We start from the raw sequence: 72,089 nt of genomic DNA on the forward strand, positions 1-72,089 counted from the left end.
GGCTATAGAAAATGAAAAGAGGTGGTAAGCCCAAAAGGCTTGAAGCCCAAAAACCATAAAAAAAATATTAAAAAAAAAAGAAAAAGAAAAGACAAGCCCTTAGCCAATGAGAAAAGAAAGAAGAAAAAAGAAAAGAAGCTCAAATCAAAAGATTGGAGAAGAACCAGCGTAAAAAAGCTGAGTCAGGATCCCCAGAGGCTGCCAAAGGCTCTGGATCCTCGAGGCGTGTAGCACAGCCAAGACAGGATTAAGACAGCTCAAAGGAAAAGCCAAAAGAACACAAGAAACAGAGGGTAGATACGTCCTTCTCAGGTACCAGAGATCCAGCAAGAAAAAAAGAAGAAACCCTAGAGTGACCTTTCACAGTGCAAATGAACAGTACCTCGGGGAACCAGAATAAAGGGCTATAAAAAGAGAAGTAGCAGCAAAAAACTTCCGAACCAGTAAAGTGGGATTCCACCCACTTGAGAAAAAAGACAAAGAGGAAGGACGGCCAAAAGCTGAACCATAAGGAACGTGACATCAGAAACAAGTGCACTCCGAAATAGATAGTCAACCATGGGATTTCGAAGAAACAACACCAAAAGGAAGAAAAAATGAGAAACAAGGAAAGCTCAACCTTCTGGGCGATGGGTACAAAATGGGCTTTGGTACCCAGGGGGCAAAACAAGGGAATCAATAGTTCCTCAAGACTCTAGAATAACACTATAAAAAGGGGAGAAAGCAGCCGGCAAAAGAGGAGAAAAAGATTGTGAAGAAAGCAATAGAAAATTACAGCAGAATAATTGAAAAAGTTCTGTCGAGTAAAACTCAAAGAAATTATTAAACTATCTCCCGATATCCTAGAAACAGCCACTATAGCACATACTTGGATTCAAAAAGATTCAAACTTTGCAAGTCTTAGAGGCTTAAATAGCCATCTAAGTCTATAATTTTTTAGCTTACTTGAACCTTTTATCACGTCTTAGTGAGCACACTGTAATCATAATAAAGAAAATTTAATGAAGTATTTCTTATTAATTTGAGGATCTCTAACCATTGCTTTGTGTATTTCCTAATTGCTTTGTATTCCTTTTGCTGTTTTTGATTGTTGTTCAATACAAATATCCTCGTTTGCTAGTTTATGTGTATTGTAGGAAGCATGCCCTGTGCACCACTTGGTTCTTAAACAGCCATTTAGCTGCGGTGAACCAAAGCCCAGTCCACCAAACTATAATTATTTGGCCCAGTATCCTTAGGCCTGTGTGCTAAAAAAAAAGCACGCGCACATAGCATTACTCTAAAATAAAATTATAAAATATCATACCAAGGCCCACCATAGCTAAAATAAAGATGTTGAGAAAATATCGTAACATTTATTGTGTTCCTAACTTTTTTTTTCTTTGTTTAGATAACTTGTTGAGCCAAAATTCATAGTTTTATAGACAATTTTCTTAGATTTTTTTAAAACATTGTTTAAAGTAAAAAACATATAGTTTTACCAACGAAAAAAAAAATTATAGAAAAAAGTACTTTCCCCCTTTATGTTTGGAGTAGTTTCATCCCCCAACTTTAAAGTTGAACAATTTCCTCCTTTATATTTTGTACACAAGCATATAGTCTTTGCTGTTACTCTCTTAATTAAATCCTAACAAAATCTTATGATTCCTAAACATTTCATTGTGCAATATCAAAAATGCTGCTCTAAATTTTAATGTCCCAAAATTTTCTTTGTGTATTTTAAGTTTTATGTGTTAGTTATACTTAAAAAGTAAAAATGGTGATCTATGGTATTCTATTTGTTACCTAGAGAATGCAAATTTATTAGAGATTTAAATCTTCTAGATTTATAATTTTATCTAATAGAAACTTCAATGACATATGTCTTTTGTTATTTTTATTTTTTTTTATTTCTTTTATTTCTTAAAAAGGTTTTCATTAAAAAATTAAGTAAGCTAAGTATCGTAGTTAGGCTCATAAAATAAAATGATAAAGAAGGAAGTATGAATGACAAAATATTCATTGCAAATGGTTGTAGGTATTTAATTTGATGAAGAGTTTCAATTGTAGTAAATGTCATCATTTATTGCAAAAATTTAAATTTTGTGACAATATTTTATCATAGGGATCCTCAAAGAGATGTTCCCTGAAGAACCAGGACAGAAAGATTGGAGAGATAAGGTAAAAAGGAAGATACGAAAGTTGGGGCATGAAGGAAGTATCAAAGAACTAAAAGATTACACTTTGATAGAAGGAGAGCTATACAGAAGGCTGCAAGAAGGGATCCTGTCCAGATGTATCAATGAGAAAGAACGGAAGTTGAGATTAGAAGAACTGCATAGCCAGGTCTATGGGATTGTAGAGAAAATTAGCCTATACAGAAAAATGCAGCATATGGGGTACTACTGGCCAAATATGAACAAAAAGGCTGCAACTATACAGGAGGAATGTTAAACGTGTCGGCTTTCGGTGGACAAAGAAGAAAGTTATGCTGTGTTTGTAACAGAAGATTGGAGGACCCCATTCATGGAATACTTGATTCAAGCAATCCTGCCAACTAATAGGACACTAGCCCACCAGCTCAGAAAACTCTCTGTTAGATACTTCTTGCAGAACAGAATCTTGTTCAAAAAGGGATACAACAGGGATTCTCTAAGATGCTTAGGGCCTAGGGAAGCCAGAGAAACAGCCAGGGAAGTCTATTCTAATGACTGTGGAAGTCACCCAGGGAAAAGAAGACTCTACAGACAGCTGTTGCAGTTGGGGTACTGTTGGCCTACAATGAAAAAGGACTCCGAGGAGCTGGTTAAAACGTGTCTTGCATGCCAAGTACATGGAGATGCAATCCATACTCATCCAAATGTGCTGCAAGATATGACCACACCATGGCCTTTCCACACTTGGGGGCTTAATCTTATAGGACCTATAAACCCTCTTTCTAATGGCCATATATGGATCCTGGCAGCCACAAAGTATTATACAAAATGGGTAGAGGTTATCTTTTTGAAAAAAGCCACTGGAGCAGCTGTAGCAAAACTTCATTCAGGAACAAATCATCACATGGTTCGGGATCCCCAGGAGACTGATCAGCGACAATGGAACCCCGTTCATAAATAAGGATATGAAGAACCTGACCGAGGCATATCACATCAAGCATGGGAGGTCCACACCATATTATCCACAAGGAAATGGCTAGGCTGAGGCTACCAACAAGGTGATACTAAAAATTCTCAAGAAAATGAAACATGAGTATGGGGGGAAATGGAGTGCCCACTTGGCAAATGTACTCTGGGCATGTAGGATCTCCTTGAAGACAGCCATAGGATTTTCACCATTTTCCCTAGTTTATGGGACAAAAGTCATCAGCCCCGTGGAGCTAGTCATCCCTACACCAAGAGTAGTATTTGAAGAAATCCAAGAAGGCATAGATGGCACAAATAGTGAAAGGAGGTTGGCAGACCTGGAAGGGCTAGAAGAAGAATGAGAAGTAGCCAGAAGGAAAAGTCAAAGTTACCAACAGAGGATGGCTAAAGCATATGGACAGGAAGTACACCCAAGAGCTTTCACGAAAGGGCAACTGGTATTAAAAGCAGTAGAGCATGTGAAGAATGTCCTAAGACCTTCCAAATTTGTTCCAAAATGGGAGGGGCCCTACATCATCAAGGAAGCCCACAATAGCGGATATTACTACCTCATAAAGGAAGATGGGACTGCCCTAACGGACCTTATAAACGGGAAATGGCTGAAATAGTACTATGCATAAAAGGGGGAGGTTTCAGTACACCGAGAACCTTTTTTTTGCCATTCTCCAATCTGCTAAGTATTTCGTCACTCTTTTTTTTTTTTTTTTTCCTTTTCTTTTGTTATGAACTTTATTTAGTTCTTTTAGGAGCTCATGGTAGAAGGACATTCTATGATCCTTACTATCTTTGTCAATCCTCCTATGTTCCTTAGTATGGCAACAATGTTGTATTTCAATGGAATCTTATTTTTCTTTTTCTTTTTTTCTTTTTTTTTTTAAATCGAGCTATAGCTAAAATGTACAATTGTATAGTATTACATAGCCCAAATGTGGGCAAGTTTGGGTGGGATACCTGAGCCAGTGCAACAAAAAAAAAAAAAAAAAAAAAAACGGAAGGTAAAACCGTGACCCAGGACACACACCGCAATTAGTTCAAGTACATGGTCTGGGACCGTGAGCAGGATTAAGTGGCCGGGGTACCTAGCCTAGTACTTGTCCCAAAATAGGTCTGCTTGGTTCATGACTTGGGACTAGGAAAAAAAAACAGAGAGAGAGAGAGAGAAAGAGAAAGAAGAAAAACATCTAATGTATCCAGTTCAGTACCTGCCCAAGAACACAACCACTAGGGTACTTGGTCTAGGACCTATAGCAAGAATTTGTAAGGACCATTGTCCAAGACTCAGTTAAAAAAATAATGATAAATAAATAAATAAAGTAGTCAGAAGTAGTTTTCGAAAAAAAAAATAAAGATAAACTTATGCACCCTCAATTGTCTAAAAAAAAAACACTTATACATTTGGAATTACTAAAAAAAAAAAAAAAAAAAAAAAAGAGGGAAAGGAACTAAGGTATAAGGCCAATCAGTAAAGAGCCTCCTAAGGGAATTGCAGGAACAATCAATGAAGAAAGAACTAGCTGCTTCTTAACTTTCAGATCTTGCGATGCCTTGTGAGCACAAGCCAGGGCCTTCTCAGCGTCAAGGTCCTTAGAAACCTTCCTCTGGAACAGCATGTGGACTAAGGACCATAGGTACTCTAGCAAAAAAGACAAATTAAACTTGGCTTCCACGAGATCCTACACCACTCCTCTCCACTCCAAAAGCCTCTCCTCGGATAGAGAATCAGGAGAAGTGTCCCTTAGAGAAATTAGCACAAATTCATAGGAGCTCCATCAGGATGTTGCCCTAGAATACGCCTCCCCTGAACCCATTGGTGAAGTCCCCATAGGCTATGAATAATCCCTCCAAGAGTGGCAGACTCCTAATAAGCACAGAGAATCGTAGGAAGTTGCCAAAGGGAGGCCCGAAATGATGAAAATTACTCGCAGGAAGGTTGTTGAACTCCAAGGAATCAAAGCGGGCCAAGAAAGCAGGGAACCCCAAGCCGGGATCTAAGACAATCATCTTTGGAGCTTCCTCCATTGTCGCATCTTCACCCTCAGGAGCTAGAGGACTTTCAACCCTTTGAATAGTCAGGAGGATCCTTGTCTGAGCTTCAACAACCTAGATAACTGCGGGCTCAAGATCCTTGGCACCCGTGTTAGCAACTACAAAAAAAAAAAAAAAAAAAAAAAAAAAAAAAAAAAAGGAAGAAATAAAGATAGAGGGGAAAGGGAAAGTCAAAGAACCAGTACCAATCCCTTGTGGTAGAGCTTCCTTCTGAGTTTGGGCAGCTACTTTAGCCATCATGGGAGGCTCCTCCTCCCATCCCTCTGACTTCTCAAAAGACTCTACGAAAAGGCATAAAGCGCGTTGGAGAAAAGGTGAAGAAACCTTGGCAAAATTGCTAAAGGAAGGGAGGGACACCGGGGGCTTCGCCATAAAAAGGAGAGACAAGAAAGAAGTATGGAAAGAGAGAAAGGAGAGATATGTACAAAAAGGGGAGAAGGGTAATGATGGTGAGCAATACACACCTTTAGATGCCTCTGACTCCAAGGAGGGAGCTGCTTCAAAGGCAGACTAGACGCTGGCTTGACCTAAAAGAAAACAAAGGGGGAAAAGGAACAAGAACCTTTAGGAAAAAGGGATAAGGAAAATAAGAATAGATGCTAATAAAAGATGGATAAGGCTTACATGCTCGTGTAGATGAGGACGCACCTCCCAAAGACTCATTGCCCAATGCAAACTCAGTTGTGGGCTCAAGTGTCATAGTCTTAGTTGGACTAGTAGTCTACACAGGCTCAGGATCCTAGGGAATAGGAGACTGAAGAGCTTTAGGGTCCTGAGCGGCCAAGGAAGCAGAAGGTAGAATGGGTTGTGCATCCTTCACTACCTGCCTAACTTCCTCTGCGACGCCACCACTAGGGGGCTCCTTTTTCGCACCTAAGGCAGCAGCGGGCTGAGCTGCGACCACTTCTTTCACCAAGGCGTAACCAGTCACAGGAGGAGGCACCTCGACCTGAAAAGAAAAGAGGAGCAAGAAGAAGCAAGTGGCAGAACATCAAAATATATATATATATATATATATGTACACAACACCAAAGAAAGAAAGAAAGCAAACAATAAAAAAACACAAGTGAAAGAAGGCCACACCACATCATCACTAGAGGATTGAATTTTAGCTCCCTTGGGGTCTGACTTACGCTTAGACTGCAAAAAAGGGAGCAACCATTCATCAATTGAAAAAAAAAAAAGGGAGACACATCAGAACAACAAATCGGGATGGGCAGATGTCACAAAAAAAGAAGAAAGAAAGAGGTATTGCCCTTCTCTCTCTCTCTCTCTACAGATTCTCCAACAGTCTTTTGCCTACAATAGGTACGCCCAGAGGGTCCTAGGGGACACTGGGTGTGATGTCATGAGACCCTGAAGAACCATGGGCTGAGGAACTCACAGGAACCTAAAAGACAAAGACTCTACCTTATTCTTCACTTTGATCTTTGGGATTAAAGGATGATCGACTTCCTTTCCAACTGTAGAGGGGTCCACTCTCTCGGGCTCCTCAAAAACAACTAGTTGCTTGCGAGACTTAGCAGTTTTCCTCTTCTTAGTCTCCAGGCCAGCCTCAGTACCCTCAACATTTTCTTCAATCTTAGCTCTTTTGACAGCTTCCTGCTTGATCTACTTCTCCTTACCTTTGCCCACAGGGGTTGCAGCACCAATTGCTTCTACCAACCCTCTCTTGATTGGCACACCAGAAGAAACGCCCACAATAAGGTCACACCCTGACCAAGCATCAGGAAAATCATTCGCATAGCATACCCAACCACCCCTAGATGCATGCCACTCCACAAATCTTGATTTGCTGCTTATTGCAGTAGACACAATGCCAGCAGTGGGGAGGGCCAAATGCTTGTTGAAGGTAGAAGTGGAGAAAAGACTAGGATCAGGAACCCTCCCAATCTTACCAGAACCAACAAAATCTAAGAAAGACTTTTGAACTCTTCTCTAGTAGCCAGTAAAGCCACTGGAAGCAAAGACTCCATGTTAGGAGTTTGGCACCACAAACTGAGGGCTCCTCCGTGACTAATAAGAAAATGCCTATAGAGCCTTAGAAATGGATCCAGGAAAGGGAGAGAAGTTACTACCTCTTTGAACACCAGCAAGATGTCCTAATCAAAACTGAATTGCCTAAGTACCCGGTGTGCTAAATAGTGAGTGTACCTTGGACCATTTGATGAAGGTATTGGAAGCCACGAGGTGCTGGTACAGGCCAAGTATGCCAAGCTGCCTTTATCTCCCTAATGCAGATCAAAGGTATTCTATGGGGAGTTAAGGAAAGAGGTCAACACAAAATCACAGGCGAACCCAGGATTGAATTCTCGAGGAGAACGCCAACTTAAGTGTCCTACCTAATCAAACAATTCCACCAAATTTAGGCTGCCCCGCTTCAAGTTAGACCAGCGGAAGATGATGGGGTGACTATTAGTAGAACTGCCACACAGACCCTTAATCACATCTAGGGATCCCTAGAACTTATCCTTCACATATTTCAAATTCCTACACTTTGACAAAGTGACAGAAGAACGATCCCACATAAACACCTGAAGGATAGCGCAGTGGAAGGACGAAGTGATAATATAGCAAGAGTTTCCTTCAACTTCATCCCTATGAAGCAAATCCAACTGAGAATAAACATAGCCTAAAAACATGGAGGCTAAAAGATACTGAGCACCCCGGGCCAATCTGATTACAAGAGGAAAGAAAACAGACTTAATCCCATACCCGGGAAACTCACTAAAAAAAAACGTACTAAGCCATAGTGTCAGGAACCCAGCTTGCCTAACTGCCTTGTCTTTCTCTCGAGAAAGGTTCATGACCCATTTGCCCATTCTGGTTGGTTTCCCCCCGGAAGAGGCAGTACGCCCGCTAAAGTGACTGAAAAGCTTATCTTCAATCTCGAGATCCTTGCTGGAAAGGCTGATATCAAAAGGATTCTCGTCACTAGACATTGGGAGGAGGAAATTATTAACCACATCCTCCAAAGTGATGGTGAGCTCACCAACAAAAAAGAAGAATGTATGGAGAGAAGGGTACCAACGGCACACCAAGTGTCTAAGGCCCTTGGCGTCCCTGAAACCTTCAAGATTCCTAAAAATTGCTACTGATTTTAGGATCCCAACGCACTCTAAGTAACTAACAAATTCACCATCAGAAAGCTCCTTATCCACCCAACTGGACCAACTAGTAATCTTCCACAGGACAAAGTCGAAGAAGATGGGAACCGCCTCACGAGATCCTCACCTAATCTGTAGATCTAAAATTTTCCTTGGATCTGGAACTTGGGCGGAACTAGCAAACCTAGACTGGCCAGAAAATACCTAGGTATGAGAGGAGGGAGGGGCCTCGCCATGCGACACCTGAGGGAAAAATAGGCTAGGGGTGTACCAGGGATCTCGTAAAGGGAAGGCTAGGCGCTCCACTACCCCCTGCACCTCACCCTATGCAGACCAAGAAAAGCTTTCACCTTTAGAAGGACTGGGAGTACACTCCCTCCTTTTTTGTGAGGAAGAAGAAGCTATGGAACAACAATGCAACAAGAAACAGAGAAGTTAAAGGGGTGAAGGACAGAGAAGTAGGGACAAAGAAAACAAAAGCTGGAAGGAAGAAGATAAGCTTGAAAATAAAAATTTCTGGAAGTAAAAAGATGGTTTGAAGTAACGGTAATAATGGCACAAGGGACTGTTGGAGAAGACGATGTATTGAAAGATGCGTTAGTTGCCAATATTTAATTTTATAAGAGAGAGAGTTATTGGCAGTTATTAATAGGAGTTACAGGGAACGTAAAAAGTGGATGGAGAAGTTTTACTCAGACACTTAACTGCAACGTTCCGTGCAAAAAGGGGAAGTTGTAAAAGAAGTGTAACACGTGTAAACCAGGATACTAGAGGATAGTGTGGAGAAGCAAGATCCCAAGGAAAGGAGAAAGGGGACCCTAAAGCCAATTGAAACAACAGGGAAGGAATCCCTACAGAAATCAAGAGTCTTGTCTACTCACGCATGGACTGCAAGCAACCCACGAGCTCGGGGGGCTAAATGTTGAGGTCCAAAAAATCACAATTGTTAGGACATATGTGATTCACTTGTTAGGAACATATGTCACTATTTTATGTAATTGGCTAATCCTTTGACAAAACGCACTTTACTTGTATTTGGGTAGATCTAGGATGTGTTTAATACTTCAAAAAACATGTTGTTCAAGTCTAGTATTAAAGCCATGAAGATTGGACCAAGAAACAAGTGAAGAAAAGCTGTTCACTAAAGCTGGACAGATAGCTCGACACCTGCGGACAGATAGCTCGACAGCTGCTCGACAGATAGCCATCGAGGTATCTATCGAGGTTTAATGAGGCTTGTCAGATAGCTATCGAGGTATCTATCAAGAATTACAAAATTCAAATTTCCAGATCTGATTTTCGGCCCATGCTGACATGTATGTGTAGGGTTTCTTTTCTCACAACCCTAGACATATATAAGGCTTATTTCAAATGCCATCACATGAGAAAATACAAGAAGAATATATGAAAAAGCTGACCAATACCTTATTCTCTCTGAAAGAAGCTATTGCGTCTTTACGCCTTAGGATTTTGTAACCAAGTGCTTCTTGATCTTCATTGTTGATGAAGTGAAAAACTTTGCAGCCAACATCTTTTTCTAGTTGGTGTGTTAGTCACGTACTGGGAGCCGTGTATCATTGGTTAGTCACGTACTAGGATCCGTGCAAAAAGGATGGTGTTCATATATTGAAGAGTTCAAAGGTTCTGAAGCGGTAGAAGGTTTCCGCTGTGAGTTCATCTACAAGGATTGTAGAGTTTAGGGACAAAAGTTTTGTACTAGATCTGAAACTTCTTTTTACTATAGTGAATTGCTTTTCGGGAAGGTTTCCCCCCAGATTTTTTACTGTGAAACTAGTTTATTTCATTGGTTTTCCTGGGTCATCATATCTTGTCTTATTTATTTTTCCGCTGCATGATTGTGACATGATATTGATGTTTGTTTGTTTTAACAAGTTTTATTCATAATAAATCTAATTAACAACTTGGGTTTAAAACTTGTTAATTCTATCAACCGGGGTCTAAATTTCCCAACAACAATGTTGAACCAAGGCCCAAAACAACGCAAAGGATTAAAGTGAAGTCCAAGAAAGTAAAACATTTGGGCCTCTAATAAAGAAAAAAGAGAGGTTCAAACCCATTAAGGGTCCATAAGGAGGGACCCAAATCCATGAATGGGTAAGTTTCGGACCTCATGAAACAAAGGAAAGAAAAAGCCCGACCCAGCCCTTAAAGGTCAGAAAAATCGTTGGGGAGCCTAGGAAAAGAATTGGGCCAAGATACTTGGGGATTCCTAGGAGCCCGGGATCCTCGGGACATGTAGCAAAGCCAGGTTGGGATTAAGACAGTTCAAGGTGATATGCCAAGAAACATAAGGAACCAGAACAAATATATCCCTATCAGCCACACCAATGATGCAAAAAAGGAATCAAAAGGCTTAGGAACCAACAACTCATGAGTAAGGGTCTAGTACCTCGAGGAACCCAGGAAGAAGAACCATGAAGGAAGGTGGCTGGGGATCTTTCAACCTGGCAGAAAAGAATTAACTCACTTGGGAAAAAAGACAAAAGGGGAAAACAGCCAAAAGGTGGGTCTGAAAAAGTGGAATCTAGAAGCTTTGGAGAAGGAAAGAACAAAGGTCAGCCTTCTACCCCCTAGAACGGGACAGTCAGCTAGAGGTTTTTGAAGAAGGAACCTCAAAAGAAGAAAATAATGAAGAATAAGGAAGGGACCAGCCAACAATGTTGCTGACACAACATTAGTTTTAGTACCCAGGGAGCAAATGGAGGGAATCAATGGTACCCCAAAAACCCTAGAATGGCATTATAAAAGGGTAAGCAACCAACATTGAAGGACATCTAGCCATAGTCGATTGAAGTAAAAAATACTTGAGAAAACTCTGCCAGAATTCAAAAAGGGAGAAAAGAGAGGGAAAACAAAATCCGGGATCCTTAAATAGCCACTAGAGAACACACTCGAATCCAAAGGGATTCAAACTTCGCAAGTCTTGGAGGCCTAAAAAGCAATCTAAGTCTATGATTTTTGAACTTATTTGGACCTTGTAACACGTCCTAGTGAGCATGATGTATCACAAAACTTAAAAAAATCATGAGACATTCCATATTATCCAAAGGATCCTTAACGTTTTATTTTACTTTTCTTGCTCATATATCATTCTTTACTGTTCCTTGTTATTCAATACGTATATGCTTGTTGTATGTTAGTATGTATATGTTGTAGGATCCGCGCTTTATGCACCACTTGGTTTGAAATCAGCCCAATTTAGTTACGGTAAACCAAACTCAGTCCCTTAAAGCATAAAGCATCAAGCCCAGGATCCTTGTTCTTTAACTTGGGCCTGTGTGCTGTTTTACCAAAAAAAAAAAAAAAAAACCCACACACCTATGTTGCATGCCATGGCTTCCATTTGCTCATTGGGTTCTTGAAACCTTGGTAGTGTAATTCTTAGAGTAATGAGAATCTCAAATATTTGGCTAATTTGTTGTTCCAAAATCTCCAGATTGTTAGAAATAAAGTCTGATTGGAATGTGTAGAGTTTGGACAATGAAAGGTTTACTTGGAATGTGTACAGCTTGGAATGTGGAAAGCTTGGAATATACAAAGATGTATATCCATGGGAGATGTATATGTCATGCCCCAAACTCAAAAGGGTCCAAAGTATGAGAAATACAACCCAAAGGTACCTGTATATTTTTCTCATTTTGACAATTAATCCAAATAATCCATACTAAGTACCAACATCAAGAATATTCAGAATAATTTCATTAAATATACCCAACATCAAGAATATTCATAATAATTTCATTAAATATACTCTCAAAATAAGTCAGATCTCTATACAATAATTACAAGGACCATTGGACACAAAAGAATAGAGGTCTAAATAAATATAATTACACATCATCAGCTTGTCCCATCAATGAGAATAAAGTCATCACCACTATTATATACAAAAGAATGAGTCAAGCTTCCCCTATGATGTACAACACCTAAGGATCATCATCACAAAAGTTCAGCCTCCATCAGTAGTTAGTCTAACTACTTCTAGCCACAAAAACCTGTCTCAAGAGATCGTTGCCTACTCTGAAAAAGTTTGTGAATGAATGGAATGAGACATAGCCCAGTAAGTAACAAAATTAATTGAAGTAGAGGAAATGCAAGCTTTATGATTATGTGCATATTACAACATGAAACAATTTGAGAATTTCTAGTTGAAAACTAAAAAAATCATTTTCAATAATAACATGATAAGAATGATTAAATAATGCCACTTAAGGCTTCTAAAAAATGATCACCATGAAACTACATAATATATATACTGTGAGCATAACAACATTTTTCCAAAAACCTAAAAAGCCAACCCAAGTCACATGACAAGCCACCACAAAGACGGAAATGTCACAAAGACATTATACTGCCATAGAGACAAGTTAAAACCCACAAATCACTAGCATGATATGTACCTCTTTTGGCATGTGGTCTACTGGCCCTACCTAGCCTCACCCACACCCTCAAGAATTTATCTATCCCTTTCATAGGCAACAAGGGATAACGTGCCATCTTTTGCATGTGACCTCTTGGCCCTGCCTAGCCTCATCCACCCACTCAAGGATTTGCCTCTTCCCCCCATGGGCAACAGGGAATTACACATTATATAGTACCTCTTTTGCGTGTGGTCTTTTGGCCCTATGGGCATCAACCTCACCCACACACTCAAGGATTTACCCGTGTCATGCAAAGTGGGAGCCTCCAACCTGACTCGTTGTCACAAAGACGGGATAATCACCAACATCATAGCATAAGGGCAAACCCACATCAAAAGCTCACAAGTTAAATGTATTCAAAATATATAGTTTACTTCTAAGTAGTTTCATAGGATATTTCAATAGCCAAATATCCACAATATTCTCAAAGTCCTTGAAACCATTTCTTATCAAAATATTTTGCATCAATTTCCCAAGTAACAAGACAAGGTAAGCAGCTTTAAATTTTTTAGTATACCATAAAATCCATGAATTCATTATTAAAGGGTTAAATCAAAGATGCTCATATTTTCCATGTCAACAATTCATGTATTTCCCCATATGCAATATAAATCATAATGCACTTTTCATAAGTAATCATATATGTAATAGACTATAACACGAAACCATTTAGGAAAAATATGGTTTACATAAACAATTTCCCAAAAATGTGTTTAACCAATGTTGAGGTCCAAAATATCACAATATTGTATCAAAGCCAAAACAATACAAAAAGATTGAAATCTAAGAGCCATTTGGGCTTTCAAGGAAAGGGCAAGGCCCAAATTCATTAAAAGTCAATAGGAAGGGACCCAAGCCCACGAGTGGGCAAGCTTTGGGCCGTAAGAAACAAAGAAAAGAGAAGCTCAACCCAGCCCTTAAGGGAAAAAATCATTGGGAACCCAAGAAGAAAAACTAAACCAGGATACCTAGGGATTCCCAGAAGCCTGGGATCCTCGGGATATGCAACAGGACCAAGTTGAGATTTTGACATCTCAAGGGAGCATGCCTAAGAACACAAAGAACGAGAGCAGATGTGTCCCATCAACCACCCAATGCTGCAGAAAACTTGGGAACCAGCAATTTATGAATAAGGGTCTGGTACCTCGGGAAACCTAGGAAGATGCACCATGAAGGAAGGAGGCTAGGGATCTTTTAGCCTGATAAAAAGGAATCTTCCCATTTAGGGAAAAGGACAAAAGGCAAAGTAGCCAAAAGGTGGGTCTGAAAAGGGTGGTGTCTAGAAGCTTTGGGAAAAGAAAGATTAGAAGTCAGCCCTTTAAGACCTCCTAGAACGGGAAAGTCAGCTAGGGGCTTTTGAAAAGGAAACCTCAAAAGAGGGAAATAGTGAGAAAATGAGGAAGGGTTCAGCCATTATAGTACCCAGGGCAGCAAATGGAGGAAAACAATGGTACGCCAAAAATCCCTAAGGTGGCACTATAAAATGAGGGGCAGCCAACAATGAAATTCATTCAGCAACAGTGAATCAAAGGGAAAAGATCCTTTAGAAAACTCTTTTAAAATTCAAAAGGAGAGAAAAAAGGGAAAACACCGTCCAGGATCCTAAAATAGCCACTAGAGAATACACTTAGATTCAAAGGAATTCAAACTTCGCAAGTCTTGGAAGCCTGAGGAGCTATCCAAGTATGTGATTTTTGAACTTATGTAGACCTTGTAATATATCCTAGTGCAAAAAGAGCGTGATGTATTAAAAACTTCAGAAAACAATGAATCATTTCTTACTACCTAAGGACCCTTAACGTTTATTTCACTTTTCATTTTGCTTATATCATTCTTTACTTTCCCTTGCTGTACAATACGTGTATATTTTCTACGTGTTAGTATGTATGTGTTGTAGGATCCACGCTTTGTGCACAACTTGGTTCGAAATCAACCCAACTTAACTACGGTGAACCAAGCCCAGTCCCTTTAAACATAAAGCATTAGGCCCAGGATCCTTGTTTTTACTTGGGCCTATGTGCTGTCAAAAAAAAAAAAAAAAAAACCCACAGCCCAAAAACAACATTTTATGCAATATGATTATTTTTCTAAAAATCTCATTAAGAAGCTACTTACCTTGCAATTTGCAAAAAGCCTAACTTCCAAAACTCCAAAAGGAGATTAGTTAGAACCTAAACAATACCAAGCAAACCTATCACAATAAGCATAAAGCTTGACATTGCATCTAACTACGAATTAGAGATCACTAAAAAAGCAACTAATTAAGCAAGCTTAAGTATTTAACCTTACAAGTATTATATCTCACTTCCAAAGTTACCCAACAATTTAATTCATAAGGCATAGACTTCAATTTATAAAATTAACCCATTAAAGATCATCTCCCTAATACTAAAATCTTAACAATTTATATGTAGTTCTCACAAGATTTACACAACATCATCAAGAGACCCATGACATCAAAATCATAATATCCTCCAAGACAAACAATTTGAATCTTTAACTAGTTCTAAATAATCAATAAAAATTATATTTACCATCTATTTCACATTAGAAAGTCAAAACCCCCAAATCTTCACCATAATAAATCTTAGATAGCCACCATTGTAAAAACCATAAACTCACTCATCAAATAAATCCACCAAGACAAAACCCATACATATAAACACATGAATATTACTTCCAAAACTCAAAAATCACATGAATATTATTATCAAACCTTAGATAGAGAGAACTTCTAGCAAAAACATATAAACCCACCAAAAGCATATAAACCCACCAAAAGATTAGGAGTTTTTATCTCAAATAAAAGAGATGAAAATGCTTAAAGGTTCCTAAGAATTTTTTCGGTAAGTCTCACCAAAAAAAAACTTTTATGGAGATGGTGGTGGAGGAGTGAGCACCGGTGAGAAAGTGAGAGAGAGGTGTGAAAAGTGTGTGTGTTTGTGTTCTTGAGAAAATGAAAAGAAAAAGTGTAGGAGACCCTTAGTTGACCGGCCAAAGAGGGAGAGATATTTGTGAGAATGTGTGGTTAGGGGGAGTGGGGTAGGTGGGGGTCACATGGGTGTCTCAAAAATCTGCCCCTTTACCCTTTTTTTAAAAAGGGTTGGGATGTTACTGTATATCCATAATTGTGTTCATTATTACAGCTTTATCTCTTATCTCTCAAGAAACATCTAAAGACTATATATATGTGGGATTGTTTTACTGTAATAGTATTGATCTAAGAGAGATCAACTTAAGATTGTGGATGACCACTTGAATACAAGAGTTTATCGATATATATTCCTTGTTCTCTTCCCACTTAATTTTATATATTAGCTCTTATTTTACAACATGTTATCAGCGCAAGTCTCTACCCAATTTTGGAAAGGAAAGTTGTACTCCTATTGTTCTTCAAACATTAAAGTTTATTTGTGTAGTTCTCTCAACTCATTGTAAGTTTTCTTCCTAAGAATTAGTAATTATCCTATTTATCTTTCAATGGTTAGTGATATAGCAACTCAATCATAGCTATAACTATATGTAACATGTATTAATAAACTTTGAATATGAATGTATTGTTTCATTACAATAAACTTTTGAATATGTATGTGTAGCATTATTTTAATAGAATTTTGTATGATAAAAATGTTTATTTATTTAATTTCTTGTGTAATTATATATTTGATATAGATGTCAAACCTTACAAGCTTAAATTTGTTGCCCTTGACATCTTAGGCAATAATTTCTTATCATGGATTCTTGATGCTATGATTCATCTAGAAGCAATGAATCTTGATGAGATTCATGTTGATGTAATAAATCCTGAATATATTATTATGGATGGCAATAGTGTATCTCGGAAGGGTCGTGCAAATGCAATAATGTTTATTTGTCATTATCTACATGAAATTTGAGTACTTTACAATAAAAGATACCTTAAAAGAAATACAAGTTCCAGAAGAAGTTTATCATCCTAAAAGCTCAACATGACGTGCACTTGAAGTTGCAATAAATTAAAGGTGCAAGTGAGTATAATTAATTTGGCACTTTAAAATCAACCCATAATTAAAATTATATGATAGAGGACACATATATCTTGTCTCGAATATGCTCCTGCAATAGTAATATCAAATGCATTTGTTCATAAAGTATTATGAACTAATATTTTGTCTTCTAGTGGCTAAACAAAATAATAAGTTTTTGCTAAAAACCACCAAAAGGCCATGAAAATAAGTGTTATAGGTGTGATATGGAAGTTCATTGATCATGTACTTGTTGCACACCTAAACATTTGGTAAATTTGTACCAAGCCTTCATAAAAGAAATTGAAACGAACTTTGCTAATCATAATGATCCTGAAGATCCTCTGAATTATCTTGATTTTTCAAATGGAGTGGATCTAGCAAACAGTGCAACAACTCATATGATCCTTAAAAATATGAAATATTTTCAAAATTTTATATTATGCAAAGCCAATGTCAATACCATATCGGGTTTATCAAACTTAATTGAAGGCTCTGGAAGAGCAATTATCATGTTGCCAAAGGGCACAAAACTTTATATTGATGATGCTTTGTATTCTTCTAAGTTTATCATAAATTTACATAGCTTTAAGGATATACGTTATAATAGCTATCACATTGAAACCAATAATGAAGGCAGTGAAGAATTTCTTTATATTACTTCAATAGAATCAGGCAAGAAGCTTATATTAGAAAAATTGCATATGTTCTTTTCTAGGTTATATTATACTATAATGAGAACAATTGAAACATATGTTGCAATACACTAGAAGTGTTTGGACCTAAAGGTTTTTATGCTTTGACATGATCGTCTTGGACATCCAAGATCAATAATAATGCGACGAATTATTGAAATCTCTCACAGACATCCCTTAAAGAACAGAAGATTCTTTTACCTAGTAATTATCCATGTAGTGCATGTTCTTAAAGTAAATTAATTACCAAATCATCACTTTCAAAAATTGTTGTTGAATGTCCATATTTCTTAAAAAGAATTCATTGTGATATATGTGGACCTATACACCCACACTGTAATCCGTTCAAGTATTTTATGGTTTTATTTGATGCATCAACTAGATGATCACATGTGTATCTACTTTCTACTAGGAATGTTCCATTTGCTAGGCTTCTTGCTCAAATAATTAGGTTGAGAGCACAAATTCTTGATTATCCAATTAGGAAAATTCGTTTAGATAATACTAGTGAATTTACATCTCAAGCTTTTGATGACTATTGAATGTCAATTGGAATTGATGTTGGACATCTTCTTGCCCGTACACATACTCAAAATGGTTTAGCTGAATCACTTATCAAAAGACTTCAAATTATTGCTCGACATTTGCTTATGAAATCAAAATTACCCATTTCTGCTTGGGGTTATGCTATATTACATGGTGCATTATTAGTTCACATTAGGTCAACTGCTTATCATAAATTCTCACCATTGCAACTTGTACTAGGTCAACAATCAAATATTTCTCACTTGCGCACATTTGGTTGTGCTGTATATATACCTATTGCACCCTTACAACACACTAAGATGGATCCTCAATGTTGACTTGGAATTTATATAAGTTTTGATTCACCATCTATCATTAGATATCTTGAACCTCTAATTGGTGATGTTTTTAAGGTATGTTTTGAAGATTGTCATTTTAATGAAACAATCTTTCCACCATTAAGGGTAGAAAAATCATTGCCAGAAGCACGACGTGAGATTACCTAGAATGTTTAGACATTATCCCATCTTGATTCTCATACAAATCAATGTGAACTGGAAGTTCAAAGGATTATTCATTTGCAAGGAAATGCAAATTAATTACTAGATGTATTCACCGACAATAAAAAAATAGTGAAATCTCACATTTTAGCTTCTAATACTCTAACATGGATTGAAGTCCCTGTAAAACAATCAATTAATATAGTAGCAAATGAATCAAAGCCACGTCTGAAGCATGGAAGACCTGTCGATGCTAAAGATAAAATTCCCTGAAAGAGAAAAGTACTCGAAAAACAAGTTGCAGCCCCTAAAGAGGCTATACCCATGAAACTAGTCACGAAAATAATTGATCTATCCAAAACTTATGAACAAAAATCTCCTGAAAGTGAACATCTTGAAGAGAAATCTCCTATAGAGTTATCCCCTGAAGAGGATCAGGTACCTAAAAATAATGAGATCTTGATACATTATGTACATACAGGAGAAATATGAAGTACAAATATAATTGTTGTCAACAATATATTTTCTTATAAAGTTGCTCTAGATATTACCAGAAGTAATGATAACGAATATGAACTACAAACCGTCGATGAATGTCGATGTAGAAATGATTGGCCAATATGAAAAGAGGAGATTCAAGTAGAATTAAATTCACTAATTAAACATGAAGTATTTGGACTTGTAGTCTGAACACCTGAGGGTGTAACGCCTGTTGGATACAAGTGGGTATTTGTACGTAAACGAAATGAGAAAAATGAAATTATAAAGTACAAAGCGCGACTTGTAGCACAAGGTTTCTTGCAGAGACCTGGTATTGATTATGAATAAACATATGCTCCTGTAATGGATGCAATTTCATTCAGATTTTTTATTAGCTTGGTAGGAAAAGAAAATTTAGATATGCGACTAATGGATATTGTTACAGCAAATCTGTATGGATCATTAGATAATGATATCTACATGAAAATCCCTGAAGGATATAAAATGCTTGAAACATATAATTCTACATCCCGAAGTATGTATTCTATTAAGCTACAAAGATCCTTATATGGGTTAAAGCAATCCGGACACATGTGGCATAATCACCTCAATGAATATCTTTTGAAAAAAGGATTTGAGAATAATCCAATTTGTCCATGCATTTTTATCAAAAAATCAGAATCTAAATTTGCTATTGTTGTAGTATATGTTGATGATTTAAATCTTATAGGGACTCCAAAAAAGTTAACAAAAATAGCAAATAGTTTTAAGAATGAATTTGAGATGAAATATCTTGGTAAGACAAAATTTTGTCTTGGCCTACAAATTGAACATCTTCCAAATGGAAATTTTGTTCATCAATCAACGTATATAGAAAAAGTCTTGAAGCAATTTTACATGGATAAAGCTTGTCCTTTGAGCACTCCAATGGTAGGTCGGTCACTTGATGTTATGAAAGATCATTTTCGACCACAAGAAGATGGTGAAGAAACTCTTGGTCCAAAAGTACCATATCTTAGTGCAATTGGTGCTTTGATGTATCTTGCAAATTACACACAACTTGATATAGCATTTGCAATTAACTTACTAGCAAGGTATAATTCTACACCAACTCGAAAACATTGAAATGGAATTAAACATATATTACGTTATCTTCATGGGATGACTAATTTGGGATTATTTTATCCAAATCGATCAAATTCACGGTTAGTTGGATATGCTGATGCGAGTTATCTTTCTGATCCACACAAAGGTCGATCATAAACAGGATATTATTTACTTATGGAAATACTGATATTTTCTTGGAGATCTATTAAGCAAGAAATTTTTGCTAATTCCTCAAATCATGTAGAGATTATTGCAATTTATGAAGTGAATCGTGAATTTGTTTGCTCGAGATCGGTAAATCAATCAAAAATATTCCAACAATATTATTTAAAGATAATGCAGCTTATATCACTCAAATTAGAGGAGGTTATATCAAAGGTGATATAATTAAGCACATTGCACCAAAATTATTTTGTACACATTAGCTCCAAAAGAACGGCGATATTAATGTCAAGCAAATACGATCATGTGATAATTTGGCTAATATGTTCACTAAACCATTACCAATTGAGACTTTTAAGAAAATGGTGCACAACATTGGCATGCGTTGACTTAAGGATCTTTTTACCATGAACAGTGGAAGTTCTATGTATTCATGAGGGGGGAGTAAATTTTCTAAAGGATGTGTGCTGATTGTACTCTTTTTCCTTCGCTAAGGCTTTTTCCCACTGGGTTTTCCTTTGTAAAGTTTTAATGAGGCAATCCTAAGACACTAGGAGTTATACAAGAATATTGCACTCTTTTTCCTTAGCCATATTTTTCCCACAAGGTTTTTCTTTGGCAAGGTTTTGATGAGGCATATTCTTTAGAAAGTGGTCATCCAATGGGGAGTGTTAGAAATAAGATCAGATTGAAATGTGTACAATTTGGACAATGAAAGGTTTACTTGGAATGTGTAAATCTTGAAATGTGGAAAGTTTGAAATATATAAAGATATATATCCATGGGAAATGGATATCCATAATTGTGTTCATTATTACAGTCTTATCTCTTATCCCTCAAGAGACATCTAAAGGCTATATATATGTGGGATTGTTTTACTGTATCAAAAAAAGAAAGATCAACTTAAGATTGTGGATGACCACTTGAATACAAGAGTTTATCAATATACATTCCATGTTACTTCTTCTTATCAATATATATATATATATATATATATATATATATAGATGAACCTACTAGATTCTAAGATTAATTAATGGGAATGAGTGAGGAAAAGAATAAGAAAGGATGCGAAATTGACTAATTTAAGGTAATCACCTCCAATAAGAGGATAAAGGGAGAAAAAAAAAAAAAGCATCTATTCTTCAATGAATGAAATGCCACATGTTACGAGTATTTATACAAATCATCAGCATAGGTAACATAAACCAACTAAAAACAAACTAATTCGGCTCAACTTCATGATTTTTGGGCAAGTCTAAACTAACCAGGCTTCACTTCTTAAGACTAACCTAGAGTTTTTCTTGCAATATTGTAACTACTTCACTAATTGTTAGCTCTTTCACTTGGGTTTCGTTACCTGAAATTAGAAAAACGCCTTATTATTCAATTTACTTAATATTTTTAAAATAAACATTTAAGATCTAAATTTTTCGTTCTTCAAGTTTTTTTTTTTTTTAAATTAACTATAGAAAAAAAGTTTTTTTTAATAAATTATTTAAAAAAAGTGAAGTGTATGTAATTTAGTTTGACTTTTAAAATAATAAAAAATTTACATCACGTGATCAGATAATTAGGTGTAAAAAAATAAATAAATAAATATGGGAGGACGCAGGCACACCTTTCAATTGAAATTTTAGGGGAAAAAAAAAAAAAAAAAACTTTTTGTTTTTTAATTATTTTTCTTGTGTTAAGTAATTAAAATCCAACGAAAGATCGCGGAGGAGTTGAGTTGTTAGTTTCAGTTCGTGTTCTTGGAGACCAGCCTCAGCCAGTGGGGCCCACCTTTGTTTCGTTTCGAATTAGATCCTAATCCTAATTCCTACTTATTATTATTATTATTATTATTACCCAAACTCTCTCTCTCTCTCTCTCCCTCTGTCTCAGGGATCACCTTTGCTTTAATCAGTTCTGCTTCGATTTTCAATTAGGTATGCTTTTTTTACTTAACACACTCATTCATTCCATTTCCACCCCCTAATTTCTATTTCCCCAAAAAGAAAAAGCCTTTAAAGCTTCTCTCTTTGCTTTGATTCTTTAATCATCTTCATACATAATACGCACATCCAGGTTTGGGGATTTTACCATCAAATGATTTTACAAACTAATTCTTAGATTTGATGCAAAATGAAACTTGTTTTTATATGTATCTGACGATAACTGTACACGGTGTGTGTTCATTCTTAATTTCTAATTAATTACATGTTGTAATTCTTTCAGTCTTTACATATATTTCATGTCAAACCAAAACCAAAACCAAAACTATACTATTGAGTGTATAGCATTTCTTTTCCATACGCTTCAAGAAAATGTTTAAAAGTTTTGGTTGAAGATCCATGTGTATAACTCTATACATTTGTACATATGACTGCAAAAGGAATTAACTTTATTTATTTACCAAAATCTGTCACCTTGTAAAATGTTTTCTTTTTGTGAAGTCTTTATGTATTTGTATGTATATGTTAATCCGCGTGAAAAGCGTTGTTGTACAAAGTGAATCAGATTATATGATGATATCTATGTTGGCCGGGCATTTTGGTTTGCGGAATTAGTCTTTAGCCTCTGTAACATTGTTATATTTTGAAAAAAAAATACTAAAGAAAATGTACATGTTTTATTGAACGGCTGTTTGAACTAGTTTTGCAAATCAAGAACTCTTCTTACTAACAGGAGGCTGTATAATCCGTGACAGGAAGTTCTTATTCCCCAATTTAGAGGACTTTGAACGACGAAATTTTTTCTCATTTGCAGCAAGAGACAATGCAGAATAAGGATGGGCCCCTAGCAGATGGGGAATCGGAAGCTGCAACATCCAATCCAACACCTGACTTTGATGATTGGGCAAAGTTTGGGGATGATGATATTATGCAGCAGCAAACTGCAATCCGAGCTGAGGAAGCTGAGAAAACCCCATTTGTAGGCGACAAGGCAAGAGCAACTGCTGCAACTCTTTGAAATTCTAGCTCACCAAATATGCTTCTTTTTTTTTTTTTTTTTTTTTAAATAATTATTCTTATGATTAGATTTAGATTTAGATTAGTCAGCTATAATGCCTATAATTGTATAGTTACTCTTCTTTTCTTTTCTTTTTTTTAATTAAATGTTATTCTTACCTATCAAAATAAAATAAATAAATAAAAATCTCATCAATATGTTTGTTTTATGTATGTTGGGTGTGTGGGGATTTTCCCACGCGCGCTGATTGTCCGCTTTGGGGAGCCAAGCCAACACGGTTTTGCTCTCAGTACCAAGTATGGGGTTTGGGATTTTTGGGGTGTTTTGACCTTGTGACACCATAGTCCCACATCGGGAAGAGAAGCGCCCCACGCATGCCTTTTAAGCCCTTGGAGCAAGGCATGGTATACCACTACAAACAGAGTTTTTATGTGTGGGGATTTTCCCGCTGATTGTCCGCTTTGGGGAGCTAAGCCCGCATGGTTTTGCTCTTAGTACCAAGTATGGGGTTTGGGATTTTTGGGGTGCTTTGACCCTATGACACCCTAGTCCCACATCGGCAAGAGAAGCGCCTCACGCATGCCTTATAAGCCCTTGGAGCAAGGCAGGGTGTACCGTGCAGACTTGGCTCCCCAAAGCGGAATGTGTGGGGATTTTCCCGTGCACGCTGATTGTCCGCTTTGGGTATTCAAATATTGTTTCTGCATTGCAATTAGTTTACATTCTTCTCCCTACTTTTTATTTTCAATGCAAATTTTCTGTTGCTTTTATAAGATTCTGACTGGCGCCATTGCCATTATTGGATGGTAATTTCTTTTCATGTTCTGATTTCTGAATGTGTGTGATATTAAGAAATTTTTTGGTGATGGAATGACAGGAACCGCTGTCTTCTCTGGCAGCTGAATATCAATCAGGGAGCCCCATCTTGTTGGAGAAAATAAAGGTTCTGTGTGTTCTGTGTATCTTCTTGCTATTATGATTATTATTTTCCTTGTAAATTGATTTCTATTTCTCTTTATGCAGGTGCTTGGTGAAAAGTACGCCGCCATTCGGCGAACAAGAGGAGATGGAAACTGCTTCTTTCGGAGCTTTATGTTTTCATACCTTGTATGTCCTAATGTGCATTATACAAACTCTCTTCATTCCTGTATTTTGAGTGTATACCCCTAAGCTTCTTCTTGGAGCTAGTGTTCCAGGAATTTTGGCTGCTAAATAATTTATATGCTGCATAATAGGAGCATATTTTGGAATCACAAGACCGAGCAGAAGTTGATCGTGCCAAATCCAATGTTGAGCAATGTAGAAAAACACTTCAGAGCTTGGGTTATGCAGACTTCACTTTTGAGGATTTTTTTGCGGTAAACCTAATATCTAATATATATATATATATATATATATACACACACACATATATATATATTTTTATATATTGGATTCTTATGAGTTAGTTATACTTATTTCCTTTCTTTGCATAGATCTTTGTGTGTGATGGGCATTTCCTTAGAGTGAATATTGTTCAGTATTTTTCAAATGAAATAATAACTTCCTTTTTGTCTCTTCCTCTATAGACTTCCTGTGTACTAGTGTTGCACTGCTTTTGCACTCTCTCTAGTGAAATTATTACTTATAAAGAAAATGATATAAACAACCTATAATTGAAAGTCACTGGTGATACCAATGACCATTAGGTAAAATGGCATTTCTTAGTATTTCCAACGGAGAAATCCAAGATTCAAGTCCACTCTTCCCAACTTACAGTGTATCAAAAAAAAAAAAAAAAGGAAGAAAAAGAAAGGAAGTGGTGATATGCCAGAGTTGAAGTGTCTGCAGCTTTCAGCTTTTCTAGTCATTTTCTTCTTTCTATGCTCGTACCTTGACCCTAGCTTGGCTGATGACATGAATAATTTGGCTTTGTCAAGTTGACTGAAGTTCTCCTTCTGGATGTTTTGCAAAGCATTCAGCCTTTTGCTAAAGTAGGTTTCACAACAGTTAGGACTTGCAATAGTAACCGTGACTCTCTGAGTTTAGACTGGGCTCTGGTTTAATATACTACTTATAGTTTATGAAGTCATTATTTCTTTTGAACAAATTGTGTTGTCATGTAATATCTGTTGCATTTGAAATATGATTTTTTTTTTTTTTTTTTGGGGGATAATTACAACAATAGGGGAGGAAGGAAACAAACCATAGTTCTCCTAATAAAAGAGAACAAGCTATGCCACTGAGCTAAATGGCTCTTGGCAACTATGAATTATACTTTTTCCAGATATTACAGTATTTTCCAGCCTGATTCTGTTAATGCTTGGAACTGTAATGGCTAGTCTAGGGCCATAGAATATATATATATATATATATATATATATTACAGTATTTTCCAGCCTGATTCTGTTAATGCTTGGAACTGTAATGGCTAGTCTAGGGCCATAGAATATATATATATATATATATATTTTTTTTTATATATATGAGGATTAAGATTCACACTACCCAAAAGCTTAAAATTACCATCTAACTCTCCCATGTATGCCCAGACTTCCCCTCAGTGAGTGGCCTAAATATCTGGAATTTCGAACATAAATGAGAAGTGCCTTGATACCATAGTAAATTATAACTTTTTCCATAACCTTATTATACTAACATAGTAGATTATATAGTGTTTTTATTTATTTATTTATTTTTTTTGATAATTAGGATATTATATAGATTATATTATTGAGAATAAAAACAATTTTTTGATTTGTTCGCAATAGGGCCTATTGAATCAAGTATCATGTATTTTAGGTAAATATTCTTTTTTACTCTCATAATTACTTAATCTAATTCTTTCTTTGAGTAACTAAAGTTTCTACTGTGTGTATAAATTTTTTTTTTCTCATGTTGTACCTTTTTTGTTCATTGGCATGCATGACTATACAGTTCATTATAGGATATTTTGTTTATAGTAAACAAAGACATCTTTCTTTCTATCATTTACAAAAAAAGTGACAAACTTTGCAAATACGTTTAGGATATTGTTTCTTGTGTATCACTTTGACATGAATTTAAAAAAAAAATGATTCGCTTGCTAAAAGGACAAAGTTTGGCTACAACTCACTTGAAATCTTTTTATTGGATGTGAATTTTGACAAATCCACCATTGGATTACATTTTCTTCTTATAAATCTCCATGCTTGCAAAATTTCTAGAAGATCAAAATTTCCAATAGTTATGGCATCAATCAAATGTTTAAAGGTCAAGTTGTTTTAGTTTAGAGTTATGCATTAAAAATAAGTTTATGGATCGAATAGTAAAGAACATCCAATTGGCGTGAAATTTGACATGCGTGTTAAGAACCTAAAGAACATACAATCTAGTTAGATTTTCAAAATATGTAGACATGTTAATTTTTTTAGTGGGAGCTGTAGCCAAACTTTGTCCTTACTAATATATAATTAATTATCTTCCCTTATGATTCATAAAGAACTTGTAGGCCCATGGTTTACAATCTGCTTTTCATGTGAGTAATAATTCAATTATTCAGATTGATGACTGTCCTAACTGGTGCACATATGAGTGACTGTATTATTGGATTGCCACTGAACTCAATATTTGAATGCCTTAAAAATATGGACAGGATGCTGAACCTAATATTTCCTAATTATTAAAGTTTTTTTAATGGAATTTTTAATAAAAAATTGTGGAATTATATTCACTATAAGGAAAATGGCATAGACCTTTTTACTTTGGTATTTTTCGTGAATGAATTGGCTGTGGAAATGCATGAGACATTGGTTTTGGCAAAGGTTGTTTATGTACTCCTAGAACATAGCCTGCTTAAGATTTTGGAATAGATTGGCTACTTGAGACATTTATCATGTGGACCATTTTTTGATCATAAAGTGTAGGGTAAACACTGGCATAAACCTTTTTAATCTTGAGTTTTTCATGTACATATGGATGATAGAATGCCTAGCTTTTTTTAGTTTTAATATTGTATTTTACCCTTTATGATGTTTTAAATCATAAAATTTTGACCAGTCGTCAGTAGTTTATTAATGGAAGCTTTAATACTCTTTTATTTAACACCTATGTGTTTTCTCTATTCCATGTGAAAAAAATTTCAGTTATTCCTTGAGCAGCTGGAAAGTGTCCTTCAAGGAAATGGAACATCCATAAGGTATTGATAAACTTGTACTTATGAACTAAAACTATAATCTGATGCCAAAATGGTATGTTGTCTGCAAATTGCTCACTCAGCGTGTAAAATAAAATGGTTTATTTTTTGCTACAGCCAAGAGGAGCTTTTACTTAGGAGTCGAGATCAGTCAATATCTGATTATGGTGAGTGACTTTAGACGCACAAAAGCCTTCATCCATTTTGCCCCTTACTAAATTTCCTGACCAATTTTGTTGGATAGTTGTAATGTTTTTCAGATTTGTTACCTCTGGAGAAATACGAAAGCGCTCAGAGTTTTTTGAACCTTTTATAATGGGATTAACAAATGCAACCGTAGAGCAGGTTTGTTTGATATGTTAAAAAAATTTTGACATACTTTTCTGCATTACATTTTCTGTCTTTTAATGCCTTGTTTGCTTTTTGTTGCAAGTGGGAAATGTAATTATGTATGAGAAGTATCTGTACAAAATCAAAGTCATTGTTATGGAGATGAGTGATTTATATATATAGTCTTTGTAAAAGAACTTATGAGAAAATGCTTGATAAGATGTCTTTGTTCATGATGCCTACTCATGTGGCTAATAAATTGGAAAAAAGGCTCTTTCTATGAGGTGGCATTCATGATTCCTAAAAGTTCCTCTTGGTGGATTGGAGAATGGTGTGCTCACCCTTAAAAGAGGGGTCTCTGGGCATCAGAGAACTTAACTCTTTTAACCAGACTCTTAGGGAAGTGACTTTGGAGGTTTGGAGTGACAAGGGACCATCTTTGGGGGAGAGTAATTCATGCTAGATATGGTGAAGACTGGGGAGGGTGGATCACAAAATACACTCGACGTCCCCATGGAGTTAGATTGTGGAAGAGCAGTCATTCTTCAAGTTCTTACAATTTGAGGTACAAGATGGCTCTAGAGTAAAGATCTTGGACAAATAACTAGTGTGGTGACCACTCTCTTAAAGATTTGTCTCTAGTCGAATATGCCTTAGTGGTGGACGAGGCCTCAGTGGCATCTTAAATAGCCAGCACTTCTGAGGGTGCAATTTACCACTAGATTCCTCATGTCATCCAACCTTATCAAGATTGGGAACCGGAATCGCTGCTTTTGAGTTGCTTTATGATAATTTGCCTTCTTCAATGGGTGAAGACCAAGCCTTAATGGATGCCAAAAAAAGGGGGTATGTTTGAGGTTCAATCATTCTATAATACCCTTAGGGGTTCTAGGTTCTACAGATATTCCCTTTCCTTGGAAGAGTATATGGATGACCAAGGTCACACAGAAGGTGTCGTACTTTGTGTGGACTGTGGCGTTAGGGATAATATTGACAATTGATAACTTTCGAAAGAGGTATCTGTTGATAGTTGATTGATGTTGCATGTGTAAAAGAAGTGGGTAATCTATTGATCACCTGCTACTCCACTGTCCCTTGGCAACTGATGTGTGGTCATTTACCTTTGCATTGTTTGGGATGGTCTGGGTGATACCCAAATCTGTGATCATGGGCATTTTCATCACCATAGAGTAGCTATTGTCATGTAAAATAGTAGAATTTGTGGTATGACAGAAACAAGGGGGTCTTTGATGGAGTTGAACATCCGACCTTCGTAACTAAAGAGCATATTTTGCAGTCCTACAATTGGATGAGGGCCCAGGGCGGCATTCCTTGGATGTCTTTTTTTGATTTGTCAGTTTCTCTCATTATGATTTGTGTTCATTGAAAATTGGACCATACACATCCTGTGTCTCAGCCTTTTTTCCTTAATAAATATAATTTTCCTTATAAAAAAAAATATGAAAACCTGGGCTGGAATGGGAGAAAGCAGTTGAATGGGGCGTGGAGAACTTAAAAGGCAAAGGACCAAATGCCATTATTTATAAAGCTAGTTTGGGGATCAGTTGTATATAAAGTATGGTACCTATGAAACTTTATGATTTTGGGGGAACAGATCCAAAGTGAGGAGAGTTTAATGAAAAAACATGATCTGGGAGATAAGCGCTTGGGTGATAGCAAAGGGGAAGCTTACACCCAGGAACAGAATTATATGCTGTAAATGGGGAATCCCCTTGTCAGTTCTTGGAATGTCTTGAATTTAAGTTCCTACTCAAACTTCTCAATTAGTTCCTGATAATTACAAGTAGGGGTCAGAAATAACCAGTCTGCTTTGAGTTTAGGCCTGGTCTTTTGTTTCCTGCTGTTGTTTAGCTTGTGTTTTCTTTGGAGGTAGCAGCCTTGGCTGCTGTGTTCTTGAAATGTTTCCATTTTGTTAATATGGTACTTATTTATCAAAAAAAGATATTTAATCAGGTGCGTTTGTTATGCTAATAATTATGTTGTTGGACTTGAAATGCTAATATGCTAGTACTGTTCTTTGTTAAGTAACTAATATGCCCTGGCATTGGTTACATGCCAGTCATTTCAGAAATAGTTTGTTCTCTGGTAAGTATGGTTAAAACTTTTCATGGTTACAAGATTAGATGAAGCTCTCTCTCTCTCATAGTTTTGTCTGTTTCCATAGTTTTGCAAGTCATCAGTGGAGCCAATGGGTGAAGAGAGCGACCATGTGCACATTACTGCCCTGTCGGATGCATTGGGTGTGCCAATCCGTGTTGTGTACCTTGATCGCAGCTCGTGCGATAGTGCTGGTGTCAGTGTAAATCATCATGATTTTATTCCTGCTGTTGGTGGTCTTCCGAATGCTAGTGGTAGCACTGAGACTGTTAGTCCCTTCATTACCTTGTTATATCGCCCTGGTCACTACGATATTCTCTACTCAAAGTGATGGTTGTTGTTCGTGTTTGTGGTAAGCTCTTCTTACATCTCTCTTCTGTACCACAACTCTGATAGACTTTACTGCCCCCAGTAGGATAACCTATAAACTAGACCTTTTGAAAACCCACTCCTCGTGGATGCCAACAATTCTATACAATTTGTTGGCTTGTGGACATGACTTCGATCATTTGATCTATATATGAGTTTCCTCATTTCTGCCATCATGCCACCATGGAAGTGGAACCAGTGAATTATTGAAATGCCTTTCAACAGAGGATGATGGCAGCATCCTCATGCATTGATGTTGCCCATTGTGTATACCTGTATAGTCAAGATAGCAGTGGCAATGGTTTCAGAATAATTGTGTGTTGTTAACAAATTGTTTTTCTTTCTGTGACTGGCACTTTGAATTTCCTAAGGAGATGGTTTTTATCTGAGTTCATGTCCCTATGTACAGGTTGTCTTTAATTCCCTCGTCACTGAGCTCTCAGTCTAACTTCTGTTGAAGGGACATCTTGTACTAAAAGCTGAAGGCCGAGGCTCTATTAGTTCATGCTGTAACTTGTTCTCAACTGTTCAAAAACTTCTGATCTATGACTGGGGACAATGGGACCTAAACATGAGTTTCCCTGAAACTTGGGACAGTTGTAGCTTTCAATTCTGAATTGCATGAATTACACATTTGAGCTACTCGCCTGGTCTTTAATTGTCTGTATCATTGTATGGAATTGCATTCATAAAAAAAATTCTGTTTGAGTTAGATTCCAACTTTGCTGTTCATGTGAACTATATATCCTTAAATCTGATTGGGAATCTAAATCAACTTTCATGTTATGAGAAATGGTACTTGCTACGTCCACAGATTTTGTGCCCGTGATCGTGGCAGGTAAAAGGCTCCTTTTTTCTTATTCTTTTTATTATTCAATAAAACTACCATCGGAGGAGGTGGATTTGAACCCAGAATGATATGGAAACGCCCGGAGGTGCCAACTAATCAAGTTAACAAGGTTTTTGGAAACAAATAGATCTATATGAATATGATTGTCAACTGTCTAATTATTAGAGAGGGAACAGGGGTTAGGACTGGGGGCATTTTATAGGGACTGGTGCTGGTTTAAAATTTCCCCTGGGAGACTGCTTTAAAGGGCTCGGAGATGAATAACTCAGCCTTGTGTGGTCAATGGCGATCATGGTTGATGGTCCTGTCGTGCTCCTGAAACGATTTAATGTTCAATTTTAGTGCCACGTGAGATTATACAAGTAATTGGCTCTTGAGTATGTCCTGGACCTGGATTGATGTAGTTGAAATTTACGATATTTGGAAGTTAGGAGATGATGCTGCGCACCACAGGCCCCCTCTTAACCCCTCTAACATAGAGCATGAATCTCGTTAGGTAATTAGAGAGAAAATGTAGGTGAAAGCATTATTAATCCATCAAGCTTTATGCTTGTTCGTCTATTTGAAGAGTTTCTTTAAAAATAAAATCCTTTCAGTTAACTTTTCAAGAACAACGTAATTGTGAGATTTTCCTTTTTTCTTTTTTATAATAATAATTCAAAAGTTATGAGATTGGGGATTTGAAATCTATATATTTCCTTTGAAAATACATCAAAATGTGCCAACCAGTTAAGGTACAAGACTCCTAACAGAGATTTTTCTTGCTAGATTTTTCTTTTTTATTGATGAATGTTTAGAAACAAATTAAATAACCTAAACAATATAGCTGACATTTTTCTACAATTGGCTAAAGCAGAAGTTCTGATTGGTCCAAGACTTCCATATTAATCACAACTTACTGGTGCATCAAGTAATGAGAAAGTGTGCGAGTAGATTCTCTCAATCAAATGATAGATTGACATCTCACTTTTTTTTCTCTTCTTTTTTTTGAGAGGAAAATGACATCTCACGTAAATGTTCACTATAATAAAGTGAACTATTGATGCTTGAGTGGCTAGTTCTAAATATCACAAGAACATTAAATTTAGAAATCTTAGAATGCTCATTTGTTTCGTTAGGAAGATCAAGATTCGTAAATGCTTAACAAAAGTTTCAAAGGTTTAAAAAAGGAAAAGAATATAAAATGTGTTTTTTTACAATATTAAGCTCAACAGTCATATTCCCAAAAGAAATCTTCATCACACCACTTCGACAATTGATCAAAGCATTGGATGTGGCTAAGAAAGGGCGACCCAAAATGACATGGATTTGTGTACTGGCATTTAGAGCAGGCTCAGTGTCTAACACAACAAAATCAACAGGAAAATAGAACGCATCCACCTTAATCAGCACATCCTCAACAATACCTCTAGGGATTTTCACAGACCTATCAGCTAATTGAAGTGTCATGGTTGTTGGTTTTAACTCCCCCAAACCTAGCTGTAAGTATACTGAATATGGCAATAAGTTCACACTTGCTCCCAAATCTAGCAAAGCTCGCTCAATGAGACGATCCCCAATCTTGCATAAAATTGTAGGAGATCCAGGGTCCTTACATTTCACTGGATATTTATTCTGAATGATTGAACTAACTTGCTCTGTCAAAAATGCCTTTTTAGGGATATTTGTCTTTCTCTTCATTGTCACAAGATCTTTTAGAAACTTAGCATAAGCAGGAACTTGCTGAATTGCATCAAGAAATGGAATATTAATTTGCACTTGCTTAAAAACCTCTAAAATGTCTCCAAATTGTGCACTTTTCTGAGGACTAATTAACCTTTGAGGAAATGGAGCTTTAGGAACAAACCTCTTATCAAGGGGGGAATTAAGATCCTGAATTGGAGTGGCGGGTGGGTTGTCCTTCTTTTCTCTATGATCGTCATGTGAACTATGAGTTCCCTTTTCCTTTAACACAATATTTTCATCATCCTCCACTGGCATTTTCACTTGATTATCAACTTGCTTACCAGACCTAATGGTAGTAATAGACTGAACAGATTCATGTGCATGAGTAGAACTAGAAGAACCATTAATTGCATACTGCCCCTTTGGGTTAGGTATAGGTTGACTAGGAAACTTTCCTTTTTCCCTCTCTCCAACTTGGGTTGCTAACTGGCCAACTTGATTTTCCAACTTCGAAATAGCTTGAGTATTCAAATGGGTGGAACTTTTTATCTCTTGAATGGTTTGGCTAGTTGATTGCATGAAAGTTTTGAGAGACTCCTCCAAAAATGATTGTGGTCTTGGTGGTGCCATAAACTGAGGAGTTGATTGACAAATGGGAGGAAATGCTTGAGTAGGTGGACGAAATTGACTTTGTTGATGTACTTGTTGTCCACCTATATTTGTGGGGGAATGGTTCTACCTCCAAGAAAGATTAGGATGATTTTGCCAATTTGGATTGTATGTCTCCGAAAATGGACTAGCAAGTGGTTTTCCATAATTATTTAGTGCATTTGCTTGCTCGGTATAAAAATCAGGGTAACTAACTATGGAGGGACACATTTGTGTTGTATGCATAGGACTTGCACAAATAGAGCATGTTTTACTTTGAACTTTATTGACAGAATTCATCCCTCTACCTAAAGCTAAAGCTTCAACCTTACAAGTGAGATTTTCCAACCTAGCTTTTATGTCTAAATCTTCACTAACTTCATACAATCCTCCTTTCTTAATTGTAGGGGCAGATCTCTCTCTACGATTGGAAAAATCCCATTGTTGTGAGCTTTCTGATAGATTCTCAAGAAATTTGTATGCCTCATCATCCATAAGACTCAAAAATCCACCACCATTCATGGACTCAATCATGTTACGATTTGATTGAGTCAAACCATTATAAAAATATTGTACTAGTCTCCATGTTTCAAAACCATGATGAGAATACTTTAAGATCAAGTCCTTAAATCTCTCCCAACTCTCATAAAATTTCTCTTGTTCATCCTGATAAAAATCTGCAATTTCTCTCCTCAAAGCATTGGTCTTGGCCATTGGGAAAAATTTAGAGAGGAATTTCGTGACCAACAGTTCCCATAAAGTGATAGATCCAGGTGACAAAGAATTAAGCCATGCTTTTGCCTTATCCTCCAAGGAAAAAGGGAATGAACGCAAGCGAACAGAGTCATCAGTGAAATTCTGAAACTTACAAGTAGCACAAATCTCAAGAAAATCCTTCACATGCATATAAGGATCTTCTCTATCCAATCCATGAAAAGTAGGAAGAAGATGGATTATCTGTGGCTTTAACTCAAAATGTGCAGCAGTGGTTGCAGGCAATACTATGCAAGATGGAGGGTTGGTGGTTATGGGTGAGAACAACTCCCTAAGAGTTTTTGAATCATCTCCTGTTTCTCCCATTATGGATGAATAATCAAAACTAACAAGACGATTTTCTTTATCACGTATCCAAGTTCTCATACACCAAGCACAAAGAAATAAATTTTTATTTTTTTTTTATTTTTTCTATTTTAAAAAAATAACTACAACTAGTAGAAGGAAAAATTCAATTAAGACCTAATTTATTTTCCTAACCAAGTCCCCGGCAACGGCGCCAAAAACTTGTTGTGAAATTTTAAAATACTCGCAAGTGTACGAACCGTACCAAAGTATAGTTGGACAAGAACGAGGTCGAACTCACAGGGACTTGTATGAATGTAGGAAAATTAATTAAACCTTAACCAAATTAATCCTAATCTAGTTTAAATAAAAATTGGTTGGTTGCAATAAAATAAACTAAGCAAATAATAAAATTAAGCAAATAGTTAAACTAAGCAAAAGATATAAAGCAATAAAAAGATGCAAACAATTAAGAGAAAGGAATTAAGGTTTTGGAATCCGCCTTGTAAATCATATCAGCATATATTTATGATCATTAATTTTTCCCAACTCACTACATGATAATCTAGAAATCAATCTTGCTATCATGGAAAATATCATCATTAAAACTTATGTTTAAAAATCTAAAGCATGTTCTTCTTCGCTTCTTAAGTATAAAACCAAATCATCAATTGTATCCGTAGCCAAACAAATCACAAAATATATCCAATTCTAAAAATCAAATCATAAATTGTATCCATTGACAGACAAATCACAAGAGATATCTAATTTTATAATCAAGAATTAATAAACCAAGCATTCAATTAATTAAGAAAAATCCTAAATCATGAGAAAAACATGATTGAACTCATATCTAGAATCTCATCTTAGTCAATTGATATAAAGCAAGAACAATTTAAATCATTAAAGAATAATTATTGTGGGAAAAATCAAATCACATAAATATTACTGATAATCCTTAACAAGGTTTCATCCTCAACCTTAATTATAAATTCAGCTACTCCTAGTAATTGAAAGAAAACATAAAAATAAAATACTAACCATTAAACTAAAAAAATAAAATAAAACTAACTGTCATGGAAGAAAATACAGCCCCCAGCCCTAGCACTAGCCTCCGCCTCAGCCTCAGCCTCCCTGAATTTTGCCCTAAAGAGCCTTTAAATAGGTTAAGGAATCCTATTACAAGTTGAATTCCCGTTTGGAGAAAATCCCAGATTTTTAGACTTCACTTAACCGACTATTTTGGCCCATTTAACGTCAGAATTTGGACTTTTGGTGAACAAAAAAGTTGTAGCCCTTTAAGTTATCGTTCTAGCACAACTTGAATCATCTCGATTGGACATCTGAACCGAAAGTTATGCCAAAAATACTAACTGATGTGCAGTCTGGAATCCTAATCCGAATTAGACTTGGATTTGGCGCAAATTTCCTTTGATTCCTTACTCCAATTGGACTTAAATTTAATTGGGTTGGTCTTTTCTTGAATTCATGTCTGGCTGGATGTAAGTTGGCTTGATTCAATTGGCCTAGCCCCACTTTGCATGTAAAGCCCTTGTTACCTACAACACAAAGATATTATATAATCACTCACAAAATAACATAAAAGTAAGGCTAAATATGTAGATATGTGAGTACTTTATTGTATATATTTCATGCACATCATGTTTGGTAACTCAAAAAACTATCTAACTTAGAGTGAATAATGGTATTTATCGAACTTTATAAGACAAGGTTTGTGATTTTTAGGTTCAATGGGAGGGGATCTTGTTTTAGGCTAAAAAAATCAGTAGTATCAACTTTGCAATCATAGCTTCATATAGGCACACAGGAATATATATATATATATATATATATATATATATATATATCGCCACCTAAAGGCTTGAAAAGATCTAATTTTTGAAACTACCTATGGTCAAGTGAATGAGGTATGGGCATTAAAAGTGTTTTTTTTTTCCCCAACGTAAAATCATTCCCCTTGCACTAGGCAATGTTGACAGATACCCAATCCTACCCATAAGATTGTACAGAACAACCCATTAGCAGTATCTTCCGAGTTGATCTGTTTTTCACCCTCCAATACGCAAAGGTAGTAGTGGCGGATGAATGGCCATTGCCCATATCTCTGCGCCTTTTTTTCTTTTTAGTATATAAAATATAAATTATGGAGATGAGTAGGTAATAAAACTTTAAAAGGAATACTCTTTGGCCTAATTCCTCATCCTAACACCATTTAAACTTTATTTGGACTGCCTTGCGCGCACACTGCAGAATATCATGGTACTAAGGTCGACTTCACATCTATGATATCTATTTAGGTGAGGACTTGCAAATTTGAAATGCTGCCACAGTAAATTACTAGAAAAGTTGCATAATAAAATACTCCTTCAACCGTCGATCTTTCCCCACTAAGAAAGCAGAGTAATCCAGCAAATTGCAGTTGCATCCACTTCTTTTTTTTCTTTTTCTTTTTTTGAGAAACAGTTGCATCCACTTCTAACAATATACAAACCAATCATTATAGGATATCATGAATCATAAAACGAATGAACAAGGTATCTCATTTTGAGTCATTTAAGAGTATCTGCAGGTGACAACGGCCAACAATGATTTAAAAAGGGACCAATATATCTCTAATAAGCAAAAAACGATACATAAATTGGTTCATCCCACTTCAAAAAATTTCACAAGTTGTCTTTTGTACCTCAACAATTACAGATGGGCTTCATGTTCGTCAATCAAGAAACAACAAAATCGGGGGGATGGGGAAAAAAAATTAGAAAATAAAAGAAAGGAAAAGGTGTAGCAGAGAAACCTCCTCAATACGCAATGAAGGATCTCCCCTTTTCATTGTTCAGAAACTATACATATACATGTCATTTTATCATAATACTCTCAAGGCCACCCAAAATTTTGAAGCTCCACCAGATGCTCCTTTTTCTAACAATATCAAAAATTGGTAAGAAAAGCAAAAGATAACTCAAAAGATATTTTGCTTTGGTCAAGCATTCCTCCTCTAAATTCTTTTAAGGCTTATCAAAAGCAAAAGATGCTTTTTTTCCCTCACCAGACACCCCTAGTATATGTAACCAGGATTTTGGTTGGATATGATTTAGATTACTCAGTAATGTAAGGTTAGTGCCCACAAAAAATGCATGGCTTTCTTAGTCTAACTCTTTTGAAGAACCTGAAGATGCATCTCCAGTATAATCCTCCCCATTTCCCGATTTTGGTGGACTTCCTTGATGGCTGTCCTCATGGGTGTTGGTCCGAGCTTTTCCAGGTCTGGTACGAACATTAACCCCCATTGGGAAAGGCACCTGCAAATTAGAAAAGGTCAGCATGAGATCTCTTTCTGTGCAACAAGAATGATAATAAATAAAATAATATATAGAAATTAGCTAAGTACTCTGAAGAGCATGTTGCAATTTTCATACCTGATCACCAGCATTGGGGCCGTCAGTATTGAAAAGAATTGGTCGGCATCGCTTATCCTCATTCATCAAGCTTGAGTTTTGGAAATGCGCAATGAGAGCAGACTTGCCTTGAATACGAGCATATGCCAGTGATGCCACCTTTTCACTATTAAACTTCTCCCATTTCTTCCCATTGAATGCCTGCAGAAATCAGAACTTTCTTTTAGCTTTAGTCTTTGTATTTTACCTTTCAACTTAAGGCTTATATATAACAAACCTGATAGAATGGAACGATCAAGCTAGGATCAGTCATATTGATGAATGCATACCCCACGTTACATTTGTTCTGCAAGAAATGTCCAGGGGATAAATATACACATAATAATTCCAAGTAGAATTACTCAACAAGTCTTGTTCTTCCCATACAAATCTTTATCCAAAAAATTAGAGGGCATTTGTAAAGAAGCTTGTATTTACCTTAAAATCAATTGGTAGATAGATGAAATCGTAAGTTCCTCGATGGCGTTCGTCTATTGCAGCCAAAAGCATCTTTGATGTATACCTACAATTATAAACAAATCAATTTCAGAACTAAAATGAACCAAAAAGGAATGCGGGGAAACATACAAACAAATGAGACTATTCCTTCTATTTGCAGCAAGATTGGAAAATATGAATAACAGGAAATTTCTAGAACAGTTACAGTAAAAAAATCTGGAGTCCAATTCCTATCACTTGTAATGCTTGAGTGCATAGCACAAGATTTCCTCTACCTAGCTTGATTTAATTTTATGGCCTTAAATACTACATCAATTAGAGGTCATGAAGTGAGCTGTTTGTCAAATGGTAAACGAGACCTTTATGCACCTAACACATACCAGTTAAATACCACATCAAATAATGTTAAACAAGTAATTATTACTGGAAAGAAGAAAGATAAACTATTACAAATATGATCTTAAGATTGACTTGAGAAGCCTCTTACTTGTTAGGGATGTTCTTTATCATAAGTGTTGTTCGGTTGTCTTCCCCACGCATTATGCGGTCAATATCAAGTTCATACTGTTTCTTGTTCTCAGCCTGACTAGAGCCGCCTTCATTTCTACGGCTGCGAGATCGTTCAATTGGAGAATCAAAGGAATTCATCATTGGAATCATTTGACCTCCACCAGAAAAGATCATGCACCTCTGATGATGGGATTGGAGTCCTATATTTTTTGGGGGAATATGCAGGTCCATACAGTTTCCACCCACATGAGGAAAGATGCCATGAGAAACGAATTCCATCCCATGCAGTGAATTATTAGACATTCTCATGTTCTCAAGGGAACCAGGATGAAATCCATTAGCCTCGGGGGATTCTCCTGCATAGGCATGTCGCCTATCCCAGAGAGAAGGATTAACTGCCGGAGCTGATCCCACATGGTGGGTATTTATGGGTAAAACTGAATTCAACATATTAGATGGTCTAGGAGGTGCATGCAGTCTTGGTGCAGGATGGGTTCCACAAATTCCATTGACAAATGATGGTGAGTTTGGCCACATCATGCCAGGAGGCTGACGGTGATAGGAGCTATTCCACGTATATTGATGTCCAGAAAGAGGACAGCTCCCATTACCAGCAGATCCAAAAACTGAGAGAGGAAAACCGGTTAAATCAACATATTGATAACCAAGAAATAAACCAAACTAATTAGGCATCATTTTCCTTCTAACTAAAAAACAGTTCAGCCATAGTTTAAGTCTTAATAAACGATAAATAAATAAATAATATATATATTCACACACACTACCACTTGCTTCAGATTCTAATGAACCTTACACCATATGGACAATCGTGAAGAAATCTTCTAGTGTGTTTGGTGTAAGGTTCATTAGAATCTGAAGCAAGTGGTAGTGTCTCAGATCACCACTCCCAACTCTACGACATTTATTGCAGACAAGTATAAGAAATGGTTTGACAAGTTACTTCGCATTCCCTAGTGCTGGAACCTCATTGGATATCATATGCAGCACCTGCTTGAATGTAGAACTAAGGGTACAACTAAGACTTATCCAGTCAATCAACTCTATTCTAGACCACTCAGATATATCTGAACTAAAAAAAGAAAGAAAAGGTAAGCCATTTTGACAAACCCAGTTGTCAAAGTCAAGTCGACCTCTGCTATTTCTGGTTTTAGTTATTTCTTTTAATGACTCTTCTTTCTTTTTCAACTTAATAAGAAAAGTTCAGATAGGGTTAGGTTAGCATTGAGCTATTGGGAAACTTTACAAATATATAATGAAAACCATTAAAGAGATGAACCTAGTGATCCATTGCTTTTACCAGGTTCGTTGAGTTCAACTGGGTGCCCATTTGAGCTTACTCTTCGCAACTGCCTGTTATCAAATCTTTCAGGTGGACTGGGATTGATGTTTGGATTCACAGTGCCCGGAGAATTCAACTGAACACCATTAGTTAAGCCATCATGATACTCTGGAAGTGAATGAGGATGGAAAGTTGGAGTTCCTCGAATATCAAATTTCAGTTGTCCTGGTGAACGTCCAGACTCAGCAAGGCCAATCTGATTGCTAAATGATTCAAGTTTCACCAGAGAGGGTAAGCTGTTAGGAACGCTAGAAGAGATCGCATGGTGCAATGCAGTTTCCATGGATGGAGCTTGTATTGCAGAGCGTGCCCCCAAAACAGTTCCATGATCCATGCTACCAGACGTAATTGCCCCATGCAGAATTGAGCCTGTTAACACGTCTTTGTGAGAAAAAAATTTTGTTTTTCTCTGAACTAATAGTTAAAGAACAAAATTGCAAATTACTATACCAGGGAAGCCAATGGCCAGGTCAATAGGAGGGCTATTTTGTTGCAGATAAGGACCACCATCATCATGCTCCAACTCTGGTGGGATTTGTTGCATCAAACTGCAGCCACAAAGAAAAAGGAGGAAAGTTAGTAATGGATCCAAAGCAATGAACCACACAAATGACATTTCAGTACAAATAATAGGTCAGTCTCTTGAATTTTAACATGGTTAAGTAAGAAGCACGGGGCATTAATTATAAACACAAACACCAATGCTTACATCCTGTAACCTTATGCTTACAGTAGGTGGTTACTCAAATCTTGTCCACCAAATGAGAACAAGTATCATATTTTATTATTTTTGCCTTCACCTACTTGACCGTCATTCCAACGAGAGATAAAGTGGAGGGAGAGAGGATAGAAAGAATACGCAAACAGTAAAAGCAGAGATAATTGTGCTTGGACAATATTTTACCGTCTTGATCCCCCTGGACAGCTTGGCTCAAGCTTAATCTGCTTCCCAGCAATATCACTTCTGTTTAATGCACGAAGAGCAGCCTCTGCAGCTCTAACATCATAAAATTCGATAAATTTGTGATGACTTCTGTGTGGAGTTTCACGAATCTGCAATACATGAACAAGAACCAACCATGCATTATATCTCCATCATTCTTTTGTTAAGTCAACCGTAATAGCTGACAAGAAGCTTACCTCCTTGATCTCTCCGTAGACACCAAAAATCTGACGGAGTTCATCATTTGAAACAGAGGAATCAAGGTTAAACACCACAAGTGTACCCTGATTAATATCTTTTTCTGAAGGGTTGTCCTGACAGAAGATAACCCCAAAAGGCAAGAAGTCAAGTGAAAATGAATATGCACAAATTAGTAGAACATGGACTGAACTACCAAATTACCATTACAGAGGTCAGTGCGATTGCAATATAACAAGGATCCTGCATCAGATTCTCATACATAATGCTAAGAAGATGATAGATTACTGAAAGTAGCACCATGCATAAAGGATGAAAATGCAGAAGCTCACCTTCGGAATTGAGTAATGTATGTCAAGCTTCCTACGCCTTAGTGGTTTGTTCTGGAGAGCTTTCATTGCATTTCGGGCTGCTCTAATATCATAATAGGAGATCATAACAAAACCACGATGCTTGCAAGCTGTATAGAGAGTACGGATATTTCCATAGTGCTGCACATCAAAATTCAACTTTCTATTCAGAATAATGCCCAAGTGAAAATACACGTGAGGCACAAATTAAAACACCAACAAAAACAGAGGAAAAGACACCTCAAAAAGGGCCCTCAACTCAGAGTCTTCAACGTTGCTATTTATATTTCTGACAAACAATGTCCTGGAAGGGTGTTCACCAGATGGGTGTTCATTAGCTATTGAACCATTTGATGCCCCTGGCTGACCATTAGAAACTACTCCAGGAAATTCCGAATTATTTTGTCCAGCAGATGAACCATCATCTCCCAAATCCATTCCCCCAACACTACTAAAAAAGTCTAAGTCCTCCACATCATCCCCTCCACTAGGTTGAACAATACAGTCAAGTCCATCAGTCACTCCAGAAAGCAAGTCATCATCATCAGGGAGGAGGTTTCCAATGGTTTGGGCCTCAATTTCTTCAAGGGACTCAAAAGGTTCCTCCTCCTCATAGTGGGAGGCAACAGTATCAATAGAATGACCATATAGGGTATTATTTGATGATAATCTCACTGCATTAAGAAAATTCATATCAAACTAAAGTGTATAGACTCAGTAAAAGTACAGACTAGAAACCAAATCTAGAATTCATTGATGTTAGTTGTGCGTTTAAAGTTCAGGCATATAAGCTGGTACCAGCAAATAGCCATGTGCAAACCTAGAAGCAGTGAAGGGCAAAGAAGACTTACACTTCCTACTAAATAAATCTGACAGTGAACTTGAGAAGAGACTACTCTCATACTGAGCGCCCATCATATTAATTTTGTTGCCTTCTTCAGAATAAGATGCTGGCTGTGCGTTCAAAGTCAAGGAATGACTGGATGCTCTGCCTGCTCCCACAGCATGCCTATTTAAGTTAAAATTTATCCGCTGATCTTGTATTAGGAAAGACTCGGGATGTTGGGACTTCATTGTCTGACTTTCCACTGGTATAAGCTTCTCCATTGGTGATGAAGCAACTGAATTACCACTCACTGTTCATCACATTAGATCAAGTTTTATTCATTACTAAATGCAAATGTCATCTTCTGAAATAAAAGGGAATAATTGCATGGATGTCTAGGAGAAGGTATTTCATTTGCTACCCTGAAAATAATGTAATTCAAATAGGAAAGCCACACATTAATTTTTAAATTATTATTCTATATTTGAAATTAATAAATGCTGCTCCAATGAGATAAATACATTTTTATCTTCAGAACAGCAATGCATCAAGGCAAAAATGAGTTCAAGCATTCTAAATGAAACAAGTACGCACTATACAGTCAGGAACTCTAGCACAATCCCCATTATCACCTAACAATTAGAATCTGAAGAGTGAACGGCCTCAATAATTGGAATTGTATAAGGCCATAGACAGATTGAGTTCATTGCAGAACTAGCAAGACCCAAGTTCCAATCCAGTTACATTAAAACATAAGCTGAGTAATCAGGATGTGACAGAATGTAAAAATAATAATTACATAAATTCAAACTGTAATTTTAAGTTTGAAATCCTGAATAAACGATCTATGTTTAAAAAAGGATATTAATACTTAGTTTTATCTGTGGGGAAATAATATAACGTCATAATTGTTCAATCTTCAGTCAATTATATATATTGAGCTTGATCAAATTAGAATCCTAAAAGAGAAAGAACCTACCTAACTTCTAGTTTGATCTAAGAATAGACATTCATTAATTGGATTTGGATTTAGTTGTTAACCTAAAGGATCTTTATAAAAATCAAATCTTGAAAGTGTTGAACTGACATAAAATTCAGATAATTCCCTTAATCAATAATTGTACAGAAACACAATTTTCTGCTATGGAAAAAGCTTCATAACTAGAAGAGAGATAGAACCATGAATTCAGTTCTAATTGAGCTTGCACATGAGTTGGTTATGAAGAGAGGATATTGGCATTGTTCTGACCCTTGAAGTCATATAGAACCACATTATTTTTTGCTGACAATTCGTTATTCTCCTCAAATGTAAGAACTAAATTGCAACTAATTCGCTATTTTAAAGTGTCGCTGAACTTCCATAAAAAGAATGAAAGTGAGGTTAAAACTGTGAAGCTAGGTTATCAATTGATGCCGCTAGAGAAAAGAACCAAAACCAACAAATTAGAACACACCTTTACTCTCTATGTTTACGTAGACTTCCTGCAAGATGAAGTAAATAATATCTCCAGACTGGCTCCAACACATTGAGTCATGCATCAACAAAAATTATTATTATTTTTCAAGAAATGAATGCCCTGAGATAATCACCACTTCCACTTCTATTAAAGTTGGAATATGCTACTCTTGGGTAGCACATGCACTTTTATCAAGTCTACTCATAATTTAAATTTTCAATTATCTCTATTATTCTATCTTTCAAAATTTTCAGTGATATTGAATTTGGATTCCATATCTATTCATATTGACATCAGCCTAAGGAAAAAAAATACACGAAAGGTGTACTAAATTGGCTAAGATTTTACAGATAAAGTCCTGCAAGGGAATACATCCCATGCTTTGGGCAAATAAGGTTTTCCAGACAGCCAAATTCTCAAGTTAGTCCAGAAAAGCAGAAAAGGGCCCATTCAAAACTACAAATTCCATGCCAATTTACATTTAGTCCCAACCCTAGATATCAAAAGCATGCTGATAATTCTTATACTTGAACAAGAAAAGCAACAGTAGCTGCAAATTTTAGGGAAACACTTCAAAAGGAAAACTAGTCAAGCTTCCTTCACTTCCCCAATTCATGCATTAAATTGTGAAGTATATGCCTCCAAAAGTTGAAAAGTCATATTTGTGAACTTTCAAAATCTTGCTTCTGGAATTATTGAAAAATTACTATTAGGCTATAAATTTCACATACAAATCTATTAATTAATATCTACAGTATGGCACCTTTGTTAATATAGTAACCATTAAACAGGTCATTAACATGTATTCTCTAGATTTGAGATAATTCCAATTTCCCAGTTTTACATGTTGCTTATGACTCGTCTCGATCTCATGCTCCTGTTACAACATCAACGCCTCAAGAGACTGTACAGCCAAGACTATAAGACGAAAACAGTCAAGGTCCCTTGATTTGTTAAATATAAAGGACGAGACACAATTTTGAGTAACTATGTAACATCTATCAGTATATATCCTAATTGCAATTCGAAGTCTCTAAAGTTCAAAAACATTCTGACAGTTACATTAATAATAATAGTACCTGCTAAATCCAACAACAATCCAAATGGAAAAGCTGCACCGTCAATGACAAGACTACACACAAAAAACTGCTTAAAATGCATATGCATTCTGTTTATGGACAAAAAACGGTAACACTTTCTAAATTAATGGTACTCACCAAAGCCATCAGACACGTTATTTGACTTCCAAAAACCGACTTGTCTCTGCCAAACATAATAACAAAAAGAAATAAGGACAATTGGAACACCGAACTCAACGCATTATAACGATGCTATTTAATAATGTATTAAGCCAAGAACTCTAATAACAGAAGATACACTGAATTGTAACATAAACAAGCAATTGAAAGCTCAATACCTCGTTGGGAAGACTTTCGGAGAAGTAGGACGATGAGGATAAACCTGGTAAGTCCATTATCTCAAATGGCATGTCGAAACCCTAAGGCTGCTAAAAAGTAAAATCAAAAAATTGCCTTCAAACTTCCATTTCCTGTGCCGAGAACCAAATGCATACCTCTATATATAACTCAAAAGTTTCCCTCCAACAAGAAAATAGAAATTCTGCATGGTAATTGTACTGGTTCAGCAAATTAAGATACAGTAAAACAATCCAATAGTTATAGCAGCAGCACACGTATAGAAGAAGAATTATACAAAGTAAAAATTATTAAAAACCAAAATCTACTACTTGGATCAGCTTAAGATCTCGGATATAAACGCATCAAAACTATGACAAAAATAGAAAGAGAAATTAAATAAAAAGCATTAAATTATATTTTTTAAAAGCTTGCACATGTTAATAATTGCAAATCCACGAGCAATTTTCAAGAAGATCAGCAAAGATTACAACTCAGTTAAAAGATAACACGCGCGAAATTGCCAAACCAAAAAAATAAAAAATAAAATGAAAATTGAGCAAACCGATGGCACAGTTTCTTACCTCTACAAGTTGAACTTTCCGATCAAACAAAAGGATCAGAAACAAGGACGCATCAAAAATCGACAAATTGAAGAGGTTTTTGGGTTTTGGGGAGCAAAATTGGTGTATATGAAGGAAGAGAGAGAGAGAAATGGAATAAATTACGGCTTAAGGCAAGGAGATTTGAAATAAGAAAGAAAGGATCATCGTCTACTCTTCTATCTAGTCTTGGAATCTGTGCCGTGCAAGATCTTCCAAACTCTTTGATGCCTTTTTTCCCTGCATTGCACGTTAACCTCTCTCTCTTCCTTCCTTCTGAATTTTTTTTTTCTTTAAATTCTTATATTATACCTTCATGTTTCTCTGAATTTTCTCTCTCCTTCACACTTCAGAGCTCCGCCAGTTTCCGGCGAGGCAGGGCGGTTCTCCGGCAAGATTCCGAGCGCTCGCCAGAGAGGTAAAGAAGAAAAAAAAATATGTGAGAGAGAGAGAGAGAGAGTTTGGACCTGTTTGGGCTGTGAGTAAACGGAGATTAAAAGAAAATGAACAAAAAAATTGAAAATGTTTGGACTAAGCTCCTACAAACACGAGGGGGTGTGGTGGTCACCGTCAAGTCTGTGATTTAACGGCGCTATGTGAGTTCGTTTTGTGGTCTCGGTAAAGGCAACGGGAAAGTCTTTTCTTTTTTCTTTTTCTTTTTTCTTTTTCTGATATAAAATCTCTCTGTCTCCAGCCACGCTGGCACTGTCGAGCCGGTTTGGTTGGTTGGTTTAGTTGTGAGTTTTGAAATGACGGAAATGCCCCTATTTGATATAATGATTGAGTTATTGAAACGGTTTAGGTAACTGGTAAAGGTGCTTTAGGTAATGACGTATTTCTAACTTGGACGTAAAAATAGCTCAGGAGTTTGATACTACTGTTTCGACATTCTTGCTAATTGTACACGGTCATTTTTACAATATTTTGACATAAGAAATAATATGTCTATAATATTTTTATAACAAATTTTAAATGATAAATTGTTATTAGTTGTTATTGATGGGGCAAAAAAGTAATCTTAGCGTTAGTTTGAAATTTGAACCAATAACAACTAACCACATGTGATTTGTTGTAAAAATGTTGTAGGCGTAACATCTCTCTTTTCATAATAAATTAAAATTTGTAGGTCGTTAGAGGTTATTATTAAGAAGAATAATATGTTTACAACATTTTTACAACAAATTCTAAGTGGCAAATTATTACTAGTTATTATTGTTGAGGTAGTTTGAAATTTGAACCAATAACAATTAACCATCTGTGATTTGTTGTAAAAATATTGTAGACGTAGCATCTCTCTATTATTAATGACAAAAAATAATTTCAATATTATGTTTAAATTAAAACTAATAACAAAAAAATAGCACATGAGTTTGGTACTACTGTTTTGAAAGTCGAAACATTCTTGTTAATTGTCGGACAATATTTTTACAATACTTTCACACCAAATTTTAAGTAGCAAGTTGTTACAGGTTGTTATTAATAGTAAAAAAGTAATTTCAATGGTAGGTTTAAATTAAAACTAATAACAATTTACCACCTATAATTTGTTATAAAAATATTGTGAAAATATTGTGGATATAATATTTCTCTTGTTTTAAGGCTTATGCACCAAGTTTAGAGACAAAATTGGAAGATAATATCATAAAAATACATCTTTATAACTCCCACAAAAACATTTTCTACAAAATAGGTTTTCAAATATCTTAATCCACTTATAAATTAAATTCTCAAAAAAAAGTTATATAAAAAATTAAAACAAACAACCGTATACGTCTTTGTAAAAAAAATAGCTTGGAGTTTGGTACAATGGTACTACTATTTGGAAAGTTGAAACATTCCTGTTAATTGTGGACAACATTTTTACAAAACTTTATTAGTGGGAAAAAATATAATTTCAATGGTAGGTTTAAATTAGAATTAATAATAACTTACCATTTTGTGGATATATATGAAATATTTTTATAAACATTGTCGAGGGTTCTTTTTACGTTTCTTGTACCTTAGACACGCGTTTTGATGTTATTGGACAACGCTTAATCTAGGCTTTTTCTAAGAAAGAAGTTGGGTTTGGCGCTCCGCGGAATGGGCTCCAAAGTACCACTCTGTCGCTGCCAATTTGTGCGCAAACGTTAAGTCCAAGTCTAAGGGAAGATGTTGCAAAGTGGGCTTATCCTCTTCTACCGCGAAATGAACTTTTCTCCAACTTCTGCCGCATAACAGACTTTTCTGCTATGTAGCAAAACTTTCTGCCAAGCAGTAAAACCATCTGTTGTGCAGTAAAACTTTCTGCAATGCAATAAAGCTTCCTGCTGTGTAGTAAAGCTTTCTGTTGTGCATTAAAGCTGTCTGCTGTGTATTAAAACCTTTTATCGTGCAGTAAAGCCTTCTGTTGTGCCGTAAAGATGTTTGTTGTGCATTAAAACTGTTTGCTGTGTATTAAAGCCTTCTATCGTAGCTGTCTGCTGTGTATTAAAGCCTTCTATCGTGTAATAAAGTCTTCTGCTGTGCCGTAAAGCTGTTTGTTGTGCATTAAAGCTGTCTGATGTGCATTAAAGTCTTTTGCCGTGCAGTAAAGCCTTTTGCAATGTGAATGGCTACTCTTCATTTTTTACTGCATAAATACTTTTCTACTTCCTGCACATAAACAAATCTAAAACCCAAAGAAAATACCAATCAAGTAAATGTTAGCTTGCATGGGTTAACATATTCTCAAATATATATATACATATATTTGTAAATATACTTATACGTATTCACATATACATCTATAAAATATATTTTGCAGAACATGAGAAACAAGATATATGTATATATATATATATATATATATATACTTATGGTAGGATAATGATTAGTTTGTGTCAAAAGTAAAACACGTAATAACAAAGAAATAGGAAAACTTCAGCAAAAAAGGTTTAGCTAGTATAATAGCTAACACGGTAAATATAATAAAAGGTGCTACAACAGAATAACTAGTACAGCAAATAAAGATACCACAACAGGACAACTGATGCAACAAACATGATAAAAAATGTACTACAGTAGAATGACTAAATACAGCATATATAAATTATAACGAGTGAAATCAAATATATTTGTAATCAAAATCAATATTGAATCTTCTCATAAAGTAAGTAAATCAAGAAATAACCCAAACCCTAACTTGAACAACCATGTCATAGGCTTCTACCATCAAAGTTATGCATTTTGGAGAATAAGCCTAAATGACTACTAACTATTACTTTTGATGACTTCAAAGAGTGGGTTTGCTAAGAGGGAGGGAAAAAATGATCTATTGATGCATGCCCCTAATTCTGCCGTGTTTTCTCTTTTCTTTTTACCACTTTCTTTTTTTTCTTTCTCTCCGTTCTTTTTACTCTTAGTTTCTTATTACTCTCTTGTCGTGAGTTGTTCCCCATTTTTGGTCTTTCCTTTTCCTGGGTCCTTCTCTCTGGTTGCTTACTACTCTCTTACCATGGGTTTCTCCCCTTAAGTGGTTCCCCCTCGTTGGGTCTCTCTTTGGGTGACTCTCTCTTTCTAAGTACCTCCCTTAGGTGCTTCTCCCCCATTGGGTCTCCCCTTTTCTGCCATGATTACCTCTTCCTTTTATAGTGAGTTAATTCAATGAGATTTCTCCATTTTACCCTTAGGGTTTCACCAATTGTTTTTGGCTTGTTGTGGGCATCCCTTCAGGACTACCCACCAACCCATTGGTTGCCCAGCCACTACCTCTGCTCAGAATACGCCAGTTGCACCATTACTCATTTCATGACAAAATTCTCTTTTGTTTGTTCTTGTTGTATACCTCTACCTCTAGGTGACTGACTAATAAAGATTGGGTTACCTCACTACCTAGCTCTATGGCATGCATCAGATGGTCCGAACCATCTATTACTTCTTTTGGGTAAGATATCATCCCAGCAAAGTATATTCCCAAAAAAAGTCATGCAAGAAAATCAAATATAGAACCCCTTTTCCCCCCACCACTAAACCACACCCTCTGAGTCCCCTTAACCGTGGCCCCACCTCCCTTGTATTAGCTGGGCACAGGTTGGTGGTGCTCCAGTCTTTCTGTGCTTGCTCCACTATCTTCTATTTTTGTCTTATTTCGTTTCCATGCCGTTTCTGCCGTAGCAGATTTGTTTTGTTTTGTTCTGTTGTGTGTCTCTATCTTATTTCTTCATGCGTTTCCTGCTGTGTTTGTCATTTTCATTTGGTTTGGCTTTGCTTTCCTTCACGTGATTCCTACTGCTGACACTTCCTGTTGTTCCTTGTTTCTTTTTATTGTGCTTCTTCATATTAGCTTTCATGCCTATCTTTTTATATAAAAGGAATTGGGCCTTTGTGGACCAAATAATGTTGACAGATCAAAAGGGTCTTGGACCCAATTTGTCTTTATCTGCCGAATCCATTCTGTCAAAGAACTGTATTCTGCAGCAGATCTGTATTTTGCTGCAGATTTGTAATTTGCTGCAGATCTGCGTTTTGTTGTAGATTTGCAACAAATCTGTATTTTTTCTTTGGACCTTTCTTGCTCTTCAGTCTTCTTGGTGGGCCTTTGGGCCTTGATTTTTATTGGGCTTTCTTCCTTATGGGCTTTTGGATATGGATTTGCAAAAATGGGCATCAACAAACATTTTATAGGAAAATAAAAAAATAACTAAATTTTTTTATGGCTTTTTATATTTCACACAAAAATAATACTAAAATTTTCTTAAAATTGTCCATTAATAAATACCCAAAGGGTATCTGTTAACCAAACGCTTGTTTATCATATATAAAAGTAAGTCTAAAAATCCTACAGACCAATAATATTGTATTGTAGATGTAACTTGAGGGTTGATAGGTTTGGTAGAAATGCTACAAGTACTACAAGTTCACTACATTAAACTTATGAGAAGTATTATGTACGCAACAATTTTACAATACTTTCACTACAAATCATAGATGATAAGTTATTACTGGTTATAATTTTAACTTACCAATAAAATTATTTTTTTACTAATCAATAAGAGTCAGTAATAACCAGTCAATCATAAAATATAAATAAATAAATAAATAAAAGCCATAGTTATTAAACCTGGACCAACCAAACCAGTAGGAGCAGAAAAAACAATTCAAATATTCATTTATGAGATGGTTGAAGCCCACCAATCACATTCATTATCAAATCAATTTGTAAGCTTTAATTGTACTGTTTAACCTTTAGCATTATTTAAAAAAAAAAAATTATTGAAACATCCTTCAACTCCATTAAACCCACCAGCCAATTGACCCAAAGTGACAATATTTTGTTAAATTTTTAGTGGAAAAAGTTTAACTCCAAACGGTTTGGAGCTCTCTTCCTTTAATACATCACGTGACAATTAAAAGGGCCATACATATAGGAACAACTCGACCTTTAGCAAAAAATACAATAAAAAAAAAAGTAAGCCCCTAACTTGGTCAAAAATAAATAAATAAAGTCCTTAAACTTCTATATTGGCCAATAAAATGCTCTGTCCATCTATCTTACATAATAAATAAAAATTACATTTTTTTAAAAATATCATGGAGTGAACACTATAAATTGAAATTATATTTCAAAAAAAATGTTAGTAAGAAGCATTACACTATTTATGGCAATTTAAGAGTATAACAAAGTTGTAATCTCCCAAACACGTGGGAGTTGAATAAACTCTTCATTTCTCTCTCTATCGAAATTAGAATTAGAATTAATACTTTTAGAGGTAATTATATTCTAAACTATATCCTAAATCACACTTTGCATTATAAAGTTTTAGAATGCACGGTTAGCATTTTTATACTATAATTCATGTCATACTTTGCACCCCGCTGTTATATTGGATGGAAAACCAAAGTTTAGTGTAGTAAAGTGTAATTTTTTATTTGTTTTTAAGGGATTGAGAATAGGGGCAATTGAGTCTTTTCAAGTGATGTCGTCCAAGATAACAGTATAATTGACAATGAAGTATAAAGTGTAATATGGATTATGGTTTGGGGTGCTACCACGCATTATGAAAGTTTATGGTGCAAAGTGTAATTTATGGTATAATTTAGGATGGTAAAGTATAATTTTCCCTATTAGTTTTTCATAAAATCCTTATTCAAATCTAATGTTCAATACCTGAAATCCAACATTGGCAAGAGAGACAATGACCATCCCAAACATGATATTTATTATTATATTAATGGTTTATATTTACTTTTATTCTAAAAGTTTTACAAATAAATGAAAATACTCAGATTAACGTACCAAATTATATAAGAAAGCTAGATTATTTTCCTAATTCATTTATCGCTTACAAATATTATTAATAATACATGACACAGTTGTATAGTGTCTGTAAAAATTGATAAAATCTTATTTGAGATAAGAAAAAAAATCAAGTGATTATACTAGTTGAAAAAGAATTGTTAGCAAACTTGAACACAAAAACATAAATTAGTAGTAATTTTGCATCTCAAAATGCAAAAAAAAAAAAATATATATATATATATATATAAATGTTATTCAAATAATATTTAAATATAAATAAAAAGTTTCGCTTAAAGTTGTCTCATTATGTCCCAAAATATGTTCTCAAAAAATATAAAAGGGTCCTAAAATATGTTAAGCTAACTCCACATCCATGTACGTATGAGTTTAGTCGCATAATATTTTTAAGAGTCGTATGAATTTTATAAATAATATAAATAAATGGTTTGATAAGAATTTTTTTTTTTTGAGAGTTTTATAATCTATTTGGTGAGTTGAGTTCTTATCCAGGTAGAAGAGATTATGGAAGTTTTAAAAAATCCTCAAGAGTGGGCTAGAAGGTAGGAGGCTAGGGTCTAGGTCACAATACGAGAACCTATTATCCTACCTCTTATTTCTGGTTTTTACTAGGGGTTTATGTGTTTAAACTGACTACAACCAAAGTCGTGGCTATGTCAACCAAAAAAGGTCAACCCCATTTTCAAACCAAAATAAGTACCTCACCTCACTTACGAAGAAGTAGTTGGAGTTGGGCTCCGAACTATAAGAATTTGGTTTGCTTTTGTTGATGTGTAAATTTCCTGTCTATACTTAACCCCAACGAGAATAGAAGCGAGTCGCTTAATATAAATAAATGGTTTGATAAGAATATTTTTTTTTAATAGAAAGTTTTATAACTTATGGTGTTCGCTCTTAATGATAGCATTGAACCATAAATCTCTTATTTAATTATTAAAGACCTTCTTTTTCAAAAAAACCTATTAAAGACCTTACTAATTAAATTAACTAAAACACACATATAATAATTAGTGGGGTGAATAGCTTAAAACCAATTTCGAGCTCAACTTTCTAAAAGAAAAAAAATTATTATTATTGATGGGAAATAATCTTGTGGTACGAGCAATGCCATTTTGGAGTTGGTGGTTGTAAAAAGAGAAATTCAGATTTTTATTAGACACGCGTCAAAAAATGCGTGGCACTGGCAATTATCTGTAAGGATTTGCATTGGGTAATTGGTTTACCTGATCAGGGGGAAACAATCATAGTGGATGAGTGGCCATTTTAGATAAAGAGAAAAGGGATAACCTTACAGAGTGGTGTTTATTCGAATACGTGAAACTCCCGGTTCTCATTGACGCGTGGTCCTAATTACTACAACCAAGACATTATTTTTAAAATATTTGGATGCTCATTTCATTTCGGCACTTATTTAAATGCCTCTACCAGAACAAAATGACATAAATGCCCTCATTATGTTCTTCAAGCATCAAGAAGAGAACCTCAGATTGATGCCGATCCAGATTCGATGTGTGAATTAGGAATTGGACATGTCCAAATGTTGAATTTACGCAACTTCGATCCAGCTTTTTAAAATAGAGTTTATTAAAGGAAAAGCTTTGCCTAAAAAAATATATGAAGATTAAAAAAAAAAAAAAAAAAAGGCTGCAACTGAAGGCTTTTACCAAACAGCCTAGCGAACATGTTTAAGTCAACTAGACCCAAACCAAACCTCCTTGACCTTTCATCTTCTCATTTCTCCTCTTTGGGAATATATATATATATATATATATATATTTTATAGTGAATTTCAAGTTATAGCGTCCACTCCTGGTAATAATTCTTTACCATCAGACCAAAACATTAATCAGTTTTTGGTATAAATGGAGATTGAACTCCAGATCTCTTATTCAATCATAAAAAATTTTACCAATTGAGCTAACTGAAACTTACTCCCTTTTGGAAATATTTGAAAAAATGGGAACCATACCTTCTCGATGATGAACAATTTGGAAATATTTGGAAAAATGCATTACCAAACTCTATTTATTGTATAGAGTTTGGTAACGCATGGTTGTGTTAAAATAATGGGTTTCAAAGAATGCTTAGCCGCACAAGTGGGGGGAAGAAAAAGAAGGCAAATTTGATAATTTAAAGAAATATGTATAAAAATTTATAATTTAATTTTTTTTAATAATATAAATGGAATACCTACCCCTCCAAATTCTCCTAACTTGGGGGACTTTTTTTTTTTTTTTTTTAATGAGAAATTTTGAGAGGTATTTTATCCTTCCAAAAGTCCAAAAATGTGAGTTTGTTAAGGTGGCCAACTGGCCATAGAAACATTGGCATCTTGAGAATCATTCTCTAAAATAAACTTAGCGTGTTAGCATGATCTTGGATTCTTGGGAAGGAATCATGGTGCCACAAGACACGAATTCATGCGTTCATAATGTCATAAGGATTTTGGTTTTAGACGGATTCATTAAGGTAAAAGGTCGTTAGGGCGTTTAAATGGATTGCCACCTTGTCAAGACCTTGATTTACACCTTAAACTCGTGATCTGAGATGTAAATGTTTTGGAATCTTTATCTTATTATTTTCCATGATTGGAATTTTTTTATTAAAAAAAAATATCACTCAAGTCTTTGCGTTTGTATCTAATCATGTCTTTAAGGTGGGTTCCAGTTAACTCGACTGGTAAAATCTCTGATGGTTGTATAAGAGATTTGGGGTTCAATCCCTGCCTATACCAAAAACTTATTGGTGTCTTGGTCTGATGATAAAGAGTTATCATCAAGAGCGGACGCCATAAGTTGAAACTCTTTCTAAAAAAAAAAGAAAAAAAAGAAAAAAAGAGTTTTAAGAGCTCTAAAGTTTTTTTTTTTTTTTAAATTATTTTATTTTTTATTTTTTAAAGTGGCAAGAAAGGGACAAGGTGTGAAATGTTAGCACAACCAAAAAAGAGTTTTAAGTACAGTTACGTGAGGTTTAAGGTTTTTGAGATTAAATCGGGATTCAACCGAGATCAAATTGTAACGTGTCATTTAATTTTTTAATAGATTTGATACTTAAAATTGTATATATATGTATACACACACACTATTAATTTCTCATTACTTACCAACAAAATGTGTGTGACCCAATGGTTTGCGCTTTGAACATGCTTATTCTCACTTGTTGGGAGCAATTAAATCCAAAAATTTTATAATATTATTCATTTTAATTTTTCAAACATTAGAATGATTTTCAATTAAAACTCTACTATTAAAATACGCATTTATGGTACTCCGGGAGTATCTAATAATTTTCCACTAAAACTCTACTTTCTACATAACTGTTAAACATGCACACAATATTAATAACGTAAAAAACAATTAAAAATGGTCTTTTTAATGAATTTTCTTTTTTAAAGGTTGTAAAAAAATATAGAAGGCCAGATATAAATATGAAGGTTATGTTTCTCAAAAAAAAAAAAATATGAAGGTTAAATGTTAAATATTTTTTTCTTCGTATATGTTATATTTTTATACTTTGTATAGCAATATAAAACAGTCCAATAAAATAATTTTAAAATATAAATTGAGTACTTTAATTATGATCCAATATGTGTATTACAAAACAGTATATTTATTATTAAATTTGGAAAAAAAAAATCCACTATTGGGAAAAAACTTGATATTTTTTAATCTATTTTTAATTAAAAAAATAATTTAAGTACTATATATGTACAAAAATAAACAATGATACAAAAACTAAACATCTTCATTTAAATTACAAGTTATAAAGTGCATGGATTAAAACCCTTTGTTTTCTCTTTATGTTTAAAACAATTGTTAGAATTGTGGATTATGATTTTACAAATGTCCAATTGATTTAAATAATTGATATATACAACTTATCACTAATAAGGTTGTTATTCTCTTTAAATGAATATAACTAATATATATATATATATATATATTGAAAGTGCATAGTTTTTATATGAAAGTCTAAGGTTAGTTATATTCATTAAAAGAATATAACTAACCTTAGACTTTCATATAAAAACTATACACTTTAAAAATCAATATATATATATATATATATAAATGTGTGGTTTAGGGTTTCATAATCCTAATTATGGTAAATGTTCAAATGTATAAGCATATATACTTAAGATTTTCTTTTTAATTATTCATACTTAACAACATTTTTTAAAAGAGACTAAATTTTATAAGGACTTGGTGTAAACCAAAAGGTATACACCATCCAATAAGGACATGCTACATCATCACATTACTAAAATATAAATACATATAATCACATAGGATAAAATCTAAATAAACATCACATTTTACTTTTTAAGTAAAAGACTGATATGGTGTTATTAGGTGTAGTAGGATGTACTGAGTTTTAAGTAAAAATCTGATGTAACAATATTTTATTAGATGGGTTTTACACCAAATTCTTACTAAATTCAGATTTTTTTTTGAAACATATTTATACTTAGGTTTTTACTTTTATTTATTTTTAACTATATTCTAGCTTTTTCACATAAATTTACAAAAACTAAATTTATCTAATTTTTTTATTATTGAAATCTCTTTATTTCCAAAATCTTCAAATGCTTATTTATATATATATATATATATATATATATACACTTTGTGATTAATATACTTAAACCATTCCTTGAACTTTGAATCATTTATAATCAATTGATTCATAAATCTCAAATTTGTTACACATTCAGCAAATGTGGGAAATTGGTCAAAATTTGTTGTGACCCAGACAACCCCGCCTTTTGAAAAACTTGTTCTTTGTTTCACATTAATCTCACAAAAAGATATTCACAAGTAAGTTCTGATTTATCCGTTTTTATCAACATAAATTAATTTGATTTGGATATATTATTCCAATAATTTATTTTCCACCTACCTTTTAATAGATGAAGATGAAGCTCACACAGTCACTGCTTTCAAAGTGTAAGTGTCTTTTTTGTTTTGCATTTACCCCCCTTAATGTTTTTCCCTTTTTTGCTTTGATTGCATTTACCATTATCTACATGCATGGGGCCTGAGGCTCAAATATTACAATAATGACCTTAAACATGCCAATGCTGGTTTTAATTAGTAAGTACAAGTTATCTAAATTTCCATCAGCAAAGCCCTCCCCCCCCCCCCCCCCCCCCCCCCCCCCCCCCCAAAACCTTCTTTTGCTTTATTATTAGCAATTTAGCATAATAGCATTGCTGGTAATTTGATAATTTTAAAAAATAAAAATAAAAAGCTACATGTAAGCTAAAGAAAATAATTTAATAACTGATTAAAATTATTGAACTTTAGAATGTATTGTAAAACTTAAAGAATCATTTTTAAAAAGTTATGTTTTTTTTTTTTTTTTGAGAAGATTTTAAAAAGTTATGTGGTAATTGGTAAAAGCACATCATGTAAGTCCTTATCGAAACCTACATTTATAATAAAGTAATAAAGTAATTTAAATTAAATGGTTAAACTCTTTCGATTTATTTAAAATTTTTGGTAGGTGAGTTTTACTAAACATAGCGTCTTTTCTTTTTCTTTTTTTAAATTACTCAAAACTTCACGAATAGATTTTCGCTTATAATAAAGTACATATAAAACTTTACATGACGGGAAAAAAAAAATTGTAGAGTATTAAACTAATATATAATAAACAATATAATTTTGTTCAAATTTTTAAAAACTTTTAGTAATTGAATTTTCCCTTAGAGGAAACTATGTTAATAATTTTGATATACTTATAATGTGTCACATGACGTAGGGGAAAAAAATGACATCCATTTGATGCAATATATATAAACAGACTAACACTATATTCTGTCCTCATTTTATTTATTTATTTTTGAAAATCATTATTTAGACTGAAAAATCTCTAAATCAAGTTTTCTTAAAAATTACACCGAAAGATCTCAATAATTCTGCCAACCAAACCAATTTATCCTAATTGGATGGCATAATCCTAATTTAGATATTTTTCACCACGCTTTGACAAACTTTGATTAGTGTTTACCAAGTTTGATGAGGTGACTGACCATAAATAAACAGTAGAATGTCGAATTTCATAAGTTCATAACTAAATATTTGCCCTGGAGGCTAGAATACTTTGACCAAGTTTGGATGAGAGTTGACTAGAATCTAATTGGGGGTAAATCAAGGTTCATATGAAAAACCCAAAATGACCGGGTTCAGGTTCATTCTTCATGTCAAGACATTTCAACTCATTTTGAGTCTTTTGACACAAACCCATTTAACCTAAATAATAAAATTCATTTGAATCCATAATAAAATTGAATTTAAAATATAAAGTTGATTAATTAAAAGACTTTTAATGATTATGTCAATAAAATTTTCATTGAAAATCTAAGGCACTGACCCTTTTATCCAAAGAAAAAAGAACTCTTATTTTGGTATTATTTTTCTTATATTGCATATTTTAAAATTTGAATGGAATTTCATTATGTTGAAATCATAAATTTTACTATCAAAAATTAGATTGTATGCTATTAAAACTTTAATGATATTATTATGAAACATAATCTATATGTAATTCTTTTATCTATCTATTATTATAATTTTATGGGCTTAAAATATGTTAATTAATTTTAGTCACACATGTGTGTGCGTGCGCGTTTTTAAATAGGTTGAAATAAATTATATCTTGTGTCAATCCAACACAACTTACTTAATAAGTGTTTTTTTTTTTTTTGAGAATAAATGGCAAAATTATTGAATTAGTTGAATGAGTAGTATTGTTTCAATCCACAATTATTAATCAAGTCATATTCAAGTTGTCTTATGTACTTATCTCTCAACTTTCAGCTTATTTTTGCTACTATTCATGAGTCTTACTACACTTTTTAATACTATTTATGGATTCCACTACACTATTCAACTAACTTTTACATTTATTTACAGTATAATTAGCAAAAAGTTTTCAATTTCAGCTAAATAAGCTGTTCTTAAACGAACACGTAGTAGAATATATATCCTTATTTATTTATTTTGGATAAATAAAAAACCCCTACTTTTTCTCTCAAAAAAAAATACCCCTACTTTTTTTTTTTTTTTTTTTTTTTTTGATGGGAATACCCCTACTTTCACATAATACAAATATGATCCACCAATACACATTGTCACCTTGATAGGTAGTTGGTACTTGGTAGCAATCAACTTTACTCCCAATATTTGAAGGGGCAACTTATCCCAGTGTCAAATTAGCCTTTGGTGCTCCCTATCTATTGTAATTATCTTCTTATTCATCAACAATATTATTCTTTAAATAGTTCCTAAAAACCCTATTTTTGTGCCAAAAAAATGCCTTGCAAGTTACAACAATGGACACATAGCTAAGCTGATCACGTCTTGATCGTGATGTTAGGTAAAGCTTTGATATACAACAGAAGAAGGCAAGTACACTCCTCTTTAGGATGATGTCCATCGCCTTACTAATTGCGTGAGTTGTTTTCTCGAAACATAAATTGCGTGAGCTGTGTTGTCTACCTATTTTACAATGTTAACGATTTAGCTGATGCAAGCTTTGCTTTCTTTTACTAATTGCGTGAGTTGTTTTCGGACTTGCTTCTTCACTCTCCACGTGATAAACTGAAAATATATCATATGCCCCTCCTTAACCAGAACAATCACAGTAAATTTTATTTGGCCATAATGTGGGATACTTTATTTTAGAAGCAATCACTGATTCATGATATTATTGGCTACTTATAAGGTGGTGATTAAAGGGTACTCCGGAAGTATACTCTCTCCCTCTCACATGAAGGTGAAAGTTTCTACTTATAAGTACTGCACAAGATAAGCTATGATTAGGAATAAATAGTTTAGGGTCACAAACTTTGTCACAACTTGCTCACATGTCAAGTGATGATATTACGAGTTACGACTCAAACTATCTCAATCAGTAAAAGTTTTTTTTTTTTTTTTGAGAAAAATATTAAAAGCAATTGAAATAGTTTTAGTAATTCAAGGAATAACCAAACATCCCAAATAGCATTACTGCTGATTAATTTGCTGCTTATGTTCTATTATTATTCATGAGTCTTATATAGGACCTTTACATTATAGAAATTTCATCATAACAATGAGATAGAGATAAACTTAAGCTATTCTAAAACAAAGAGATAAGATAACACCTATCCTAAACTAATGCTCCATTTGACAATACAAAACAGAGGATAATTATTCAATAATAAAACCTATCAACTAATCTATATATATATATATATATATATATAATAGGTGAAACTGAGAGAAACTCAAATTAGAATTCTATATTAGAGTTCTAATTTTGCGGCATGTGTTCTAAATTATTTATTCTCAAAGAGTTTTATTTCTTAATTTTAGAATCAAATGTGAGACCACATTATAAATATTTATCCAAGTGAGTTATTAAGTACAAAAACCAAAGAGTTTAGAAAAAATGAATCGTAAAAAAAAAAGTGCTTCACAATAATAATAATAAAAACATGGACAATTTACCTTTTATACCTAATAATATCTTTACAAATTTTTTTTAAAGAGTTAACAAAATATAAAAATGACTATTAATAGTATTTAAATTATATATGTGGGGGTGACAAACTAAGGAGCCCATACCAATGTATATGTTGAGCCAAGGGCCCAGTCCAAGGAAGGACAAAGGGAACGGCCCGCCATTGAGAGTGACACTCCGGACTATTCCATGGAAGATGATAAGTATTAAGAAAAAAAAGGATAAAGGAAGGCATGGAAATATCTGAGAGAAAGCTGCTACCATTGCATTAAGTACTCTGCAACTAACTAAACTTTGCTTTTCAGCTTTTACAACCACTCCCAACGACTTTGGGGAGGGGCTAATGGGACAAGTATCAGTACTATCAATCTAAATTTACACGTGGACGGTGGAAATGAGAGGAAGATAGTATAAAATAGAGGAGAAGTGAAGAACAGGGGGGGACAGGTAACAAAGGATGACGAACTATGTATTAAGAATCAACCTTCTCGGACAAAGTCTGAGGACGTCTCTTCCTAGCAAATATATGTTATCTTTCTGTCTTTATCATTTATTCATGTTGGTCAATCATCTGATTCGCTAAGGTCTAAGTTCCCAACCCATTCTCTATAAATTCATTGTATTGAGCTCATTAAACCAAGACTCCATACACCTTGGACTTGGGCCCTAAAATTGTGACCCTACAATATATATAAGAATTATATTATGCATCTTATTGTATATCTTTAAGGGTATTCATGTATATGCATGAGGTTACAAATTAGCACTCTTAATAGAACACGCTTGTAGCAATTCTAATCCTATGCAACTGCTGCCAACTTTGGATTGTCCCACTCAATACCACAACACCTAACAGGTGTTTAGATTGATATTCACAAAGTCAATGGTGGAGTCAGAAATTTAAATTTGGGAGGCTGAACAAAAAAAAAGAAAAGATGATTTTTTTTTTTTAATAAAAATATGATTAATTAGTTTTTCTCATATATACAGTGGTTAAAATAATAATGTTACCATCTTTCTTTCTTCTTAAGAATGAATCAATAAATTTCAACTTTCCCATAAATCCATATTTTCAAATTAAATTATAACTCATCTATATATAAAATAATAGGTGAAGCAGAGAGAGTGTGAAATTGAATTCCAAATTAGAACTCTAATTTTGTGCCATGTGTCTAGAATCTGAAATTGAAGTTGAATTTTGCGTCATGTGGCTAAATGTATGTGGGCTCATTCTCATTAAAACCACTTCTATGTATCGGGTCAAGTGAGTTACTGTGCTAATTAAGTTTTTTCTTGATTTTGTAGTCAAACGTGAAAACCAAAGAGATTAATATCAGTGATAAGAACTTGGTTTGGGTACATTGCATAATTTCCAAAAAGATAGCAAAGCCAGAGTTTGCATCTTTGTTATAAATTGCTTACAAAGTTTGCATTTTTACATTTGCTCTGAGTTTCGGATTAAAGTACTTTCTTCTTGGTTCTGACATTGAGTATTGTTCACTATTCACTTACAAAGTTTGCATCTTTACATTTGTTATAAATTGCTAATATGTGATTAGATGCACATTATGCCTAAAATTCACTAGCCTTATATTTGGCTTTTTGTTCAGGTTTGACACTTATAACAATGAAGAAAGCACTGTTGTGGACTGATGGATGATACTTTTTACAGGCTGCAAAGGAACTTAGTGATCAATGGAATTTCACACGAATTGGAGAGGACGCGGTTGTAGATGTCTAGATGGTAGATGTGAGTCACTATGTTTTTAAAATATTTAGTGAAGGGAAATGCTATGAACAATGTAAATTTTCCGGATAGAGATTTATTATTCTATATTTACGCAAGTTTGGTCGCCTTCTTAGAGTGGATCACTCCACCCTGTCTTTCTACTGAAATTTTTTATTTAGATTGTTACAATTTAATTCGAAATTTTATTTGAATTTTCCTATTGTTTTTACTATCATGTATTATCATTTCAATTGTTCAATTAAAATCTGAAATTGGAGTCCAATTTTACTATACACGTGTACAATCTAATTATTTTTAATTTTGCTGTCATGTGCAGAAGCTAATGAGATGAAATTAATAACACATTAAACACTCATACTCTGGGAATCGGTAGTACCAATCTAAATCCATTGTACTTGCTTCGTGATAAAACAACTATAAAGGATGTATAAAAACACGCACAAACCCCTCTCTCTATAAAAAGAGATTGGAGAGAATTTCTTTTATAAGCCATGGAACTTCAGAGGTTTTTTCTTCACACAAATGCCCATCATGTTACAAAATGACCTATCGTAAAACTACAAAATGAGTACAACTCTGAGGGTTTTTTTTTTTTTTTTTAATTTTAAATTTTTTAAACTGCGAAAATTTCAATCACCAATAGAGATTGAAGATTCAAAAGCATGAATAAATCTTTTGGATAAACATTGTCACCAAGGTTCATCTTTCTGTGTAAAATATATATACTGCTAAGTTTTGTTAATGAAATTTTCTGGTTAATAATATGAATTTAGACTTAACTGAGCCTTTTAAACATGAGTAAACTCATGATTAATAATATATCCATTCCTGTGCGGTAGCACGGGGCTACATACTAGTTTAAGTATAATGACTAAGATACAACAAAATTACTGTTCGATTAAAAATAGCTAAAAAAAGAGTAGACAAACAAACACTTCATGGATACAAAAATATAATCAAATATGAAATAACAAATTATACATTATACCATTATTTTATGGGTAATTAATTATGGGTTTAGATTGTATTATCAATGTAAATTTTACATTGTAAACTAAGCAAATGTCTATAATGTTATGTGTACAATAATATTATATACATTTGTTTAATCTATAATATAAATAAATCTAAAAATTTTCTTATTTTATTTCTAGTATATATATTATCAGTTTCAATAATCGTATATTGTATTTATATATTATTGATATATTTATTAATTTAATGGCAAATAACAAGTAGAAGAAATGTCAAACTTGAGAATATTGCTTTTGCTTTTGATGACTAAGTTGAAGTTGTATACCGTACACGAGTAGAACCTGGAAAAAATTATAATCTTAAACCTGTTCTTTTCTTGGAGCGTGGGATGAAAGAGTAAAGCAGCTATGCATATTAAGATTTGAAGGGGGAGTGTTGGGCCAACTTGGTGTTTGATTTTTAATTTTTACCCAGAAGATGTTGGTTTTTTTAATTAGACTGTCCAGGTGGCCAGGTCTGTGAATTTACCAGATGGCCCTTTTGGTAGATTAGAAACTAGCATTGTCTGCAAAATAAGGAACATGACTGTCAAGCGGGAAGTAAGGGAGTAAAAAATTGAGAAGAGCGCAAATAAATTAGAAAGAATGATTAGAATGAACATGCATGTGGGAGCAATGATTTGTTGCTCAGGATCTTGTGTCTGTGTTTGATCAGCCAGCCACCCTACGACTACGAGATTCTCCCCTACATTTTCTTTCACGTGCTTTATCTACAGTTCTCTTTAATCCGCTTTATCTACCGTCTTTCAAACTAAAGAGTAAAAAGCAATTGTTTAAACTTCTATCGGTTCAAGAACTCATTCTACTCACACCTTCCCCCTCTTATTTACAACGAAAATATTTAGAGTTTAAATCGAATTTTTGTAATACGACTTTCGTACACACAACTATGATATGTGCTCTTTCTTCTAAAAAAACAAAAAATTATGATACGTGTGCTTCTGATTCATCAATTACAATCGTGTACTTGTCATTAAGTTGTAGCAAAAACTGTGACAAATTCAATGTGGCACTATACAAGCTGTGTTTTATATGGTCATTGATTGATTTGGGAAGCTCTGCCAGGTAACTACTCCTAAATCCTGATGACATGAGATTGAGAAAACTGTTTTATTAAGGTAATGCGCAAGTCAAAGTTGGCCGTGGTCCTCACTGTATACGGTTTATATTTACCACCACATCATAATATAACACGAGAAGAAAATTATCATTCTTTTTTGATAAACAGAAGATTATCATTCTTATTTGCCTGTAAAACTGTCTATTTCATGGTTCACGTATAGTTTTTATGAATCTATATGTACATGATAGCACGTCAATTTCATTCCATCAAACACAAGGAATTACAAATTTACAATTGATTTTAAAGTATATGGCAACTTTAGATCTATAAACTTCCAAATCATAATCATGAAATTCATTTTAAAGCAATTGGAGAGGATCATTTCAAAATAATTTTATTTGTGTCATATAAATTTTGTTTAGATGAACTTAAAAGAGTATTAGGGCTATGCAAATAGCATTTTTAGTCAACAATTTAATTAACTGAAACCCAGCCAAAAAATCACACTCCAGCAACCTTACATGGCACCACCATGTCAGAATTTTGAAATCTACAGATTCTGGCCAAGCATGGTGAGGTACTATAGTTCAACATTTTGTTTGTTTTTGTTTTTTATTCATTTTCCCACCCTATCCATCCAATCTCTTTCTCTCACTCTCCCCACACACACATTCACAAAGAGAGAAACTCTGATTGTGAACCATTTCCATAAAAAAAAAAAATAATAAACCCTAACTCTTGAGTTATTTTTTTCCCCTCTGTGAAGACTCCAATTTGTGCATGGACACTATCACCACTCATGGTTGAGACCTCAAGCTCATGATCCAGTCATTCACATTGACAAATGCCATTCAACCGAAAATTTTGATTGCCTGAACCACAACAATGATCACAACTACCTTCGATGAAAGCAAGGGCTACAACTGCATGAGTTGGACTTAGAATCAAACGTCTGCTTGTACATCTCTTTAATGTTTCCATAATTCCATATTGTTCTTGCTTCTTTGCCGATGAGTACTCATTGTTATGTTGTTCATGCATCCGATGTTAGCAGGAATTTGTGATTGTATAGCTGAATTTGCTACTTGTTGGTGTTGGAATTGCGTGTGTGTAAAAATTTGTGAATTGTTGATTTTGTCACTGTGAAAGAGAAGGATGAGAGAGAAAATGTTGAAATTTGGGATAGGTTGTGGAAGAGGTCTATGCCAATGGACGGAGGTAGACTTGAGCATTGGGGGGCAATGGCCCACCCTAACTTTTTTATTTATTTATTTATTTATTTATTTATTTTTTATAAAAATTATTAGTATATATATAGCTACTGTTAGGAAATATGTGATTTAATGTTAGGAATATATGTCAACATTTTATGTAATTGGCTAATCCTTTGACAAGATGCACTTTACTTGTAATTAGGTAGATCTAGGATGTGTGTAATGTTTTAAGAAATAAGGTTTTGTTGTGGTTTAAAAAGTCATAGCACCCAAACCCAAAGAAATAAGCACAAGGGGCCATGGAAAAAGAGAAGAAATGGTAAGCCCAAAAGGCTTGAAGCCCAAAAACATAAAGAAGAAAAAAAGGCAAGCCCAGAAGTTCATGAGAAAAGAAGAAAGAAAAGAAAAGAAGCCCAGATCAGAAGATTGAAGAAGAAAGCTGAGCCGGGATCCTCAGAGACTGCCAAAAGGCTCGAGATCCCTGAGGTGTGTAATACAGTCAAGAAATGATTAAGACAGCTCAAAAAAAAAAAGCCAAAAAAGAACACAAGAAACAGAGGATGGGCACGTCCTTCTCAAGTATCAAATGACCCAGCAAGAAAAGAAAAAAAACTTGGAGCGAATTCTCATAGCGCAAGTGGGTGGCACCTCGGGGAACCAGAATGAAGAAGTATAAAAAGGGGAGTAGCAGCGAAAGACTTTCAAACCGGTAGAGTGGGATTTCGCCCATTTGAGAAAAAATATAAAAAAGAAGGACGACCAAAAGATGGACCGTGAAGAACGTGACCTCAGCGTACGCCGACATAGGTAGTCAGCCATGGACTTTCAAAGAAACAACACTAAAAGGAAGGAAAGAATAAAGAACAGGGAAACTGAACCTTCTCGGCGATGGGCACAACACAGGCTCTGGTACCCAGGGGGCAAAACAGGGGAATCAATAGTTCCCCTGAGACTCCAGAATAACACTATAAAAGGGGGGAAGGATTGCGAAGAAGGGGAGAAGAAATTTACAACAAAATCATTGAGAGAGTTCTGTCGAGAAGAAAACTCAGAGAAATTAGTAAAATTACTTCCCGGTATCCTAGAAAAAGCCACTATAGCATATACTTGGATTAAAAAAGAATCAAACTTTGCAAGTCTTAGAGGTTTGAATAACCATCTAAGACTGTAATTTTTGAGCTTGCTTGAACCTTGTATCACGTCTTAGTGAGCACACTGTAATCATAATAAAGAAAATTCAATGAAATATTCCCTATTGATTTGAGGATCCCTAACCATTACTTTGTGCTTTCACTGTTTGCTTTTGCATTACTTTGCTGTTTTGATTGTTGTTCAATACAAATATCCTTGTTTGTTAGTTTATGTGTATTGTAGGAAGTATGCCCTATGCACCACTTGATTCTTAAATAGCCCTTTAGCTGCGGTGAATCAAAGCCCAGTCCACCAAGCTACAACTATTTGGCCCAGGATCCTTGGGCCTGAGTGCTAGAGAAAAAGCACTCTCACATTTTGGCGACTCCGTTGGGGATTGGGTAAATAAGAGGGAAGAAACAATCCCTTCGCAGAGCATGCCTCCAAGACAAAGGAACAACAAAGGTACTAATTTGCCACCTGCGGCCTCTGAGCCTGTGGGAGAAAACGAGGTAGCTTTCAGACAGAGAGGCGAGGTACCCCTGGTAAAGCAGGAAGTCGTGTCAGGACAAAGGCACGCAAGGCAGGAACCAGACCCTATGGCTCGGATGACAGCGATGTTGAAGGATTTGGAGCAAGAAGTTCGCCTTCTTAAAGAAGGCAGGACACAGGAAATCAGGGACAATGTTCCCCCTGTTGGTAACCAAGACAGAACTCAACTAGAAGGAGGGTCAGCAGTGGGAGGGAGAACCAACCCCCAGTACTTAACATTGGCAGATATCAGTGCCCTCTTGGAGCAAGAAAGGGAAAAGCTTTCGGAGATCCCCAAACAATTCTCTCGAGATCCCCCGTTCCCTCCAGAACTTCTTGGCAAGCCATATCCCAAGGGGTATGAATCCCCAAAGTTCCACATTTTGACAGAAGAAATGGAAGCGCAGTGGAACACGTGAGTAGGTTCATTCACACTATGGGCTCTTATGTAGGAGACAAAGAATTATGTCTAAGAGAATTTACTAAATCCTTAGTGGATAGAGTATACACTTGGTACACCACGCTGAGACCTGGGTCCATCAAAACCTGGGATGATATGATGGAGAGATTCTGTGCTAAGTATTATCCCGGTAAGGACAAGATTACTTTCCAAAACCTCCAGATGGTAAGGCAGAGGCTTGGAGAGGATACTGTCCAGTTCATTAAAAGATTTGAAGATGTGTCCCTAGATTGCTATGGGGACCACGAAGAAAAGGAGCTCGTAGAAACCTGCATATCTAACATGTTTTTCGATTACAGACTCAACCTCGAAAATCTATGCATCGCACAGTTTGCTGACCTGTTACAGAGAACTAGAAGGACAGCACAGACTGTGAGGACAAAAAGAATGCTAGTATCCCAAGCCATGACAGCATCAATGGGACAGAAAAGGAAGAGGGCTGATGGGAAGGTGTTTGAGGAACCACCGGTGATCCCATGTACAGCTGAGGAGTTAAACCATGTCTTGGACAAATGGATCGGAGATGGAGTTGTTAGGCCATTTACTATGTCCAGGCCGTCAACTGAAGAAGAAAGGAAGAACCCTTTGTTTTGCAGGATCCATAATTATGTCAAGCATTCCACTAAGGATTGCTGGACCCTCCGTAGACTCTTCCATAAAAAGCTAAAAGAAGGAACCCTGGAACTTACTCAGAAGAAGCCGGAAGTGCAGAGGAACCCCTTGCCTAACCACAAAGGGAAAAGGATGGTAGCAGTAGTAATCCATGGGAACCCAGCAGAAGTAGGAGAATCCGAAAGATCCTTCCACCTAAGCACAGTCAGGACCCTCCAGAAGAATCCCAAGTTCAGGTCACTATTCAACCAACTGGGATTTTGACCAGAAGCAAGAAGGGTGACCACAGAGAGTCTCATGAGTATAATAGCAGATTCGGGAATGGAATGTTTCACAGCAAAGTCACATGCTAGTCGAGCTTTCCTGGAGACAACCAATGTAATAACTTTCACCGATGAGGACATGGAGGTTGAGCATCCAGACCACCGTAGGTCCCTTTATTTAATAGCCACCATAAATGGTGTCCAAATCAGAAGAGCATTGGTGGACACAAGGATATCACTTAACCTCATAGCCTTAAGTACCCTAGAAGTTGTGGGCCTAGTTGACAGAAGGATCCTGGGGGCACTCATGAAGATAACAGGATTTGGAGGGTCGGTGGAATCAACTGAAGGGTACGTGCAGTTGGCTTTGAGAGTAGGACCAATAGTGGCCCTGACAAGGTTTCATGTAATTAATGCAGAGGTATCTTACCATGTATTGTTGGGATGCCCATGACTCCATAAACACCGCCTTATTCCATTTACGTACCATCAGTGCATTAAAGGAAGATTAAACGGGAGGCCCGTGAGGATCCCTGCCAACCGTAACCCTTTCAGCCAAAGAGGAGTGAACTTTGCAGAAACAATGTTTTACGATGAGCTAGAGCCGAATGATGAGAGCCCCGTGCTAGGTACTCCAGGGGCACCTATCCTAGAAGAAGAAGAAGAATGAGGAAAGGGCACCCGTGACTTGAGAAACCTTCTGGAAAGAAAAAGGCAAAAAAGGGAGCTCAGCTCTTCAAGATCCCGAGAATGTGTGGTGGTGCGAGAACCTAGAGAAATGCTGATTTATCATTTGTGAAGGTGCGTGGGACCTAAATGCATCACGCAGAAAGGTCCCGGACTACCAAGTTGCAAGATGGCCCAAGAAGAAATCCTAGAGGAACCAGTCAAGGTAGCCCAGATTCAGCTTAAGGAAGAATTAAAGGAAATAAATTTGGGAACCAAGCTGGGATCCCAAAAACCTATCTTTATTAGCAGTCAGCTGATGGCACAAGAAAGGGAACAATTGGTGGCCTTACTCTAGAAATACAAAGATGTATTCGCATGGATCTATGATGAAATGCCTGGTTTAGACCCAGGATTGGTAGTTCATTCTCTTAATGTGGACCTAGGAATAAGACTAGTAGTTCAGTCGGTTAGGGTCTTTCACACCGAGGTAGAACCTCAGATAATTCAAGATGTCAAAAAGCTGCTAACAGCTGGTTTTATCAAACCCATCTAGCACCCCAAATGGCTTTCCAACATAGTACCTGTGAAAAAGAAAAATGGTCAGATTCGTTGCTGTGTGGACTTTTGCAACCTGAATAAGGCATGCCCAAAAGATGAGTTCCCCTTGCCCAATATCGACCTCCATGTAGATTCGGCTGCAGGAAGCTCTATGTTCTCGTTTATGGATGGGTACAGTGGGTACAACCAAATTCGCATGGCTGTCAAAGATGCAGAGAAAACGACATTCAGAACTCTAATCGGGAACTTTTATTACATTGTAATGCCTTTTGGCCTAAAAAATGTGGGGGCTACGTACCAGGGAACCATGACAGCTATCTTTCATGACATGATACAGGAGGAGATGGAAGGTTACATAGATGATATTGTGGTCAAATCAAAAACTAGAACAGGACACCTCCGGGTACTTGTGCAAGTTTTTGAAAGATGCAGGAAGTACAAACTACGCATGAACCTCATGAAATGTGCCTTCGGGGTGTTTGTTGGAAAGTTCCTTGGGTTTTTGGTACATCACAAAGGCATAAGTGTAGATCCAGCCAAGGCCACAGCCATCACTACAATGAAAAGACTAACAATTGTAAGGGAGCTCAAAAACTTCCTAGGAAGGGTCTCCTATATTAGGAGATTTGTGCCTGGGTTAGCTTCAGTTACAACGGGTTTATCCAAACTGTTGAAAAAGGGAACTGAGTTCACCTGGGGAACGGAACAACAGGAGGCCTTTTAGAGGATTCAGCACATCATGAATCATTTGCCCACCCTCCAAGCGCCAGTGCATGGCCGACCTCTGTTACTATATTTAGCATCAAACTCCTAGGCAATAGGAGCTTTGCTAGCACAGGAAGATGACCATGGGAACGAGCAACCTGTTTATTACGTAAGCAGGACACTCAAAGACGCCGAGACCAGGTATCCCAGAATAGAGAAAGCCTGCCTAGTAATCATCTACACGTCCTAGAGGTTGAAAAGGTATTTCTCAGCTCACCAGATCCTTTTGGTGACTAAGTCCCACCCCATAAAGGCACTCCTACACCAGCCCCTTCTCACGGGAAGGATAGCATAATAGCTAGTCCTGCTCTCTCAATATGACATAGGCATCAGAACCCTCAAGGCCATCAAAAGCCAAGCCATAGCAGATTTGCTGGCTCAGTTCCTAGGAAAGGAAGAAAGGCCACTGAATGAAGAAATCCCAGGTGAGGTGGCAATGACAAAGATCCTAGGAAAGAAATGGACAATGAGATTTGACGGGTCAGCTACAACAACTTCAAATGGAGTAGGAGTCGTACTAAGCTGTGAGAATGGGGACACCATACCCTTGTCTTTCAAGCTTGGTTTTTCATGCTCTAATAACGCAGCTGAATATGAGACGTACTTGACCGGGCTGACTATAGCACTCAGTATAGGAGCAAAGCATATGAGAGTATTGGGAGACTCCAATCTTGTAGTTTCCCAAGTGAAAGGTGACTTTGCGCTAAGAGAACAAAGTTTAGCAGCCTACAGGACTTGGGTGCAAAGGCTGGAGCTGGAATTCCAGATCTTTAGCATAGAGTACACTCAAAGAAGTGAAAGCAAGTTTGCTGATACGCTTGCCACCCTGCGATCCCAAATACCATTCAAAAGAAGGGACACACTAGTAAAGATAGGAAAGCAAGAACATTCTATCATAAGGATCCTCCAAGAGATGTACCCCGGAGAATCCAAGCAGTGGTACTGGAGGAGCGAAGTCAAAGAAAAAATGAAAAAGGCAAGACTCGAAGAGAACATCAAAGAATTGAAGGATTACACTCTGATAGAAGGGGAATTATGCAGAAGGCTGCCAGGGGGAATCCTATCCAAGTGTATCAACGAGAAGGAAGGAAAGTTGAAGCTGGAAGAACTACATACCCAAGCCTGTGGGATTACAGAAAAGATCAACCTATATAGAAGAATGCAACGTATGAGATACTACTGGTCGAATATGAACAAAGAGGCAGCAACTATAGAGGAAAAATGTCAAGAGTGTCGGCTTGCGATAGATAAGGAAGAAAGCTATGTTGTGTTTGTTGTAGAAGTTTGGAGAATTTCCTTCATAGAATACTTGGCTCAAGGGATCCTACCAATTAACAGGACA

General features: G+C 35.5%; 4 protein-coding genes and 1 non-coding gene across 13 annotated transcripts; 2 read left to right on the top strand and 3 right to left on the bottom strand.

Moving 5' to 3' along the window:
* Positions 1-21,915: 21,915 nt before the first annotated feature.
* Positions 21,916-30,847, top strand: LOC115982043 (OVARIAN TUMOR DOMAIN-containing deubiquitinating enzyme 1). 4 transcript variants are annotated; one of them, XM_031104522.1, is made up of 10 exons: positions 21,916-22,121; positions 22,883-23,118; positions 24,023-24,088; positions 24,169-24,252; positions 24,381-24,503; positions 27,249-27,301; positions 27,416-27,465; positions 27,543-27,643; positions 29,814-30,098; positions 30,525-30,847. In XM_031104522.1, the coding sequence occupies exons 2-9, from the start codon at positions 22,951-22,953 to the stop codon at positions 30,075-30,077; spliced, it is 909 nt and encodes a 302-aa protein (XP_030960382.1). In that variant the 5' UTR covers positions 21,916-22,121; positions 22,883-22,950; the 3' UTR covers positions 30,078-30,098; positions 30,525-30,847. The 4 variants fall into 4 exon arrangements, with proteins under 4 accessions (XP_030960382.1, XP_030960383.1, XP_030960384.1 ...); XM_031104523.1 differs by having other exon boundaries at positions 21,926-22,121; positions 22,942-23,118; XM_031104524.1 differs by lacking the exon at positions 21,916-22,121 and adding an exon at positions 22,151-22,260.
* A 1,172-nt stretch (positions 30,848-32,019) lies between these two features.
* Positions 32,020-33,260, bottom strand: LOC115981004. Its single transcript, XM_031103195.1, has 2 exons — positions 32,163-33,260; positions 32,020-32,025 (listed from the first exon to the last, which is right to left on the bottom strand). The coding sequence occupies exons 1-2, from the start codon at positions 33,258-33,260 to the stop codon at positions 32,020-32,022; spliced, it is 1,104 nt and encodes a 367-aa protein (XP_030959055.1).
* Positions 33,261-33,365: 105 nt separating this feature from the next.
* Positions 33,366-34,358, bottom strand: LOC115981005. The gene has a single exon (XM_031103196.1). It carries the CDS (start codon positions 34,356-34,358, stop codon positions 33,366-33,368), a length of 993 nt encoding a protein of 330 aa, XP_030959056.1.
* LOC115983007 lies at positions 33,871-33,979 on the top strand. The gene has a single exon (XR_004089824.1). It is a non-coding gene; the product is annotated as a small nucleolar RNA R71 (small nucleolar RNA).
* A 2,591-nt stretch (positions 34,359-36,949) lies between the features above and the next one.
* LOC115982045 (protein MEI2-like 4) lies at positions 36,950-46,493 on the bottom strand. 6 transcript variants are annotated; one of them, XM_031104530.1, is made up of 15 exons: positions 45,895-46,493; positions 45,313-45,399; positions 45,113-45,158; positions 42,464-42,748; positions 41,853-42,286; positions 41,595-41,753; positions 41,262-41,378; positions 41,026-41,174; positions 40,572-40,669; positions 40,059-40,490; positions 38,739-39,387; positions 38,231-38,315; positions 38,031-38,099; positions 37,775-37,954; positions 36,950-37,657 (listed from the first exon to the last, which is right to left on the bottom strand). In XM_031104530.1, the coding sequence occupies exons 2-15, from the start codon at positions 45,382-45,384 to the stop codon at positions 37,502-37,504; spliced, it is 2,931 nt and encodes a 976-aa protein (XP_030960390.1). In that variant the 5' UTR covers positions 45,385-45,399; positions 45,895-46,493; the 3' UTR covers positions 36,950-37,501. The 6 variants fall into 6 exon arrangements, with proteins under 6 accessions (XP_030960390.1, XP_030960389.1, XP_030960388.1 ...); XM_031104529.1 differs by having other exon boundaries at positions 45,313-45,402; XM_031104528.1 differs by having other exon boundaries at positions 45,313-45,515; positions 45,895-46,492.
* Positions 46,494-72,089: the final 25,596 nt, after the last annotated feature.

The sequence above is a fragment of the Quercus lobata genome, chromosome 3 (genome assembly GCF_001633185.2).
Source record: "Quercus lobata isolate SW786 chromosome 3, ValleyOak3.0 Primary Assembly, whole genome shotgun sequence".
NCBI lineage: Eukaryota > Viridiplantae > Streptophyta > Magnoliopsida > Fagales > Fagaceae > Quercus > Quercus lobata.

Bases quoted from the DNA above. Each gene is read 5' to 3' on its own strand.
- LOC115982043 (XM_031104522.1), top strand. From the start codon at position 22,951: ATGCAGAATAAGGATGGGCCCCTAGCAGATGGGGAATCGGAAGCTGCA. The intron at 23,119-24,022 runs GCAAGAGCAACT...ATGGAATGACAG, and splicing joins CCCCATTTGTAGGCGACAAG to GAACCGCTGTCTTCTCTGGC. The intron at 24,089-24,168 runs GTTCTGTGTGTT...CTCTTTATGCAG, and splicing joins TCTTGTTGGAGAAAATAAAG to GTGCTTGGTGAAAAGTACGC.
- LOC115981004 (XM_031103195.1), bottom strand. From the start codon at position 33,260: ATGGCACCACCAAGACCACAATCATTTTTGGAGGAGTCTCTCAAAACT.
- LOC115981005 (XM_031103196.1), bottom strand. From the start codon at position 34,358: ATGGGAGAAACAGGAGATGATTCAAAAACTCTTAGGGAGTTGTTCTCA.
- LOC115982045 (XM_031104530.1), bottom strand. From the start codon at position 45,384: ATGCCATTTGAGATAATGGACTTACCAGGTTTATCCTCATCGTCCTAC. The intron at 45,159-45,312 runs GTATTGAGCTTT...TATGTTTGGCAG, and splicing joins CCGAAAGTCTTCCCAACGAG to AGACAAGTCGGTTTTTGGAA. The intron at 39,388-40,058 runs GTTCATCTCTTT...TTCCTCTCTCAG, and splicing joins TAAAAGCAATGGATCACTAG to TTTTTGGATCTGCTGGTAAT.